The 72,089-nt window shown below is 35.3% G+C and overlaps 5 protein-coding genes across 5 annotated transcripts; 2 read left to right on the forward strand and 3 right to left on the reverse strand.

Annotated features, from left to right (window-relative positions):
- The first annotated feature begins 2,231 nt into the window (after positions 1-2,231).
- On the forward strand, positions 2,232-5,148 carry LOC122277406 (CASP-like protein 5A1). Its single transcript, XM_043087375.1, has 3 exons — positions 2,232-2,707; positions 4,153-4,285; positions 4,746-5,148. Exons 1-3 carry the CDS (start codon positions 2,502-2,504, stop codon positions 4,935-4,937), a joined length of 531 nt encoding a protein of 176 aa, XP_042943309.1. The 5' UTR covers positions 2,232-2,501; the 3' UTR covers positions 4,938-5,148.
- Positions 5,149-9,427: 4,279 nt separating this feature from the next.
- LOC122277407 lies at positions 9,428-12,110 on the reverse strand. Its single transcript, XM_043087376.1, has 4 exons — positions 11,814-12,110; positions 11,595-11,706; positions 10,249-10,320; positions 9,428-9,795 (listed from the first exon to the last, which is right to left on the reverse strand). The coding sequence occupies exons 1-4, from the start codon at positions 11,939-11,941 to the stop codon at positions 9,706-9,708; spliced, it is 402 nt and encodes a 133-aa protein (XP_042943310.1). The 5' UTR covers positions 11,942-12,110; the 3' UTR covers positions 9,428-9,705.
- A 10,952-nt stretch (positions 12,111-23,062) lies between these two features.
- LOC122277031 lies at positions 23,063-23,619 on the forward strand. The gene is made up of 2 exons (XM_043086915.1): positions 23,063-23,207; positions 23,258-23,619. Exons 1-2 carry the CDS (start codon positions 23,063-23,065, stop codon positions 23,617-23,619), a joined length of 507 nt encoding a protein of 168 aa, XP_042942849.1.
- A 15,282-nt stretch (positions 23,620-38,901) lies between these two features.
- Positions 38,902-39,444, reverse strand: LOC122277032 (uncharacterized mitochondrial protein AtMg00860-like). Its single transcript, XM_043086916.1, has one exon. It carries the CDS (start codon positions 39,442-39,444, stop codon positions 38,902-38,904), a length of 543 nt encoding a protein of 180 aa, XP_042942850.1.
- Positions 39,445-49,661: 10,217 nt separating this feature from the next.
- LOC122275411 lies at positions 49,662-50,783 on the reverse strand. The gene has a single exon (XM_043084453.1). It carries the CDS (start codon positions 50,543-50,545, stop codon positions 50,024-50,026), a length of 522 nt encoding a protein of 173 aa, XP_042940387.1. The 5' UTR covers positions 50,546-50,783; the 3' UTR covers positions 49,662-50,023.
- Between the last annotated feature and the right edge of the window lie 21,306 nt (positions 50,784-72,089).

Below are 72,089 nucleotides of genomic sequence, written 5' to 3' on the forward strand. Positions count from 1 at the left end.
CAACCAATTACAATTAGGGTTTTGAAGGAAACATTTGAGGTTTGGGGAAAACATTTGGGATTTCAATTTTCACCAAGATTTTGGAGTTGGATTCAAAATATTGGGGTTTAACTAGGGATGAAAGCCTCTTTAGTTTGGCACAAAATGGATGGGTGGATGGAATAATATTTGGCTTAGATAGCATAATTACAAAACTTGATTTTCCTTCACATTTCAATCTCATGGTTCCTCTTGGTACCAAGTGTCTAATACTATTCTCCAAGTGTGGCTAAGATCTTGCCAAATATCTAAATAAAATTTCTCTGGCCTAATTTAGATATTCCACACTTTAATCTTGAAAACATTAGACTGAGTCTAACATTGAGGTCACTATTGACTCCAAAAAAAGTGAAAAAAAACTTTGCACTATAAAATTTTAAATATTCATATGAAGCCAAGAGCTTACTTCGTTTCTCGAAATTCAACTCTAAAGTTCCTTGAACAATTCGAAATGCATTTGTAAACAGTTGTTGTCTGGAAAATGAAAATCATTTTATTGAACCATAAAATTCTAAATATTCACCTAAGACTAATAACGCAAACTGTTTCTAATTCTCATACTCTTAAGTAGCTCAAATAAATAAAATCGAGTTTCAGGCACTATAGTGAATAGTAAAACTGACTACACTGATAGATTAAAACATATGCGATTGCTCAATTCGTGAAACCTTCCGTAATTTTCACAAGGTTTCTAAAGTCTAAAGAACTTCATTCTTTGAATTCCTTGCAGACCATTACAATTTGGCATTTTAAGGTTAAGCTACGTGAGTATGAAGTTCTATCCTGTTATGGCTCTAGCATTTCCATGTGCCTTTGATATAGCAAATGCCATTTTATTTGAGCCATGACCACTATCCTGTTATAGCTCTCGGAGCACCGATGCGCGCTATTCACATCTTAATAAATGGTTCCTAAAACGAAATGTGTTATTGGCATCCATTAACGTTGAAGGCAAGTCCAACCCGTGGAGAGTGCTCTAATAATGGGGGATAATTGGCACATGGACTAATGTTGGGCCGATATTTGGTAACGTATAGAACCCATTGGGGAGACATGATCTACCCCATGAGCCCATACATGATGGAATACAAGTTGGAACTCAGCTCACGGCCTTAGAGAAATATCAATATATATGCAATCATGGGTTTCACAAATACCGGACATTCTTAAAAAATATATATATATATAGTAAATATAAAATTTACATAAAAAAAATTATTTTCTTAATAGTAAATTCTATTCTTTAAATTAAATAAATAAATAAATTATGCAGTATTTATATAATTTATAACTGTATTTAACATTACTTCAATCCTACAATTCTGATAACGCAAAATGAGAAATTGACATGTGATACTTAACAAATCCCTAAATTAAAGGGGAAGCAAGTGGCTCCTTGCTGAATATAAGAGGGATTGTGAGCCTTCAAGGATTTTGTCAGAGTTGCCCACTCTCCCTTTTTGTATTTTTTTAATTCAGTGTATTGTTAGTCTAGAAACTAAGAATATGCATCATAAAGAAAGAAAAAAAAAAAAAAAAGGAAAAATCACATTTGGTAGGTTCAAATCAACAAGGATTCTGTACTTTGCATCCCAAACTACTAAAATTCAAATGGAATACACTCAAACTACTAAAAGAAACTATCACTTTATACCCTTCAATAATATATAGTAGCATTAAACATTGTCTGACACCATCTATTTTTCTTTCTTTCATCACAGCAATCATAATTCAGCTGAGCTGCAAAGTGTCGATTTTTAATATTTATATATGTAATGTATTTTCTTAGAAAAGAAAACAATTTGCATTATTAGGAATATAGAATTCCTAATAACCAGGTTACAGAAAATACTTTTCAAATTAGAAAATGTTAAACATACTTAAGAAAAACTTTTTTTATGTCAGTTATTGATATATTAAAAATCATGAAATTTAATTTTAAAAAAAAATCTAATAAAATAAGTTTTATAAATAAAAATGTAAGTAAAATTGTAAGTATATAGAAGACTACTTGCTTAAAATTTGTATAACTCTTATATTAAAATATGTAAAACAGAAACAAGGCAAGTGGACTCCCCATGTTTTGAAATAATAGTGTATAGCTTTGCGTGGACATGTTTTGTTGGAGGTTGCATGTTTGTATTTTTGTTTTATTCCCAGGCAGAGGCAGTTGTGAAAGTGGAGCTTATTCCACAACAGACACCTCAATTTTGACACTGCATTTGTATTCGGGACGACACTGAATGACGCGCCACGCTATTCTACTGATTAAGACCTCGACCCATGATTAACGACTTTCCATGTCAATCCCTCCCTTTCCAGTCTCCATCATTCCAACCTCACTCCCACCACTCTCTTTCCATATATTTTCCTTGGGAAAGCTCAATCGCACAATATCCTTTTAGGGTTTCGAAGAATTTTTCATTTTGACATATGTGCGGGCGGTGAAGGATCTCTCTGTAATGAACATGAGCCGGCCATCGGTTCATCCTGTGGAGGCTCCGCCCCTGACCGCTCATAATGCGCCCAGGGGGAGGATGAAGGACATTCAAGGCATGCCTGGAACCCCTGGCGGGCTTGCTTTGCGTCTCTGTCAGTTCGTTTTTGCTCTCGTCTCTCTCTCCGTCATAACCACCACCTCCGATTTCTCCTCGGTCACCGCGTTTTGGTATTGCCATGCTGGTCCTTATTCCTTGTTTTGCAATTCTAGCCTCTGTTTTTTCTTTGCGCATGGCGTTTTTTGAAACGAAACACTAATGCGTATTCGTTTGGTTTACTGCGAATATTTTGCTTTCTGAGATCGCTGGATGGAATCCTATTGTTTGTGTAAATTCCGTAATATGATTAGACTGTTAAGTGCAAAGAGTTTCACTAACTTTTAAAATGGGACTAGTAGAAAATGCAGATCATACCTCTTGATACGAACACATATGGTGAATACTGATCCTAGAGGCTAGAGGTGTGATCCACTACTTGGCTTGTGCCTTATGGTATTGATGAATAAGTATACTGTTCATCCCTTGATGTAAATGCACATCAGTTACCACATAAGATTATTTTAGAAGAAAAAGAAACATGGGCTTTATGATCAGCATGTTTTTTTTTATTAATAACCGAAATAGGGCTCATATTAGATCGTAGAGAAGGTGGATTGATGCCTGGAGGGATGCTTAAGACCCCTCCTCGTTACAAGTATCCAAGCTTACACTTGGGAAAATGTTTGGGCCCCAATATTTTTGCAGGAACAGAGCACGTACTTTGTTTCTTGATCGAGATTGACTCAATCAAGATACTGGCTTTCTATTTGAGAAATTAAAATTAACCTTTGGTCTTCAGTAGCCAGGGTATTTTTATAATCCTTATTGACATCGGACATAGATAGTTTACATTTTCATATGTGGTGGTGATGTTTCGGGAATTGAGTTGAGTATAAAAACTGCTAGGAGGTTCTTAATGTTTTGGATTTTTCTTAATGCTTCTAGTACCAGAAATTACCTTATTCACTTTTGTTCAATATGATTAAAGCATTCAGAGACTGAGAAAAATGAATATTGAGTGCTTTGTTTATTGAGGTAGGTTGGCCTCAATGTCTTGAACTTTCCAAAATTCTTTTTTCCCCGTTTTTCATGTGAAAATCCAAATCAAACTCTCTCTCTTATCAAAACAATATAAGACTGCAGATTTTTCTAATTATTCCCTCTAAAGTAACTTAAAATCCAGCAACCAGAATGTTTCAACCAACAAGGTTCAGGCTTTTCAAACCCTAATTCAATAAAGAAAAACAAGGCAAGATAGCAACTTTTTCTTTCCTAAAAACCACCTCAGGCACACGTACACAGATTACCTTAATGTGTTCCTGTCAATTTGCTATAGCAAAATCCTAAGACAAACTTCTGCTGAAATTTTCTGCTGAGTCCATGATGATGCCTAATGCAGACTTATATTCCAAGTTTAAGGCCTTTCCTCAAGATTATGAAGCAATCATGATGAATTTTCTACTGTTTGGTTATTCATCGTAGTTTATACCTTGAACAAATAATTCATTCTTTTAACTCTCTTTGAAAAGTAGATGAGTTAGAATAACATGAGTTTTTAATTTGTTTTCTGCATCAGCTACCTTGTCGTTGCTGTTAGCTTGCAAAGTTTGTGGAGCTTGTCACTAGCAATTGTTGATATATATGCCATTCTGGTGAGACGAAGTTTGCGGAACTGTAGAATTGTTAGTTGCTTCACCATTGGCGATGGGGTAAGAAAACTCTTATGTTCAAGCCTTGCCGAGGCATGTTTTGGAATATATTGCTAATTAGATGCACAAATATCGACTTAAAACTCTAGGAAGCTGGCTAAGAGTTTGTTCCTTGTCATTAACCTTTCAATGAACTGATAATGAATTTGTACTGACCTTTGAGCCTAAACAAGTGTTTCTTATAGCCGGAAGTTGATACAGTGCCGTACAACTGTACTTCTTGTGGAGGTTGCTTTCATAAATTGATTTATTGTGTTTTTTACAGCCAATTGTTGTTGTAATCAATGGATACTGAAGTTTTACTTCATTTCTAGTAATGATGGTCGGGTTGTTTATTATAATGACCTGTGATTGCCATAATATCCATGGTTTGGAAACTAAAAATAGATTCATTTGTCTCATTGCTACTCTGGTCCATCTCCAGTTTACGAAATGCCTTTTTTTATTTATTATGGTGCAGATCACATCTACTCTGACATTTGCTGCTGCATGTGCATCTGCTGGCATAACAGTTCTAATTGGCAATGATCTTAATAAATGTAGCTTGAACCACTGCACAAGATTTGAGACTGCTACGGCCATGGCTTTTATCAGCTGGTTTTCAGTGTCACCCTCTTTTGTCTTGAACTTTTGGTCATTGGCTTCCCGGTAAGAGTTAATGGAAGAATCCATAATCAGCAAACTTGTCTCTGCCTCCATTGCTTCTTCTTTTTTTTAGTTGTTTTTTGAACCTGTAACACCATATATACCAAATATGGAGATCTGATTTCTCCTGCTTTGTATATAGGCAAGTTTTGCTATACATTTTTGTAAGCACTGCAAATACCTTGCATTTACCTCTTTGCAAGCTACATTTGTGTTCACACCACCAGTGTTCTTTTTTATAAAATATTTTTAATTGAACTATGCATATTTAAATTTCACTGAAAACCAACGAGCATCATCAACCCAACAGCAGTTTGCATGAGCCATTCCAAAGTAGCATTAGGAGTTTGTGCCGTCTAAAGCACATGCTCTATGCTTATGGATTGCAAACCCTTACACAGAGGTCAGTGGTTGAATGGCTCTTTTAATATAACCTTTTATATAAAGGTTGAGAATGCCAATCATTTGATCAGTTAAATATAGTTTTTTTTTTTTTAAACAACCGTTAGAAAATAGTTAGGGTTTGATGCGAGACCTGTAAAAGAAGACAAATCAGCAACATCCAAGCATTCACTTTTTGCTTCATATGATGTCTAATCATGTGTTCGGGAATCACGTTTTTCGGTCTTCTCTTTACGCTTTTGAGACGGTTGAAGTAAGCGTTTCACCCAACAAAAATAATCGGAAAAATAGAATCAGCCCATCAAAAATAAAAAAAGGAAAGGATAGTGGTATGAACGAGAATGAGAAATAACATAGATGTCCATGACAAACAATGACAAACACGAAAATGAGAAATAACATAGATGTCCATGACAAACACAAGAAGAGGCCAAGGATCACTATTATTCTTAAATTATGCATTACTATTTATATTACTATTTACAGATCGTCTAAGATATTCTTAATATCTAAACGAAGCCGGTCAAAGCTAAGGGCATGTTTGGTTTCCCTTGTTTTCTAAACTCTTTTTTAAAAAATAAAAAAGAAAAACCAATCCAAGTATCTTGTAATCTCAAAAAATCATATGTTTGAAGAAATTCATGAGCCTAATTCATCTCATAAAACCGGTTAAAAAAAAAAAAGGTTTGTTTCAATCTTATAAACATGTCCAAGACTTTATCCACGTTCAATGTGAAATTTATTCTTTAACAATGTTATGTCAACTATTCATCCAATCATTATTCTAATAAAAAATGAAAACAATTTTTATAAAATTTAAAAAAAAATTAAAAACTAATCTTAAAAAAGAAAGCTGGCACAACCACAATTCATTTATAACCAATTTGTAACTTTATAATAAAATATTTGAAGTTATTTTATTTTCAAGATGGTATGTATAATAAACTATGAACATCATTTATATAGTAAGATTTGATTTATAGGAGTCAAATTTAATATTATCTTATCAAATCAAATTATGTTATATGAACACTTTATTAAGTATATTATCCACACTAACTTATAAATAGAAATTTTCAAATATTTTTTAGATTTTAACTTATGAAATTAAAGCAAAAGTCCAAAATTATTTTAAAATTATTATTGCTTAATCATAAGGTTGTATAAAAGTTGTGAATGAGTTGTTTCTTTATCATTTCTACTCGATATTATATTCAAACCACTTTCAACCCAATAATTCATTTTTGCAAATCTTAATACAAAACATATTTAAAAATAAAATATTATTTAAGATTTTCTCTCCCTTTTCACAAATCTCATAAAAAATACATCTAAAAAAGTTCTCAAACATCATCAAAATCCTCCCAAAGTTGTGAAATAAAATATGCCCTTAGTCTCAAGATTTGGTTTTGTTGATTAATATGGTACCCTTTGTAGGCACTCACTCTCGTACCGAAGTGCATACTCTAATCTTCACCTTATAGCCAAAGGAAAATAAGAATTTAAAAATTAAATAAATAAAAGGTTCCTCACGGATTTTTTTTTTTTTTTTTTTTTGTCTCTCTCTTCATATAGGTCCCGAGATCTAAAGCTAAAAAATATAGAATATGGATGAAAGGATGCTGACAATCGGTGGAAAGATTAGTAACTTACACGATCATTTAGATAATAATCGTGTCCTATCACTCATTTTAACCAATTTAATAATTAATTAATACGTCAACATGGTGCAACTCATTTTAACTTTTTTTATGTAAATAGATTGAACTAATATGCATTATAGATTCGACTTGATTAACATAATTTCACATAAAAATTAAAATATATATTTATTAGTAGCCACAATATCTTAAAAAATATACGAGAACCTACTAACAAAAAATATCAATATTTTCAAATTTTAACATATAATAAAACCAATATTACAAATCATTCTATAAAAAATATGAACATAGATCCATAATTTCAATCCCAATAATAAAAACATAGGTGTACTAAAAAATACCAATATTACAACTTAACAATATAAAATTGTGATTTTGAAATAAAATCTAAACGAGTAAAAAGCAAATTGATTTTGGGTTAAACAGGTTGACCCGTTATTAACCAGGCCATTTATAAATTGTATCTTAATAGATCAATCCGATTTGATCTGAAATCGTTAACATTAAACTCGAACATGCTAATTTCATATTGTATTGAGTTCACGAGTGGTGTCATATATTATCATCTTTATTTTAAACCTCCAATATTCTAATGTATCATGTTGTTCTCCTACATGATTGAAGTGGTAAAATTTAAAAAAAAAAAAAAAAAAATCGAAGGAAATTTTCGTCAGAAACAACGACTGACTGAGTTTTGGATATTTTTCCTTGTATTTGGCAACAGTTTTTACTCACTTCTTATAGGCTCTCTTACTCAGTTTTTGGGCTGTTGGAAAGTTCTCCTCTTTCCCGGAACGCTTCGACGGGAGTTCCTCATCACGAGGATAATGTTTAAAAGTTTAAACCCGTCATGGAGAAGATATGGCGGCCAAGATAACAGTCTTTTCATCTTCTTTCGGTGGCCTTTGCAGAGGCCAGTTGTAAAAGTCTAGAGTAACGGCCATATCCGATTTCTTAAAGCAAACCATCTCTCTTCTCATGCCATTGACATGCCCTTTCGGACATTGACAACCTATATAAACATGTCCAGCTTCACTTGAATCTTCAACAATCTGTCCCAAATATAGAACAGGGAGATAAGATTGTGCTGTGTTTGTCGTTTTGATAATGTCCAATCAAGTTGAAGATGAGACAAGGCTACATCAGTGTGCAAAGAAGTATGAAAAGATTGTGAAACAGGTACTACATTAGAAATTACATGCAACCAGAATTACACCAGGCAAAAAGGCTTTTTCTATCTTGCAGATTAAGCGCCTTTCTTTCAGATTATAATTGTAAGTTGGTTAAGGTTTGTCTGTTTTTCGTTATCTCAGTTCGACGAGCTCATCGAGATCATGAATTCTAGGAACTGCCAGCCGAAGCAACAAAGGGTATACTCCAAGGATCTCTTAACCACCCAACCACCCAATATCTATATCAATCTTTCTTACACATTTTATTATAACAACGTTTTAAATGGAGGGCACTTATGAACATCTAAACATGGTATAGATGAGAAAGTATAATGTTCATCCCCCAACAAGATGTAGTTCATACTAATACCTGATATTTCATCCTTTCACCGTTTGTCATGTGGTACCAGCAAGAATTTGCTATTTTGTTTTTGCAGGGTTCGAGAGGGAACAGTTCTACTGTTGCAGCAAGCCAACCTGAAGAAAACGAGGTTGTTGTGCAGACAATAACAAAATTTCTTCATGAACTAAAAACTAACCCTACTGATCCCGAATGCTCAACAAGTACCTGAGATTAAGAGCTCTCAAGGAATAAAAGCTATTATACAAGCTTTTTCAAGCAATAATTATAATTATGTGAGAGAAAGAAGGACTAACATGATAGTCGAATTCTGAAAGAGCATAACTTTGAAAATGGTCAACTGTTTTTCCAAGTGACCCCAATGGTATTCTGATTCATATGTATCCTTAAAACTGGCCTTTCCTCGCCATGTTTTTCATGTAACTGCTCATCTTGAAATATAATTTTGTTTCAGACCAAACACAAACTTTATGGCTAAGTCCATCACAATGCCTACTTGAGGATGGTTATTCAGCTGCTAGATATAGATGCACATGCTACTCTATTTTCTACTCTTTAAGATTTTCTGTCACAATACCTTAAAGACAGGAAATATTTCTTTTTACCATACCCTGTAGCCTAGAAGAGATAGCAAGATCTTTTGGAGGTGATCATTAGCACTCCTCTATGGAGGAGAGCTACCAATTTACCAGACAACCATAGCACGGATTAAAGCAATAACGAATTCATAAGCCCCGTCAGCTGTACAAATTCATTCTTTTGCTACCTAAGAAATCCTTGCCCAAACTTAAAGAAGATCTGTCAAACAAGTGATTTCCTCGTAAAATAAATGAAAAGCAATGTACATTGGTGAGAATAGAGAAAGTTTTAGACCAATCCATCTTCCCCCAGCAGTAAGGAAAGGAAAAACTATGAGCAGAGTTGTCATTCTATGAATATATATTGGTTGGAAAAACAGGTATTACTAAGCATTCAATATGATAGCTGAGAATAAACCATGAATCTCATCGAAAAAAGCATATTTCTCATGGCTGAATAACTAACAATAAGCTGCAAACTCTCACTCTGAAAATTTTCCTGATGAAGCACTTCTTCCCTCACATACATGCTAATGAACCATAAAGGTAAAGCTTGATATGAAGAGATCTCTTCAACCTAACATGAAATTTGTGGTGATCAATGAATCTTATGTAAGTTGCACTTCAAAGTTGCATCCTCAAGCTCATGTTTCAAGGCTTCCACTCTTTCAACCAACGCCATATTTTCCTGTTAAGTATGAAACTTGTAGGTAAAAATAAATAAAATAAAAAATAAAAAAAATAAAGGAAGAAGAAGAAGAAGAAGAAGAAGAAGAAGAAAACTAAAGCAGAATTGAATTTTAATTTATCCTACTATCATGGACTCTGTGGTCTTCCGTGATTAATGACGAAAAAAACGTATTAAAAAGAAGATTTGATGTTCACATTTCCTACTGTCCTTTTCAAAGTCTGCTTATGACACAGTTGACAGGGGTAAATAACAAAAGTTCAGTTTAGCTAAAGCACTGTATTTGATATATATGTGCAACAGTACAAGCAATGCTCAGCATATTTTATTACTGAACTGTGATCCAGTAATGCAAGAAGGGAATGCCACCTCAAAAATTTCAAATAAGACACTAAGAGAAAGGAAGAAAGGATTCTAAGAAAAATCATGGACATATATGAAGCAAAGAGTCACCTTTTGTAGCATTGCCACTTTCTGGCTAATGCTAGCAGCATCTCCAGCCTTATTCTCGAAAGACTCCTTTAACTGTCAATGAGATACATACTTGTTCAATCCAAAGGTAGAGTGCTCAAATTAAACCTCTGATAGACTTCTAAGAAGGGAACGACAGGAATCAAATAGGTAAAGGAAGAAGTTTCATATATCTAAACATGTATATGGCACTTAAACCAGCAATTTTCAATTAGATTGTTAAATCGATGTCAGTTATTCCAGTTATCATACAGGGATACATATAAATAATAGTTAATAAGTATCCAGTCTACAACATCTATTTGCATTATTTATATAGCAATGTCTTACTTCTTAATGGGCCATTTTCTGAGATACCAGAAAGAGTAAATGATATACTTAAACAGATCATCGGGTATAAATTCATTGCCTGCAGGTCTCTAGTTGATGCCCTTCCAAAATTTGGCACAAACATGAGGCCAAAATGGAAGTGAAAATATCATTTCTTATCCTTTTTTTTTTTTTTTATGGCATTGACAAAATGAAACTTTCTGTTTTGCAAAATGTTTCGTTCAATGCAAGATTGAAGCTCAATTTCATACTCCATATTTGCTCAGGCATTTGCAGAACTCTTACTCATGCAAGGCCACCGAGTCACGGTTAAAGTTCATATTAGCTTAGACTTGCAAGAGCAAAAATATCAGCCCAACAGTACAGCTTTTCCATACTTGCTTTAGGAACCTTTAGTATATGAGCGTTACAAGGTTAACATGTTCGGAATAGAAATGGTTTTCACCCAAAAAAACTAAAAAATTCAAGGCAGAACGTAGTAGTTACTACAACAATTCAAGAAATAAAAGAAAAGGAATTAAGGCATTCAATGCCAGCAGTGATGGAAAGGTTTTGAAGGAGATGATACAAGTAATTGCTTTAGGAAACTTTAGTATATGAGCGTTACAAGGTTAACATGTTCGGAATAGAAATGGTTTTCCCCCAAAAAACTAAAAAAAGTCAAGGCCGAACGTAGTAGTTAATACCAGAATTCACATGACATAAAATAAATGGAATTAAGACATTCAATGTCAGCAGTGCTGGAAAGGTTTTGAAGGAGATGATACAAGTAAATGATAGCAGCACCATCATCATATCTACATTTTCTTCCCGAAATCCCCTTAATTGAGTTAATTTCCATAGATGCAAATACAATATCGACCGCAAGTACATCCCAACAAGTCAAAAGGTTCAAAGCACAATACTAATGGAAAATGCCAACGAAATGAGAAAAAAGAAAAAGAAAAGAAAAGAACCCACAAGATCAGGGATTACTTGAAAAAGAAGCTGATGTGTACCTCTCGAAGTTCATTGACACACTCGGTAACCCTCTCTACTTGTTCATCATATTTAAGCCTCCACTCCGCAGATTCATCCATCGCTTCCCTGTTAGCAAGATCGAACTGTCTCCTACAAGATTTAAGCAACACAGACAGAAACCACGTTTAATTAAAACTCGAAAGACCTAAAAATGTTGAAAGAATAGAAAGAAACAGAGAGAGAGAAGGGAAGCAAACCTCAATAGGTCAGACTCATCAGTGGAAATGGAATAATCGATGGTCCAAATCCTCAAGTAGACCGCTATTCCCAAAAACATTGCCACAGCCAAACCAACCAATGCTCTCATCCTCCCTCCTCCCCCCATACCTCTCTCTCTCTCTCTCTCTCTCTCAAGGCTATGCCTTAAATTAGTTGGGCAAGATGCATCGGACAGGCGCCAACCGCATCTTGCTTCGGGTTTGGATCATGCAGTTACTGGAGGCGGTACTTACAAAATCGTTCTCTAACAAAAAATTAAAAAAATTCATAATTTAATTTAGCCAATAACTTCAAGATCGGAAGATATTTGTCGTCTTGATAAGTAAACGAATTTTCACTTTTAATATTCTTTTTTTTTTTTTTTCCCTCAAGTAATTTGAGTCTGTCCTAATTAAAATTGCAAATCTATTTAAAAAAAAAAACATATAAACTGATTTAACTTAAAATGACACGTTAAAATATATCATTTAGGCATAATATGTTACCTAAAGGCAATTTTTTCTCTTTTCATTTAAAAGATAAAAAATATACGAGAGTCAGAGTTGGTTGAAACGGAATTTCGAATTCTAATTGCTACTATTTTAAATTGGAACTTCAAAATTTCCAACACCATGCGTACGAGTGAAGTCAAAGTATGTTATGGATCTCCTACCTACCCAACTCAGTCAACACAATCAAGAACAAGATGATAAAAAAAAACAAAAAGAACAATTCAAGAATTAACAAAGATTGCAAGAATCAAAACTAAGAAACTACTTCTCATTTCTTGGAAGAGATTTTTGAGTAATCTCTAAACTCCAAAGAATCAACTAACATCCAGAATAAATATCTTCTTTTTCAGTTTCGTTCTTATACCTACAGCTACTTACTGTAAAATACATCATTTATTATATTTCCTACAACAATAAGCTAACATTTCTCTCCATCTATTGCGATACATTCACGATCAGAAACGCACCGCTTCACTTAACTTGCACGCACCGTTACACTCAACCATAGACTTCTTTTGTTCTCATCAAAACGCACCACATTACTAAATTGCAACGCACCGTTTCCTTTCATCAGTTAATATCGTTCTATTCCCCATTTCCAGCCAATTCCCTTACCACCAACACAGAGCCCTTACATTCTCCTCCCATTTAAGGCTCTTGTCCAGAGTACCACAAGGCCTTGACAATTCCCTCCCCCTGAAGAACCTTGCCCACAAGGTGTGGTTAGAGATTCCTCAGTTTCCACAATAATTCCCACAAGCTGTCCTCAACTAGTGCTCCCACCCATTTGACAAGCACTTCAGTCATGGCATGATTCTCATTCTTCCTTAGTGTTCTCTCTAGAATCAACTCTGGTTTAGGCTGGATCTATCCATGCGAATTATTTGGAGGCAATGTTGGCAGTGGGGTTATGTTCTGACCAAGTTTCTTCTTTAAGTTAGACACATAAAAAATTGGATGTATGGTAGAAGAAGATGGTAACTGCTACTTATAAGCCACTGACCCTATTCTTTCCACCACTTGAAAATGCCCATAAAATCTTGAAGCTAGCTTCATATAATGCCTCATTGATACAGTTTTCAGCCTGTAGGGTTGGAATCTCAAAAAGACCAAATCTCCAATTTGAAAACTTCTTTAAGTTCTCTTCTATTAGCGTTAAACTCCATCCTATGCTGAGCTTTGTGCATATTCTCCCTCAGTAATGACAGTGGATGTTCTCTTGTCCTCAGTTATTGATCAACAACATTATTGGTGGAAGTGCCTAAGACATAGGGCAACAACCTGGGTGTGGGATATCCATAAAAGGCCTCAAAGGGAGTAAGGCCGATAAGGGAGTGTGGTGTGGTGTTATAACACCACTCAGCCATGGGTAGCCACAAGTTTCACTCTTTTAGCTTTTGACCAGCATAGCACCTCAAAAAGTTTCCAAACACTTGTTCAAAGCTTCTATCTGGCCATCAAATTAAGGATTGTAAGCTGAACTAAAGTCCAATGAAGTGCCTTGGAAGTTAAATAATGGTTTTCAAAAAGAGCTAGTGAAAATTGGGTCTATTCTTAGACAATGGATTTGGGCAATCCATGAAGTTTAAAAACTCCAGCAAAGAACACATGTGCAACATTGCTAGTTGTGTAGGGATGTGAGAATGAAAAAAATGTGCAAACTTTAAGCATGTTGATCACTTTTTACCTTGAAAGTATGCCCCAATAAGTATGGTCTTCATCTACTCACTATAGAGCCTAAAGCCAGTAGCTCTTTTTCATAAGTAGATAGCAATAAGGCATTTCGCTTCAAGGCCTTGCTATAGAAAGCAATAGGCTGCCCTTCTTGCATAAGCACAACCCCCAACCTAATTCCTAAAGCATCACACTCAATGGTAAATATTTTGAAAAAGTCTGGTAATCTTAAAACAAAAGGATTACTCACGGCTTTCTTCAGTAACTCAAATGTTGTAGCAGCTTCTTCATTCCAATGGAAGGAATTTTTCTTCAATAGAACAGTTAATGGGGCTGCTATAGAACCATAACTCCTTATGAAATTTGTATAGTAACCCGAGAGCCTTAAAAATCCCCTAAAAGACTTCACGATTTTGGGTATAGGTCACTCCACCATAGCTATTGTTTTATAGGGGTCTACCTGCAGCCCTTTGCCTGATATAATATAGCCTAAGTATTCAATTTCTGTAGCACCAAACTTACATTTCAACATTTTAGCATACAAAGTATGTTGCTTCAATACCTTCAACACAGATTTCAAGTGGAATACATAGTTAGCAACATTTTTACTATACACAAGTATATCATTAAAGAAAACTAACACAAATTTCCTAAAGAACGGTTTGAAAATGTGATTCATTAACCCTTGAAAAATGGCTAGTGCATTTGTAAGGCCAAAAGCCATAACCAAGAACTCATACTGGCCCTCATGAGTTCTAAAGGCTGTCTTTTATATATCTTCTTCTCTAACTCGAATTTGGTGATAACCTGCCCTTAAATCCAGTTAGAAAACACTTTGGCTCCAAAGAGTTAATCAAGCAACTCATCAATGACAGGTACATGAAATTTGTCTTTGATAGTCTTTTGATTAAGGGCACGGTAGTCAATGCATATCCTTCAAGTGCCATCAGCGTTTTTTACCAACAAAACAGGTGAAGAGAAAGGACTTTGGTTGTCTCACCACCCCAAGATGCCAACAAGTCCAGAACTATCTTCTCTATTTTTGATTTCTTGTAATGAGGGTACCTGTATGGCCTTAATGATACATGATTTGTCCCTTCTTTTAGACTAATAGGATGATCAAATGCCCTTTTTGGTGGTAACCCAATAGGTTCTGAAAAAAATTCTTTATATTTGCCCAATAAGTTAGTAATAACCCCTTGAGGAGTTTCCACCTCTTGTTTATGATCTATAGCCATCAACTGCAAGAACCAATCTTGCCTTCTAACAAAATCAAATTTCAAACCTTTATTCCCAACAAGAATATCAATAGTACCAAATTTAATTCCTTCCAACACAATAGTATCCTTCCCCAATCTAAAACTCATAAACATTCTTGTGAAATCCCACTGAATGGAACCCAAACTCTTGAGCCACTACACCCCAAGAACAATATCACAACCCCTTAAAATCAATAAATGAAAATGGATTGAAACTTGGACCCTTGTATTCTGATCACTTCTTCACCTTTGCCCTGACTCATAACCGTGGCCCCATTTGCTACCCTCACCTGTAAGCTTGAATACTTCTCAATCTTCAATCTGGCGGCCTGAATTATTAGTGGATCTAGGAACTTATGAGTACTTCCTGAATCTACTAAGATCTCCACAACACAAGCTCTAATTTTTCCATGCCATCTCATGACAATGTTGTTAGAACACCTTGAGATAGCATTGATAGAAACTTCTAAACCTTCCTCTTCTACTCCTTGTGTTTCCTTCACACTCGAAATTGGTTCACTGTCATCCAACACTGGTTGGTCCAAAGATGGCTACTCTACTTGTAACAAGTACACCTTGGGATTCTTACATACATGGGCTGGATGCCACTTCTCATCATAATGATAACAAAGACCTTTCTCCACTTTTCATCAATTTTAGATGAAAAAGTCCTCTTAATTGGAGGAGTACCCCTCAGCAATCTACTACTCTCTCCAACAACTTCAGATTGGGCCTTATCCGCACATACCACACTGCCTCTCCAAGACTTTCTTGAATCCCACAAATGCTCTTCTTGTATTTTTGCAAGGCCAAAAACTGCATTCAAATTGATAAGATTGAGCATTCGAACAAAAAATTGAATCTCATCCTTCAATCCACTCATAAAACAGCTTAACTTGTGCCTCTCAGACAATCCCTTCAGTCTATTTGACAAAGTTTCAAATTGTATCTTGTAAACAGCCACAATAGAGTTTTGTTTTAAATGAGTTAAAGCTTCCATACGGTCATCATATGTAGTGGGGCCAAACCTTCTTGAAAAGCTTTCACAAAAGAATCATAGCTGGTAAAAATTTTACAATCTATAGCATCTTGATACCACACGAGGGCCACACCCTCCATGTGATAAGAGGAAAAAAAAAAACGTCTATTAAATGAGGTTTGATGGAATTCAAAGTACTGAGTGGCTTTAAAAACCCACCCAGCAGGATTAGTTCCATCAAAGTTAGGGGGGGGGGGGGGGGGGGAAGTCTAGTCTAACTCCCGTAGGCACAGAACCCCTTTCATCAAAAGTCATTCCATGCCCATAAGACCCTTCTTTATGATTCATGCCACTACCTTCGTAAGAACTTGGAGGAATAGATTTACGTTGCTTACATTCTACTAAAGATTTTAACAAATTAGTGAGTTGATCTAACCTACCCATAATTCCACTGATCGAATGATTGTGCTCCTCCAATTGTGTTAAGATTCCCTCATGTTGCCTCAAAGAACCTTCTTGTTGTGCCTTCAAGGCTACTGCTACTTGAGTATTCTCTACCATGAGAGAATCGGCCTCTCTGATACCAATTCTTATGGATCTGCTACCTTCTCAACTTAGCCAACATAATCAAGAACAATATGATAAAGGAAACAAAAGAATAATTCAAGAATTAACCAATATTGCAAGAATCAAAACCAAGAAACAACTTCTCATTTCTTGGAAGAGATTTTTTAGTAATCTCCAAACTCTAAAGAATCAACTAATATCCAAAATGAATATCTTCTTTCTCAGTTTCGTTCTTATACCTACAGCTACTTACAGTAAAACGCATTGCTTATTACATTTCTTACAACAATACGCTGACGTTTCTCTCCATCTACTCCGACACCTTCACGATCTAAAATGCACCACTTCACTTAACTTGCACTCACCGTTTCACTTAGCTATAGAGTTCCTTCGTTCTCATCAAGATGCATTGCATTATTAAATTGCAACGCAACGTTTCCCTTTGTCAATTAATATCGTTATATTTCACATTGCTAGCCGATTCCCTTCCTACCAACACAAAATCCTTACAAAGTAGATGTTAGAATGGAGTTGAAGTTTGCGAGTTTTTACACAGTCCTATACCTGAAAGATAGAGCTAATAACCTTTTACACAAGTTGCGAATTTGATCGTTAGTTTTCATGTGCTCCTTATTGAACCTAGTGAGATACGCTTTAAGACTCTCATCCTCCCATTGTTTGACAGTCAGGAAGCTCCCCGCAGGCCACCTCCTCCATCTACTAGCCATAAATTGTGTTAAAAATTGGCTGGCAAGCTCCTCAAAGCTATTTATGGATCCTAGCCACAAGGCTCCAAACCATCCTCTTGCTACCCCTTTTAAAGTCAATGAAAAAATCGGCATGCTCTAGGGAAACTACAGAGATTCATGTGAGCTTTGAATGTCTCTAAGTGCTTGATAGGATCCTTAGACCTATCGTTTAGTTCAATTTGTGGAACTTTGAATTTGGGCGGGAGTGGCACCATCATTATCTTAGCGTTGTAAGACAGGTTGATGTTCTAAAGTAAGTAGTCGACATAGGAGGATGTGCCTATTTTCTTGGCCATCTTCTCATATTTTTCCATGAGATTACACAAGTCTTGATGTGTTTTCCTCTTTTCCTCATTCCGCAACTATTTTGCGATTCTGCCTTGTTTCTCTTGGAATGGCTTGATGCAGAATTCTCTGCACTTCTTTGTCTAAGGGCATCATTTTTATTTTTTTTTAAGATTCTCCATCTCCATAATCATCAACCTCAACCCTTCCTCAATCTCTGCAAATCTACTCTTCATTCTATTGTTTACTTGATAACTTTTTGTTGCAGTTTCTTCAGAGCGCATCGTCATGGGCATACGAAAGGCATGTTGAGATATCAAAGATCCCACAAATGACGCCAACTGTTACGGATGTATTTTGTATTCATGTTAATGACTTTAAATAACCTACAATAAGAAAATAAGAGAGGCTCAATGTGAGGGACACCTCCAATGCCTAAGGCAGGATAGATTTGGGAGTATTCTAATTTTTAGATGGTTCAAGTTACTTCAAGTGTGTTCTTTGACCTCTATTTATATGGATTGAGGGCCTAACCGATACAGCTTAGCTTTAGGCTTGACATCCTATAATCCTTGATGGACGAATGATTGTTAGGGCTTCAAGTTCATTGTCAGTCAGAGAAGGAATTGATATGCTAGATAGATATCATGAGCGAGTATCAAGCCCAAGATAGCTTGTCCATTGCGCCATTAATTCTGCTTAGCTTTGAATTCCACTTTACTGCATTTTGGCTATTCAATTCCACTTTACTCCATTTTGGCTATTCAAACTCTGGCTTTTACTGAGCTAGCCCTCGATTTAGGGCTTATGGGTTTTTGAGAACATGGGCTCTAGCCCATTTCCTGCCAAGGGATATTTGTTCCTACACTTATAGTCAAGACTCAAGCTTATGTATCAACTTATAATATCATTCTTCACCATAGCACGTATAAGATTTTATCATTTTTATAACTAAGAAGAACAAGGATTTTATGGCACAAACTACCAAAGATTGTGATTTACCCCTTCCATCAAATTCGTGTTGTTAGACATTTGTAGTAGTGGCCCTTCTCCATAAATGCTTGAACCCACCTCAATCTTAAGATGAGTCGAATGACAAATTGTATAGGGCCATTCAGACTTAGTCATAGATGAGCAATCTTAACTTCGCCTTGTATGAAATGTGTTATAGATAATACTATTTAGTTTCATGATTTTGTTTTCTTATTTTGACCGCTCATTTAGTTTATTTTATTTTATTGTATTGTTATTGGGTGATGCACTTCAGGCTCAAGAACACTGGAGCAGCCTATCAAAGGTTGGTGAACCGGATGTTCAAAAATAGATTGGGTGCAATGTGGAAGTCTACATTGACGACTTGCTTGTCAAAAGTAAGGAACCAAAGCAACACATCGATGACTTGAGAGAAGCCTTTAGTAGTCTGCCTCTTGTGAAAGAAAGCTGGTAGTGAAACATTTGGCACCAATCACAAATGTTTTAACTCTTCTACTTTGTAGCAAATTCTTACTTATTTCTATGGCTTTCTCCTCTTTTGAAAGTTTTATTTAGATTTTTGGTCTTTTGGCCACTTAATTTTTAACATTTGTTTAGATATAAAAAATACATTTGTTTAGATATAAAACATTTCATTCTTTCAAGATTATAAGAATTTTCTTGCAGTTTAAACCAAATTCATCTAGGCAGGTATTCAAATTTTGTACCTACCCATTCAAATTTTGTACCTACCCATATTTGAATGAAGATACAGTTATATAATACAAATACTAGATTAATACTCAATACTCATAATCGGGTTTCACATTGTAAAATTAATTTGGCTTATAAATGAAATGACATTGTTTTATGTTTGTAACCCTCCTCTTTAAAATAGTTTGTGGACAAATTCAAGTATCTAGTTACAACTTAGGTAATTGGATGTTTGGGTTTTTATAACTAGGTAAGGTTGGGTATTTAGTTGGGTTATAACCAAGTGAACCTGAACGGATGAACAGATACCCAAACTACATTTAAAACATGGATAAAAATTCGAATTTAGTTGGTTACATGAATCCGCATCCAAATTTATACCTTAAATTACTAGAGGTGACAACTCACACCAATAATGAATCCGTATCATTGTGCCTCTAGCCATCGAGAGACACTCAGAGTTAAAATTGTTAGAGTGATCCTTCTCTTATAGTCAAGTCAGATTCTCTATCAATTAGATGGAGAAAGTGACGCATTTAATTATCATTGTGTTATTATTGTGGATAATAGAAAATTGAAGATCTAATTATTAATGTTTATGTTAAAATATTTAACATGTGGTATCAAAGCTTCAAGTTATATATTTTTTATGATCTCAATGAAAATACTGTACAGGCCCGTAAATTTCTTCTTGGTCTAGAACACAAAAACATAGACTATTTCATATTGATATCATGCATAAGAAACATAAACTGCTTCGTATTGATATTATGCATGAATCGATACATGAGTTTCACACATATACATCAAATTGTAGTTTGGTTCAACATGTGTAAAATTTTCACATTGATATTTATGAATTGTATTTGAAATTGCATGTGTATTTATACATAAGAAATTACTTCAAATTCTCACAAACTATAAATTGTGCTTGTATGGCGTTGTCTCAAGAGAAAGAGATAGAGAGAACAATGATGAGAAGCCACTAAGTAGGGCTGAGAAGGGGTGGCGCAAGGTAGTCAGAGTGTCCTCGTTGGTACCCCGGGATGGAAGAACACCATCGATGCCATCATAAAGTCCTCTCTTCGTTGGTACTCCGGGATGGAAGAACACCATCGATGCCATCATAAAGTCCTCTCTTCTTCTTCTTCTTCTTCTTCTTTTGGTGGCCCAATCTATCTCAAAAGTGGGTGTTGGAAGACAAAACCCAGGGGGGTTGTTTGGCTCCGCGAGGAGGCACCCCAAGAATTACTAATGGATTGAGACTTCTCATGTAGTAGATAAATACATTCAACCATGAAAATCATCTATAAAAAATAATGAAATATTTCTATCTATAAAATGTTATAGATAAAAAGGTTTACATGTATCTATATGCATTATCTCAAGAAACTCTCTATTTCTTGTGGCATCTTTTATTGATATATTTGATTTACTTTCCTTTTATACAAATTAGCACACATCTTGAGATTAGAAAACCTAAAAGGATAGTACTTTTCCCTCTCGGAAGCACCTGCATTTGTGGAGGTCTTTTTCCCTGTCTTAGTACAGGATAGTACGAGGCTGTATCTATCAAGATTACATTATGGGAGAAACTTTAGAAGAATTATGTCAGAGGTTGTCATTCTCGGAGCAAGAAAAGGAGGAGATTATACTGGATGAAGGGATGCTTGAAGAATCTAACCAAAGGGGTGAACATTGTTTATTAGTTTCATTATTAGCAGAAAAACCATACAACCATGAGGCATTCAAGCAAACTTTGAAGAAGATTTAGCGTCCTGTAAAAAAAGTTATGGGTGAAGGATTTGGGGTCTAGAATTCTTCTGGTGGAGTTTGAAGATCAGCAGGAAAAGACTAGGGTGCAATGTGAGGGTCCTTGGTCTTTTGATAGAAATCTCATTCTGATGCAGAATTATACAGGAGAAGTACAAGCAAAAAGAGTTTAGATAACAAAAGCTGCCTTTTGGATTAGATTATATGATCTCCCTTTGGGTGCTATGAATGAAAAGGTGGTTAGTAAGATTGGTAACAACATTGGAGAAGTGGAGGAGATTGACGTGGAAAAGGATGAAGTTGCATGGGGTGAATTTATCAGAATCAGAATACGCTTGGATGTTACAAAACTTTGTTGAGAGGTAAATGTATAAACTTGGGCAATCATGGTAGCTATTGGGTTCGTTTTACATATGAGAGATTGCCTACTTTTTGTTATGCATGTGGCCGCTTGGGCCATAGTCATAAGGATTGCAGCATATGAAAGAATGATCAAGGAGCATGCAAGGGAGACAGTCTTCCTTTTGGTCAATGGATGCATGTGTTTACTTTCTCTGAAAATGCCTACAACAACCATGAGCACCGTGAGCAGCAGCCAGTGCAGCAGCATGTGATTCTGGTCAATGGAAATGCTTACAACCACCACGAGTACCATGAGCAGTAGCCTGAGCAGGGAAGAGGTCCTACTGTAACGGTTCCAGGGCTGCAATCAAGGGAGTTGCACCAATTCAAGAAGATGGTGGAGCAGTTTCAGAACCGACTGTTACATGTAGTAATGGAGAAGGATTAACTCGAGGAGGGGAATTTACAGTGAAGGAGCCAAATAAGGAAACTGACAAGGTGGTAAATGCTGAAGTAATGGCGCCTTGTGGGAGTAATGTCAAACAGGATGAACATCTTTCCAGAGATATGGAACTCACTAAAGGGGCCATATCAAGTGAGGATGGGGCTAACTTAGTCAGGCCTTTTAGAGAGGGTTCAATAAATTTAAAGGTGGATTCTAAAGCCCAACTGAAAGGGAAAGGATTAGCTCATGAACGTGAATTTTTAGTTAAGGAAGAAGTTACTAAGGCAAAGGTGACAGGAGGAAAGTGGTTGAGGCAAAGAAGAATGACTGAGAAAGGAGCCCATAATCAGTAGTTAGAAATTCCATGAAGAGGAAGGGAAGTAGAATGGAGGACAATGGCTCGGACCCTTACCTGCAACAAAACTGAGAAAGGTTATGGAGGCTGGGAAGATTTTAACTCGAAGAACGGTGGAGGCTGTGATTTAGCCCCACCAAGAGCCATGAAAATTTTAAGTTGGAATGCACGTGGGATTGGGAACCCACGTGGCATTAGAGCCCTTCGTGATTTAGTCAAGAAGGAAGGTCCCGATATAATGTTTTTACAAGAAACAAAAGTAAGCAGCAGAATAATTGATAGAATGAAGTGTCAGGTGGGGTTACAAAATTGTCTAATAGTAGATTGTGAGGGAAAAGGTGGAGGTCTTAATTTGTTATGGAGACAGGAAATTGAGCTAACCATTAAAATTTTCTCTAAGCATCATATTGATGCTAAAGTGAAGGATAGTGATAATGAGGGTTGATAGAAATTAACAGGTCTATATGGACATCTAGAAACCAGTAGGAGGGAAGAAACTTGGGACTTAATGAGGTCTTTAAGTAGGGATGATCATGGGAGATGGTTGGTGATGGGTGATTTTAATGAAATCACTAGTAGAATTGAAAAAAAAAAAGGTGGGAAGGATAGATCTGAATTGCAAATGGAGAGTTTTAGAAGAATGATAGATGACTATACCTTATTAGATCTGGGTTATGAAGGAATCAGTTTTACATGGTGGAACAGCAAAGAAAGGGTTAATGCTATTCATGAAAGACTAAATAGAGCCCTAGCAAATAATGCATGGTGTGAGCTTTTCCTTATGCAAAGGTGTTTTATACCTTTGTTGCTTATTCAGATCATAACCCTATTGTGCTACAAACTAAGGGTTGTCTGCAAAAGTTTAAGGGCCAAAAGCCTTTCAGGTTTGAAGCAGTCTGGACAGAAAGTGAAGAATGTGGAAAGGTGATTGAGAAGGCTTGGCAAGTTTATTGTGATGATGGACCTATTGGAGAGGTGGTGAATAAGATTTCGAGGTGTAGTGACAGTTTGCTAAGATGGAACAAAGCTAGTTTTGGAACATTCCAAAAGAGATTAAGGATGGCTAGAGTGCAACTAGAGAAGATCCAAGCTAAGAACTTAAGAACTCCAAATAGAGTAGCAGTACAACAAGCAAGAGAGGAAGTACAAATATGGTTGGAGAGGGAGGAAATACTTTAGAGGCAGAGATCAAAATCATTATGGTTAAAAGGGGGAGATCAAAATACTAAGTATTTCCAAAGCAAAGCAAGTCAAAGGAAAAAGAAGAATACCAGCACAAGGCTCAAGGATGAAAATAGAGAATGGCAAGAAAATGAGCAAAGGGATGAATTGATAATAAAGTATTTTGAAGAGATATTTAAATCAAGTGGCTTGGTAACTAGCAACAATTTCTTATCTTCTCTACAAGGCAGGGTAACAACAGCAATGAATGAAGCTCTCACAAAGGCCTATTCTGAAGATGAAGTACAGACTGCATTGCAACAAATGGATCCTACCAAAGCTCCTGGACCCGATGGTATGGCTCCTATTTTCTATCAAAAATATTGGCATATTGTGGGAAAGTCTGTGACCAAAGCTGTGTTGCATGCTCTTAATGAAGGTCACTTCCTTACTGAGTTAAATCATACCTTTATTGTCTTTATCCCTAAAACTAAAAAGCCTGAGTTAGTATCCCAGTATCACCCAATAAGCCTATGTAATGTCATTTATAAATTGATCTCCAAGGTCATGTCTAATAGGCTGAAACTAGTCCTTCCTCATGTTATATCCAACTCTCAAAGTGCATTTGTACCGGGTCGAGTCATTTCTGATAATATTCTTGTAGCCTATGAAATGATTGATTATTTAAGAAGAAAAATAGCTGGTAAAGAGGGATACATGTCCATCAAGTTAGATATAAGCAAAGCTTATGATAGGCTTGAATGGCATTATTTGGAGGCTGTTATGAAACATATGGGATTTGCTCATAGATGGATCCACTTAGTCATGCTTTGTGTCAAAACAGTCTCTTTTTCCATTCTCATTAATGGAGAACCAGTTGGCCCTATTTATCCTTCTCGTGGGATCAAACAAGGAGATCCACTATCTCCCTATTTGTTCTTATTGGGAACTGTGAGGGACTTATTTCTCTTTTGACTGAAGCAAGCTCCAGAAATTAGATTTCAGGCATTCGTGTATGCAGAGGGGCTCCTGTGGTGAATCAGTTGCTATTTGCAGATGATAGCATTCGTTTTTGCAAGGCCACTCTTCAAGAGAACATGGAGTTACAAAGAATCCTTGAAGATTATGAGAATGCATTAGGTCAAAGAATTAATAGAGGAAAGACTGCAATGGTTTTCAGTAACAATGTCCAATTAGAAGTTAAGCAACAAAGTCCTATCTTTGTGGGGAGTTCAAGCATACTAGAATTATGACAAATATCTAGGCCTACCGTCAATGGTAGGAAAAGATAAAAGAAGGGATTTTTTTGACATTAAGCACAAAGTATGGTCTAAGTTGCAGCAATGGAAGGAAAAGCTCTTATATCAAGGGGGAAAAGAAGTCTTAATTAAGGCAGTGGCTTTAGCTATTCCAACATATACTATGTCCTACTTTAAGCTGCCCAGCTCTTTGTGTCATGAAATAGATGGCCAAGTTTTGGTGGGGACAGAAAAAGGAAAAGAGAAAGATATATTGGGTGAGTTGGAAGAGGTTGTGTGAGACTAAAGGTGATGGGGGTATGGGATTTAGAGATTTAAGGATTTTCAATGAGGCCCTACTTGCAAAACAAGGATGGAGAATAATGCAGAATGAGGAAAGCCTACTTCACAAAGTTTTTAAGGCTAGATACTTCCCAAACTCGAATTTTCAGAATGCAAATCTTGGTCACAATCCATCCTTTGTGTGGAGGGGTATATGGTCAGTGAAAGAAAGCTTCTACAAGGTTGCAGGTGGAGGGTTGGGAATGGAAGAATGATAATGCTTTGGGATGACTATTGGGTGCCTAGTTTCAAAAGCTTACAACAGACAATGAGTAGAGGATAAGTTAATTGATCAACATTCAAGGTGGTGGGATATAAGCAAAGTCAGAAGTTTGTTGGCCCCCGAACTTGCTAAAGCAATTTTGAAAATTATTCTAAGTTTAGAAAACCATGAGGATAAGTTAATATGTGACATGGAGAGGAATGGTTGCTTTAGTGTTAAGAGTGCCTACAAAATTTTCAAAAGCTTGGCCACAACAACAGCAAAGGGAGAAAGCTCTAGGAGTAGAGAAGATAAAAAGCTATGGAAGGCCATTTGGAGTATGAAAGTGCCCCAGAAGGTTAAGATTTTTGCATGGAGAGCTTGCATTGAAGCCCTTCCAACCAGATGCAACTTGAAAATGAGAAAGGTAGTTGAAGATGTCACATGTCAATTGTGTTCTGCAAGTTGTGAAAACACTGCACATGCTCTTAAACAATGTCAGATGCTTACTGAAACCTATGATGGGAACCAAGGTGGAGCTATCCTTAAAGATCCCTTGTAAATTCCAGATGGGCCAATTATAAGATCAAGAGCCAAGAAGATTAAGGAAGCAATGCAAGGATTGGTGCAATCCACTTGGGATGAAGCTAGGAAGAGCCCAACACTCAAGATGGGCTTGAAGGAAAAAGAACCAGTTTTGATCCACTTGATACAAGCTATGGAAGACATGACTTAAAGATTGGGCCTATTGTTGTTAAGGCTTTCAATTTGTTTAACGGTATTTTATTATTAGTTTAGAAGAAGTGGGATTGAGAATGCTTGGCCCACGTATGTCTTATTTTTAATGGACTAGGGTTATTTTTGGGAAGGCCTTGTATTTTGGCCAAGGGTTTATTTGGAAAGTTATAATTTTATATCTCACTAGGGTTTCAGAAGTTACTGAAGCGCGGCGTATGTCACTGTTCACGCTACAGTGCCCGACGCATTGTTTACTTAGGGTTTTTGGGGATTGTCTATTTAAACCACTTGTAACCTCATTTGAGAGGCAGACTATATGGAATTGTCATTGAGAGTTGAGTTATCTCCTCTTGTTCTTCTTGAACTTCTAAACTTATCAAAGGTAGATCAAAACCTTTGTGGCGTTCTTCCTTTGTAATCTAGGTTCTTGAGATGGATTCTTCAATGGGTCTAGATTTTGATATGATCTAGGTTCTTGAATGAGTTCTCATCGGGTCTAGATTCTCCATCCATATACCTGAGTTTGGCTTTCTTGGAGTTGTTTTTCCAATATTGTTGTTGGTTCTCAAAGCAAGTCTATTGGGGTTCACATCATTTGGTATAAGAGCAAGGTTTCCAATCAGGTATAATTCTATCTTTTATCTATTGCATCTTTAATTCTAGGGTTTCATTATTCTAGGATTGCAAAAAAAAATGTGCAGAAATTCGTTTTTCCTAGGGCTGCCAGATTACTCTATCATTTTGGTTTCATGTTTATCAACATTGGGTGACTAAATTGCTTGTTTGAGGACTGCCAAAATTTGCAGCATCTATAGGGTTGGAAATTTCTTGGGTTTCTTGCATCTTTAAGTTTGTCAATTCCTTGGAGTGTCGTTTCATTGATTCTCTTCTATTTCCTTGTCAATTTTTATGTGTTTGAATTAAATTATTTGATTGTTACAATTGAATATTGCTGTTTGTGATTGAATCAGTGAGAAAAGAAAAGAAAAAGAAAAAGAAAAAGAAAAGAGAAGAAAAGAAAGGAAAAGAAAAGAAATGAAAGGAAATGAAAGGAAAAGAAAAGAAAAGAAAATTCGAAAAAAAAAAAAAAAGAAGTTTAGGAATCCGAGTTTTTTATTATTGAGTCTTATCATCAAAGGGGCTGCATATATCATTATAGTTGGTATATTGTCTTGTAATTAATCTTTTGCTCGTATCATTTCCTTGAGTCTTGTGTCATTTTATTCTTTCAGTATTTTCTCTTGTTAAGAGTTTCTTGGATCTAATTACTAGTTGGAATAAGACAAGATTGTATTGTCTTGATTTAGTTCAATTAGTTCTGAAAGAACTTGAGTGGAAAAACTCTTGAGGTAAAAGGCAAGAGAGTGTGAGATCATTATCAGAAAAAAATCCAATTAAGAGTGAAACACGAGTGAAGTGCTATTATTCGAGTGTAAACACGTAATGGAACGTGTGAGGTCTTTTCTACTAATAGTTTTTTTTGTGCAGCGCGTACGATGTCTCATAAAAGTGACTCATCACCAAAGGGGATGGCAGATAACTCCTTTATGTTGCAGGCAATGCAACAATAGTTTGAACGATTGAACATGATGTTAGGGGAAGTGAGAGATAGGATGGATCAACAAGATGAAGTAATTAAAAATTTACATGGTGGGAGTGATAGGAGGAGACGTGAACCTAGAAGAGAACATGAGTATGAAGATAAAGGAGATGGTGAGGATGAGGAATACCTAATTTCTGAAGTTGGGATGGGTAGGCATAGAGGAGTCAGGCGTGAAAGAGGATTTAGGGAAAACCCATGGGGTCGTGATGGAGTATATAGGGACCTTGAAAGCATCAAAATGAAAATACCATCTTTCCAAGGTAGAACTGACCCTGAAGCTTATTTAGAGTGGGAGAAGAAAATAGGGTTGATTTTTGATTGTCATAACTATTCAGAGGAGAAGAAAGTGAAGTTGGCAGCAATTGAGTTCACTGATTATGCTATTATTTGGTGGGATCAATTAGTGACCAATAGGAGGAGGAATTATGAGAGGTATGTCGAGACATGGGGAGAGTTGAAAGCTCTCATGAGGCGGAGATTTGTACCTAGCCACTACTATAGGGACCTCTACCAGAAATTACAAAGTCTTACACAGGGGTCTAGGAGTGTAGAGAACTACCATAAGGAGATGGAGGTGGCTATGATACGGGCGAATGTAGAGGAGGATAGGGAGGCCACTATGGCTAGATTTTTGTGTGGTTTGAATAGGGAGATAGCCAATGTGGTTGAGTTGTAACATTATGTAGAAATAGAAGACATGGTGCACATGGCTATGAAGGTGGAGAGGCAATTAAAGAGGAAATGGACATCAAGGTATACTTCAGTTTCTAGCATTCCTTGGAAACCAAAGTGGGAGAAAGATGATCAAGCTGTAACAAAGGCAAAGACAGAACCACCTAAAGGAAACGATGAAGGAACCAGCAACAAACCCAAGTTGGCATCCCAACCTTCTAGAAATAGAGATATTAAATGCTTTAAGTATTTGGGATCAGGGCGCATCGCTTCTCAATGTCCAAACAAACGTGTGATGATTATGCATGACAATGGGGAGGTGATGACTGCAAGTAAGGATGATCGTGATGAGATACCCGAGTTGGAGGATGCTAGTGATGATGATGGAGTAGAATACCCCATAACAGGTGAGTCTCTTGTTGCCAGGCGTGCTCTCAACACACAAATTAAGATGGATGAAGCAGAGCAACAAAGGGAGAACATTTTCCATACTAGATGCAACATCAATGGCAAGGTAAGTAGTATGATCATTGATGGGGGGAGTTGTACTAATGTTGCCAGCATTACATTAGTTGAGAAATTGAATTTACCTACCTTGAAACACTCTCGATCATACAAGTTGCAGTGGTTGAATGATTGTGAGGAGGTTAGATGAATAGACAAGTGTTAATTACTTTTTCCATTAGGAAGTATCAAGATGAAGTACTTTGTGATGTTGTGCCTATGTATACTGGCCATATATTGTTGGGGAGACCATAGCAGTATGATAGGAGAGTGATACATGATGGATTCAAAAACATGTACAGTTTTGTAAAGGAGGGCAAAATAACCAAGCTTGCTCCTTTAACTCCAAGACAGGTCTATGAGGACCAACTGAAACTGAAAAGTGAGGTTGCTCAAAAAAGAAAGAATGAAAATGAGAGTGATAAAAAAAGAAAGAGTGAAAATGAAATTGAGCAAAAAAGAAAAAGTGAAAAAGAAAAAGAGTCTGCTGAGAGAAATGGAAAGACAAAAGTGAGTTTCTATGTAAGAGAGTGTGAGGTTAAGAAAGCTTTCTTAGCATATCGCCCTATGATTTTTCTTATCTATAAAGAGTCTTATATTAATCTTGATGAAACTAACCAACCTCTTCCTAGTTTGGCTGTTTCTTTGTTACAGGAGTTTGAGGATGTATTCCCAGAGGAAATGCCTAATGAGTTGCCACCCATTAGAGGCATTGAGCACCAGATTGATTTTGTGCCCGGCGCTGCTATTCCAAACCGACCAGCTTATAGAAGTAATCCAGATGAGACAAAAGAGCTTCAAAGGCAAATTGAGGATTTGATGAGCAAGGGGTACGTGAGGGAGAGCATGAGCCCATGTGCACTACCAGTGCTTCTAGTGCCTAAGAAGGATGGGACGTGGCAGATGTGCATTGATTGCAGGGAGGTTAATAATATCACGGTAAAATATCGACATCCCATTCCTAGATTAGATGATATGCTCAATGAATTGCATGGCTCATGTATTTTCAGTAAAATTGATCTTAAAAGTGGGTACCATCAAATTAGAATGAAAGAGGGTGATGAATGGAAAATTACTTTTAAGACTAAGTATGAGCTTTATGATGGTTGGTTATGTCATTTGGACTTACAAATGCGCCCAGTACTTTCATGAGATTAATGAACCATGTCCTACGTGCGTTTATAGGCAAGTTTGTGGTTGTGTACTTTGATGATATCCTAGTGTACAACAAGGACTTAAATGAGCATATTGAGCATTTGAGATATGTGTTTAATGTGTTGAGATGTGAAAAGTTGTGTGCTAATTTCAAGAAATGTACCTTTTGCATGGAGGAAGTTGTTTTTCTTGGTTATGTTGTTAGTACAAAGGGTATTGAAATGGATGAAGAGAAAGTCAAGGCCATTAAAGAGTGGCCAACACCAAAGAGCGTCACTGAGGTAAGAAGCTTTCATGGTTTAGCTAGTTTTTATCGGCGTTTTGTTAAAGATTTTAGCATCATTGCTACAACACTCACTGAAGTCATTAAAAAGAATGTTGGGTTTCATTGGGGGGCTAATCAAGAGAATGGATTTGCCAGTATTAAAGAAAAGTTGTGCTCTACACCCGTGTTAGCATTACCAGATTTTAACAAAACTTTTGAGATTGAATGTGATGCCTCAGGAATAGGGATTAGAGCCGTTTTGATGCAGGATAGGCGGCCAATCACCTTCTTCAGTGAGAAGCTAAGTGGGGCATCCCTGAAGTACCCTACTTATGACAAAGAACTTTATGCTCTTGTTCGTGCATTAGAGACTTGGCAGCACTACTTGTGGCCTAGGGAATTTGTGATCCACACCGATCATGAATCGTTGAAACATCTCAAGGGTCAAGGTAAGTTGAATAAGAGGCATGCTAGATGGATGGAATACATTGAGACCTTTCCATATGTCATCTGTTACAAGCAAGGTAAGGAGAATATTGTTGCTGATACTTTATCCCGGAGGTAAGTACTTCTTACTTCTATGAGTGCTAAAATGCTTGGGTTTGAATATGTGAAAGATATGTATGCCGATGATGTTGACTTTTCTGATGTGTATATGGCATGTGATAAGGCGGCATTTGGTAAGTTTTACAAGCATGATGGTTACTTGTTTAAAGAAAATAAACTGTGTGTACCTAGTTGTTCTATGCGTGAGTTATTAGTGCGTGAGGCACATGGCGGGGGATTAATGAGACACTTTGGTGTTAAGAAAACCTTAGACATATTGCATGAATATTTCTTTTGGCCTAAGATGAAAAGAGACATCAATCGCATTTGTAGCAGGTGCATCACATGTAGAAAGGCCAAATCTAAGGTTTTGCCACATGGGTTATATACACCCTTACCCGTTCCTAGTGAGCCATGGGTAAACATATCTATAGACTTTGTTTTGGGGCTGCCTAGGACAAAAAGGTGTAGAGATTCTATTCTTGTGGTTGTGGATAGATTTAGCAAGATGGCACATTTCATTCCATGCCATAAAACAGATGATGCCACAAGCATAGCTGACTTGTTTTTCAGGGAGATAGTGCGACTCCATGGTGTGCCCAGGAGCATTGTTTCTGATAGGGATGTTAAATTTTTTAGCTACTTTTGAAAGGTGCTGTGGGGAAAATTAGGTACTAAACTCTTATTTTCCACTACTTGTCACCCACAGACTGATGATCAGACTGAAGTAGTTAATAGGACTTTAACTCAACTTTTATGCACTGTTGTTCATAAGAATTTAAAGACTTGGGAGGATTGTTTGTCATTTATAGAGTTTGCATATAATAGGACCATGCATACTACTACTTCATACTCTCCTTTTAAAATTGTTTATAGTTTTAATCCACTTACTCCTTTAGATTTGATGTCTTTACCTATTGATGGTAGGAGTAGCTTAGATGGACAAAAGAAGGCGGAGTTGGTGAAGTCACTCCATGAGAGGGTACGGCTTCAAATTGCCCAAAAGAATGAAAGGGTTGCTTCCCAAGCCAATAAAGGGCGACGACATGTCATCTTTGAACCAGGAGATTGGGTTTGGGTTCACATACGCAAAGAAAGATTTCCAGCCCATAGACAAACTAAGTTGCATCCTCGAGGAGATGAACCTTTCCAAATTCTTGAGAAAATTAATGACAATGCATATAAAGTGGACCTTCCAAGTGAATATAATGTTTCTGCTATCTTCAATGTTTCTGATCTTTCTCCTTTTGATATAGATGAAAATTCGAGGTCGAATCCTTTTGAGGAGAGGGGGAATGATGGGAACCAAGGTGGAGCTATCCTTAAAGATCCCTTGCAAATTCCAGATGGGCTAATTACAAGATCAAGAGCCAAGAAGATTAAGGAAGCAGTGCAAGGATTGGTGCAATCCACTTGGGATGAAGCTAGGAAGAGCCCAACACTCAAGATGGGCTTGAAGGAAAAAGAACCAGTTTTGATCCACTTGATACAAACTATGGAAGACATGACTTAAAGATTGGGCCTATTGTTGTTAAGGCTTTCAATTTGTTTAACGGTATTTTATTATTAGTTTAGAGGAAGTGGGCTTGAGGATGCTTGGCCCACTTATGTCTTATTTCTAAGGGACTAGGGTTATTTTTGGGAAAGCCTTGTATTTTGACCAAGGGTTTATTTGAAAAGTTATAATTTTATGTCTCACTAGGATTTCAGAAGTTACTGTAGCGCGGCATATGGCATTGTTCACATTACAGTACCCGACGCATTGTTTACTTGGGGTTTTTGGGGATTGTTTATTTAAACCACTTGTAACCTCATTTGAGAGGCAGACTATATGGAATTGTCATTGAGAGTTGAGTTATCTCCTCTTGTTTTTCTTGAACTTCTGAACTTATCAAAAGTAAATCAAAACTTTTGTGGCGTTCTTCCTTTGTAATCTAGGTTCTTGAGACGGGTTCTTCAATGGGTCTAGATTTTGATATAATCTAGGTTCTTGAACGAGTTCTCATCGGGTCTAGATTCTCCATCCATATACCTGAGTTTTGCTTTCTTGGGGTTATTTTTTCAGTATTGTTGTTGGGTCTCAAAGCAAGTCTATTGGGGTTCACATCAACCTGGGATCAACAGTTTCCTCAAGTTATGAATGCAGTACCACATGAGGATTTTAGAGAGATGGTAGCTCGAGTACAAGGCAACCACAATCAAGAAGAGCTGGAGCGTTATTTATGATAGCTTGGGCATGCTAGTATAGAAGAAATCAGTGGGTGTTTGAGAAAAAACAATTGAAATCGGCAGAGGTAGTCAACCATGCTCTTTGCTTGCTTAAGGCTTTTAAGGCAACTAAAGGCACTAGTTATAATGGCCTTAAGAGAGTGACTAAGTAGCAATTGCCTCCACAAGGAACCACAAAGCTTAATGTGGATGAAGCAATGTTTCATGTTGATGGCAGTGCAGGGGTTGGTCTTATTCTCAGAGATTGGGAAGGAAAGGTGATCAAGGCTGTAAGCAAAAAGGAGACAGTAGTGATGGAGCCTCTAGAGATTGAACTTATAGTTATACTCAGAGGCTTACAATTTTGTATCCCTCTTGGTTTGCAAGCTCTAATCATTTAGACAAATTAGTTGATTTTAACTCAAGAGCTATCAAAACCTAAGCTAGCCAATGCTATGTTTGGAAACGTTGTGATAGATATAAAGCAGCTGCAGACTAGAATACCAGGTTGCTCGATTGTGCATGTCAATAGGGAGGCAAATGAATCAGCACATAGACTAGCAAGGTTTGCAAGATCAATAATTAATACAAGTGTTTGGTGGGAGTCTGTTCCCCCTATTATTGAACAAGTCCAATGGACTGATTTAGCATTGTAATTCTGTTTTGATTATAAATGAAAGTGACTTTCCTATAAATAAATAAAAATAAAATAAAAAACCTAAATGCAGAAAATATTTTATTTACTAATCTTGGGAGTCTGTTCCCCCTATTATTGAACAAGTCCAATGGACTAATTTAGCATTGTAATTTTGTTTTGATTATAAATGAAAGTGACTTTCCTATAAAAAAAATAATAAATAAAAAAAAAAAAAAAAAAAGAAAACCTAAATGCAGAAAATATTTTATTTACTAATCTCTATAACTTTTCTTGAAAATATTTTCCAAACTTTTATACCACAAATTATGTTTCAAATTCTATGCCATAAATCATAAAAGTCTTTCATAAATCATTTTTTCTTTTGGTTCCACTACATACCTCATGAATGAGAAAAAATTTTAATAAAAACATTATTACTAAGGCATGACAAATACACCTTTATTGGAGAGAAAAATGGAACCAACATAAATGGCATATTGAAACAAATTGAAATTTAAACATTTGTACTCGAGTTTAATTTAAAAAGAATGCATAAACATTTATAAGATTTGATTTAAAACTTATACAAACAAAAGTTTGCCCTTCCCTTTGAATCATGTCTTATGCTTAGGGCACCTAAATCCTGTCATTGTTTCTTTCAAACTTCAATTGACACAATTCTTATATTTTCATTATAATCATTTCATTCCTTTCTCAAAAGGTACATAGCAAAATGAATTTGTATCTAGTTAATAACCATGCTACTAACTTGTTCATATCTCATTAATTTAATGAAAATAATACCTCTAAAATAAACCATTATGTACAAAACTAAAAAATTCATATAGTTTAATATGTAGTAATTAATTCAATCTTCTTAAATATTATACTTTTCTGACCCTTATCGCTATTCTCAATAATAATTGATGTTAAACTTAAAATAGATAAACTAGGGTCTAAAATTCTTAGTGTAAATTTGACATGCTCATATTTCTCTATATTAAAGTCCATTCTATACATAAAACTTGTAATAATATTCATATATTTACTATAAGCATTTTGATCACATTAATACTTTGAGTTCGACACTCATAAACAATAATAGAATTTAAATCATTATGGATGAACTAATAGTGTCATCGAGATCCCTCCTTTGGAAGTGAATCCCAACACACAGAATGTTGCCTCCAATTTTAATTTTGGAATTTAAATCATGCATTATCAAGAATTTAAACTAATATGAATGAATTAATAGTTTCATCGAGATCCATCCTTTGGGAATGAATCCCAACACAAAATGTTCCCTCCAATTTTAAATTTTGTGGATGAACTAGTTATATCATCAGAATTCTCCTTTGGGAGTAAATTTTAACACACAAAGTGTTCCCTCCAATTTTAAATTCTGTGGATGAAATAGTTGTATCATCAGAATTATCTTTTGAGAGTAAATTCTGACATACAAAGTGTTTCCTCCAATATTAAATTTTGTGGATAAACTAGCTATATCATCATAATTCTCATTTATGAGTAAACTCTGACATATAAAGTGCTCCCTCCAATATTAAATTATGTGGATAAACTAGCTATATCATCATAATTCTCCTTTGAGAGTAAACTCTAATATACAAGGTGTTTCCTCTAACCTTTCTTTGATGGATGAACTAGTAATGTCATCAAAACTCTCATTTAGGAGTAGATCTTAACATACAAAATGTTCACTCCAACCTTAATTTGATAAATAAACTTGTAGTGTCATCAAGACCCTCCTTTGGGAGTAGATCTTAACACATAAAATTGTTTACTCCATCATATCCACTTTACTACGGAATTTAAAGAGTTTTTATCAAAATTTAAGAAAATCTTGTACCTTTGGGCAATCAATCTTTCTTTAATTTTGATATAAATCATTTGCCCCATATTAGATAAAAAATATATATATTGCATGATAATAAGAGCCAAAATAAACAATTCATTCATGTATTTAATAATAATAACATGTACATTAGATTTAATGCAAGTAAATAATAACATGCATATAAATTTAATAAAATTTTCATACATGAACATAACAATAATAACATGTATAAAACATTTAATAAAGTTGAATACATGTATTTAACAATAATAACATGAATAAAATTTAATTTTTTTTTCAATGAATAAATAATATTAAAATAATAATATAATATTATTTTATATTCTAACCGGTCCGGGTATAGACCGGACCAGTTTAGTGACCCGGGCTAAAAACCCAGTTCAAGAACAAGCAAAGTTCTGTTCAATCAACAGTAATGGGTCGAGCCTGTAGAGTAGGCCCGATTCTTTTTTTTTTAATTATTATTTTCGGGCTGGGCCACAGAAGTGGCCCGTTACTTTTCTCTTGGGCTAGGCCAAAACCCACGGCTCGGGCCACAACCATTAAAGATATAATTTTCAAAAGCAAAGAAAAAGATTAAATCTTGCCCATAGCCCAACCCTTAGCCTTTAAAAAAAAAAAACCCTAGATGTTTTTTTTCTGAAGTTCATCTCCTTTCCTCAGAGGCAACACCACACTAGTCACCATTACAACACATGGTGCCTTCAGTTTGGCCACAACAATGGATGACGCCAACGAGGAGAAGATGGAATGGCTTCCCCAGCCTCCTTGTTAGGGATCATCCCTAAATACTAAACCCTCTCCTTGGGGTTCACAGATTGCACCCAAGAAGCCAAAGTGCATAAGCACCGAAAATAAGAACAAGAGTAACATAGCCATCATCTAGGGATTTTGTCCCAAAAAAATGTAAAAGAAATGACTTAAGGGTCCTATTTATAGAGATTACAAAGTGGAAACTCCCAAAAGGTCCAGTGGAAAATAACTAAAATTAAAAAATAATTAAAAATAAATGAAAGAAATAAAATAGACTTGCATAAACCATGATGATCGTGGCATGCAATGGCCCATGGATGGCCTAGTGTGAATCATGGCCCACGGCTAGGCTGGTCTAGCTCATGGCTGCTAGTAGTCACGGCATGGTGCTGTGCATAGCTTGCTGACTCATGGTAGTGTGCCATGCATTTAACTGCTGGTTGGCACAGCATGGTGCCATGCGTTGATGCTGAATGGCCTAGGCAGGTGGCCTGGGCTTTGATTATGCATGGCCCAGGTGGGTGGCCTGGCCGTTGGTGCTACAAGGCGTGTGCTGGATGGCATGCCACTAGCCTCGCTGCTGAGTGTCAAGGGCGTTTCATGGCTTGTCAAGGGCAATGTCAATGCATGGTCCGGGGCCACTATCCTTGGGGTTCTGACATTCCTCATCTCTTCAAGCACATCCTTACCCTCAAAGATCAACTGTGGATACCTCGCCACCATGTTATCATAATCCACCCAAGTGGCTTCCTCTCTCAGCACCCCTTGCCATTGGATCAACATTTAACATACTTTTCTTCTATTCCTTCCTCGTATCACCACCCTATATTCAAGCACCACCCTAGGTTGCAAAAGCATCCTACCCTCCTCATCAAAGCCAGGAAGCTCCTCTACTATAAGGCTCGGATCTCCAATCCTCTTCTTCAACACGGATACATGGAAGACCGAATGTAATCTTGATGATGGAGGAAGCTCCAATCTATAGGCCACGCTCCCCAATCTCTCCAATACCCTAAAAGGTCCATAGTACCTCTTGGAAAGCTTCAAACTAAGCTTTTTCTCAACATCTTTTGCCCGTATGGTTGTAACTTCAAATAAACATAATCCCCTACCTCAAAAACAACCACATGCCTTCCTTCATTATAGTACTTTTTCATTATTTCTTGACCTGTCTTAAGCTCCTTCTTTACCTTCACTTGGACCTCATCCCTAGTAATCAATTCCCTCTCCACCTCATCATTCTTGGCCGTACCCTTTTCATAATTCGCTAAGGTAGGTGGAGGTCTTCCATATACCACTTCGAACGGACTTCTTTGAATGGAAGCATGAAATGAAGTATTATACCAATACTCGGTCCATGCAAGATAGTCCTCTCATTTCATTTGTTCTTCATGGCAATAACATCTCAAATATTATTCAAGTGTCATATTAACCACCTTAGTTTTCCCATCGGTTTGAGGATGGTAAGAGGAACTTGCCCTTAACTTGCTTCCTTGTAACTCAAAAAGTTCCTTACAAAATGTGCTCACCAACACCCTATACCTATACGTCACTATGCTCTTGGAAAATCCATGAAGTTTCACCACATTGTCAATAAAGACTTTGGCCACAATCTTGGCTGTGTAAGGATGTTTAAGAGGAATGAAGTGTGCATATTTATTAAGTCGATCAACAACCACCAAGATCACCTCATGACCCCTACTAGTCGGCAATCCCTCCACAAAGTCCATTATCAAGTCCTCCCAAATCTTGTTTGGAATTGGTAATGGTTGCAACAACCTAGATGGTGGTCTCGTGTCATATTTGGATTTTTGGCACACATCACATTCGACTACCAACTTCTTCACGGCCTTTTTAAGTCTTCTCAATAGAAGAAATGTTTCACTCGTATATAGGTTCTCAACCAACCCGAGTGCCCACCTTCTTTGCTATTATGAAAATGATCAAGGATCTTTCTTCTCAAATTCGGCACATTTGGTACATAAACATAATCCTTATAATAGATAAGGCCATCTCTCACCTTGAAGCCCACTACTACTCCTCCTTTAGCTTCTAATAATTCAATGATCTCCAAGGCTCGAGCATCAATAAGTGTAGCTTCCTGGATTTTATCTCATACTCTCAATTCGGCTCCACTCAAGGCCATCATAGTGGAATCATCTTCTTTACGTACAATCCACAAAAGTGAACTCCCCTCGCCTACTCAATGCATTTGCCACCTTATTCTCATTACCCGATTGGTCGATGATATCATATTCCAAACCAAGAAGCTTCGCAAGGAATTTTTGTTGTTCGGGAGTCACGATCTTTTGTTCCAAAAGGTGCCTCAAGGCTTGTTGGTCAGTCACAATAGTAAACTTGCGGCCCAAAAGATAAGGCCACCACACCTTCACCACATGCATAACCACCAATATCTCTCTAGCATAGGTGCTCCACGACTTCTTCATTGGCCTAAGAGCTTTGGAAATAAAAGCCAAGGGACTCCTCTCTTAAACCAAAACAGCCCTTATACCTTCACAACTTGCATCCGTGTACGCTTCAAAGGGCTTCTCAAAATTTGGCTAAGCAAGAACAAGTGTATTTGTCATGGCTCTCTTCAAGTCTTCAAATGCCTCTCTTGCTTCTTGAGTCCATTCAAAGTTGTCTTTCTTGAGTAGGGAATTAAGTGCTTTAGCCATAAGCTCATAATTCTTCACAAATCTTCTATAATACCTCGTCAAACACAAGAATCCCCTCAAAGCCGACTCATCTTTGGGCAATGGCCAATTAACCATTGCTTCAATCTTCCGTTGGTCTACTTTAACCCCTTCACCCGAAATGAAATGCCCCAAGTACTCAAGCTCTTTTTCAATATAGGTGCATTTAGAAACCTTTATGAAAAAATGGTAATCTTCTAATATTCTCATCACAACACTTAAATGCTCCTTGTGTGCTTCCACGGATTTAGAATAAACCAAAATGTCATCAAAAAATATAAGCACAAACCTTCTCAAAAGTAGCTTGAATATGATATTCATAGCGACTTGAAACATAGAAGGAGCATTACATAGCCCAAACAGCATCACTAGATACTCATAATACCTGGAATGAGTCCTAAACGCCATCTTATGCACATCATCATCTTTCATTCTTATTTGGTGGTACCCAAACCTTAAATCAAGTTTAGAAAATACGCTTGCCCCATGCAGCTCATCAAGTATTTCATCAACCCTAGGGATAGGGAACCATCTTTGACTGTTGGCTCATTCAAGAGTCGATAGTCTGTGCAAAATTTCCAAGTCTCATCCTTCTTTCTCACCAATAATACCGGTGAAGAAAAAGGACTAGTACTAGGCCTTATCAAACCACCTTTCAACATGTCATCAACTTGTCTCTCTATGTTTTCTTTTTGGAAATAGGCATACCGGTATAGAGGCACATTCATAGGCTTGCTTTCATCAATCAACACAATTCAATGATCGAAATGCCTAGTAGGTGGCAATGTAGTAGGCACCTCTAGAACCCCCCAATGGTCCATCAAGACCTCTTGAATGTCCACGGGCATCAATGATAAGTCATCTTGTGCGCTTCTCTCTTCTATCTTCTCAACCTCAAAAACTGACTCCAATTTGGCTAGAACAATAACGAGACAATGAGCTCCACCCTTGCACAGTTTCTCAAACATGATAGCTTCACAAGACTTTCACCTCCTTGGTTGTCAAAGTTGTCCATACTCTTTTCTTAGACCCGGGTCTAAACTCCATGGTCATTTTGTGATAGTCATGAACTACTTTTCCAACCCCTCTAAGCCATAGGTTGTCCAACACTACATCAAGTCCCACTAGTGAAAGGACATGCAAATCGGCAACCAGCCTTACTCCTTGGATGTTCATCTTAACTTCCCTCACATGCCCTTCATATTTTAACTTGTCCCTATTGGCAACTTTGACTTCAAATGGCTCTATCACACTTGGCTTCAATCCAACCTTAGTGACAATGTTGGAATTGATGAAATTATGGGTTGAGCCACTATCCACTAATAACGTAACCTCAAACTTTCCAATCTATGCTATAACTCCTATGGAAGTGGGTTTTTGAACTCCTGACAAGGCATTGAGAGATAACTCGATTTCTTCATCTTCCTCACTAGGTTTAGCCTTCTCTTGTTCGAATTCATGAGTTGAGGACTCATCATGATCATCCTCCTCAATCATCACATAAGCCTTACCCGATCTACACCTTGAGAGCTTTTTAATTTCATACAACTTGGGCTTAGAAGCCCCTCCCTTAGCCTCTTTACCTGTCCAATGATTTTTGGTTTGCAAGGTTTTGGTGAACTTGCTCCCTATATCCCCACATTGACATTTCTCAAAAGAGGTACTATCTTCCAAGATCTCCGCCATTCTCATTACTTCTTGGATTCTTATGGGTTGCTTCAATTTGATTTCTTTGGCTAACCAAGGATTCAATCCATCTATAAACGTGTCCACAAGGGCCTCCTCAAACCAACCTCTCACAAGTGTTTGAAGTTGTCGGAATTCTTCAATGTATGTTTGCACCTTCCCTTCTTGCCTCAACTTGGAAAGTTGGTCATGATGGTTAATGTTAGGGCATGGCCAGAATTGCATAAGGAATTATTTCTCAAGAGCTGTCCACCCCATCCTTTTCCTTCTCGTATTGATCCATTATCCATCTCCACCACTTACTCACCTTGCTATGTAGATAGAAGAAAGCCGTTAACACTCTCTCGTGTCTAGGAACTTCATATGCACGGAAGTAGTGATCCACCTTGTCAAGCCACTCGTATGGATCCCCCCATTGAACTTAGAGAAGTCCACCTTTGGTCTCTTTGGTCCCCGGTCATAAGTCTGGTTTCCTCTTCTATCCTCATAATGGTCATCTTCATATCTTCGGCCATGATGGCCTCTTCTTCTCTCATAATGATCTCCACTACTTTAAGGCCTCTCATGTCATGCTCACACTCGGCCTCTTAGTCTACTTTTCCTTGTGGTCATTCAAACCTTACACCTTGATACTCCTCTCTCAAAGTAGGAGTTCTAGTCCGTGCATCCTCATTGCGGATCCATCTCTCCACAACCACTCGATCATTTTCAACTCTTCCACCTCTTCTAAAGTTATGCCTTGGTGGTTCATTCATGGAACCCATCACACTTGCCTCCACTCCATCTTCAAAGGCTTCTTGTCTTGGATCATTCGAACTACAGGGTGGCCCTTGACCACGACCTTCAACAAGTCTTCGCTCAAGCCTCTCAAGGCTTGCATTGGTCTTATGCTTCATGGCCTCCATGGCCCTTCTATTCTGCTCACTATCACGAGTGATGACATTCAAAGTCATCCTCAATTCGGTCAATGTAGTGGTGACCTCATTGAAGATGTTATGAATCCCTATGTTACTCCCTTCAAGTACCTCAAGACATTCCCAGTTGGAACCCTTGTGCCCCTCGGCCTCTAGGTTGCTTCTGGACATGACGAATGCAAACTCTTGACTTGAACAACTTGAAAACTGCACTTGTAAATTGAAATTTTTTGTTTGGAGTAGCTTGGGCAGCAACTTAAACTCTCTTGGATCATTCGAACTACGGGGTGGCCCTTGACCACGACCTTTAACAAGTCTTTGCTCAAGCTTATCAAGGCTTGCATTGGTCTCACGCTTCATGGACTCCATAGCCCTTTTATTCTCCTCACTATCACGAGTGATGTCATTCAGAGCCATCCTCAATTTGCCCAATGTAGTGGTGACCTCATTGAAGACGTTATGAATCCCAGTGTTACTCCCTTCAAGTACCTCAAGACGTTCCTAGTTGAAACCCTTGTGCCCCTCGACCTCTAGGTTGCTTATGGACATGGCGATTGCAAACTCTTGACTTGAACATCTTACAAACTAAAAGTTTCTATTTAGAGTAGCTTGGGCAGCAACTTGAACTCTCTTGGGTGATGAAACAAGCCTCAAAAGTCCAACCTTGAGCTGTCCACCTTCGTGGGTGGACAATCCCTCTTGTACAAGCTCAAAGGTCCAACCACGAGTCCTCCACCTTCAAGGGTGGTTGATCCCTATAACTTATCTGCTACTTCCTCTACCTCAACCCCCAAACTTTGTTTTCAAGTTCACAATATAAAATAACAACGGAATCCACAAAGAATTACCCCCACCAATGCACAAAGTTTCAAGTTAACGCGTTATTTACCTCGTGGAGAAGTAAGAACTTTTTAAATCAACAAGCAAGGAAGCTCTCAATGAAAGTACCAATTAATGTTAAGGACCTCGGTCTAGTCCCTAAACACTAAGCCCTCTCGCCTTGGTTCTCCTTATGATGACCGAAGATGCTAGCCCTCTTGCTTAGTCATGATCAAATCCTGGCAATGATGGGTCCCTATTCACGTATTGCAAGATAGTGATCCTCTCCTTGGAATTCACGAATTGCACCCAAGTAGCCCAAGTGCATAAGCACCGAAAATAAGAACAAGAACAAGAAAGCCGTCCTTTAGGGATTTTGTCCTAAAAAAATTAAAAAAAAAAATGACTAAGGGTCTTATTTACAGAGATTACAAAGTGGAAACCCCCAAAAGATCTTTTGAAAAATAACTAAAATAAAAAAAATAAATTAAAGCAATAAAATAGACTTGCATAGACTATGATGGTCGCGGCATGCAATGGCCCATGGATGGTCTAATTTGAATCATGGCCCATGGATGGTCTAATGTGAATCATGGCCCACGGCTGGGCTAGTCTGGCTCATGGCTGTTGGTGGGCACGGTATGGTGTAGTGCACTAATGCTACATGACCCAAGCAGGTGGCCTAGGCATTGACTCCGCATGGCTCAAGTGGATAGCCCGGACATCAGTACTGCAAGGCACAAGATGGAGTCGTGCATTGGATGGCATGCCTATGAGGCAGGCCACTATCCTCGCTACTGAGTGTCAAAGGCGTGTCATGGCTTGTCAAGGGCAATGTCGATGCATGGCCCGGAGCCATTTTCCTTAGGTTCTTACACTCCTCCCACTACTAATGTCTACCTCAATCCACGGTTACCATTATTTTTCTTTTATCGATTTACAAAACCTCTACACTGCGGTTACTGTGGCTTTTAGAGCCCCCTACATCACCATTATAAAGTTGTCGGCAAGGAGGCTGATAACATAAGAATTTGAAAATCATGGGGAGGAATTGCAGTTAAATAAAAATGTAAAAATCATTGAATTGGATTGAAATAGTATCATAAGAGTTGGGTTATAATGGTTTAGAACTTATATCATGTTTTTATTAATGTAGTCTTAATGATTTATGTTGAGTTATGAATTGATTTCAGGCATATACATGTATGGGTAATCAAATTAAAGTAATACTTTATAACCAAAATGAAAGAAAGTTGAATCCTATAATAGTTTTTTGATATATTATCATTATTGATTACTAAGAGAGATTCAAATGATGTAAAATGTATTGTTTCTATTTTGAATTTGAGAAAATTGAAATGTCAAATTTCTTATGGTTGGCAAAATCAGTGGGAGTATGGAAACTAGAGATATAATTGTCGTGAAGTGCATTCTTGTAGTTTCCTTTTATGATTATTTTAATGATAACGTGGAACAACAAACAAATTATCATTAACCTCATCAAAGAAACACTACTGAATAATTGGTCATAGAGACATCAGAACAAGTAATAATCTCATGTAGTCTTCTTACTTTGCTATTTGATTAAGCTAAGTTGTGTATTTTCAAGATTTGAATATAATATAGAAATAAATAAAAGTTTACATATATTTTCATAATTTATAGAAATAGATGATTCTATAACAGATCAATCCATAAAAGAGTGATTGAAATCTATGGATCAATGTAAAGTCTATAATTTCATCTAAATTATCTAAAATGTATGAAAAGTTGAATAGAAATGGGTCTTAGAGACAAAATCCTTTAACGGCAATGTTGAACGATATAAAATTAAACTTGTAATTAATTATTTTAATAAGAAATAACCATTGATCAGAGAAATTTTCTATTGAACTTGAAAGAACTCATTGAGGATCACTAAGATATTAGTAACATATTATGGTCTAAAATTACATCAAATAGATGTGAAAAGTAAAGTGAAAGCATGAAGTTTACAAGAAACGAATAAAATGATTACTTATAAAAGGTAACGGATTTATTGAAAATTGGTATATGAAATTTGATAATATCAATACTATTTTGGATTAAGAAAAATATTTATTGTTAATGTATATACCCGTAAGTTAGTGGGAGTATATTTGCATTTTTTGGTTATGCATGTCTATGACTTTTGGCAAGTATGAATTATGGTTTGTAGTATGGCATTAAAGTTATGTATGTAAATAACTTTAAAAATGAAATTTATGAATAAGCCATCATTCGTAATTGGGATTGAATTTAATACCAAGATGATGACTGTTAGGATTGTCTCAGTATAGTTGCATAAGGTTTTGGAAGATTTTACATGAAGAATTGTTGTTCAATAGATACTTTAAAAATAAATTTGAAATGCTCAGTATTTTACAGTGTCTCAAAATTTACTAGGCTGTTAAAGAAATTTTATATATGATTGTTATGAGGAATTTGATAATTGCACAAACTTGTATAAGGTTGAATATCAGTCTTTTAGTCGGCATCCTTGGTTGTTGCCAAAGTAACCCAATGATGTTTGATCCAAAAACGGAGAAAAGAGTGCAAGGTTATTTGCAAGAAATTAAAGAATATATTGTTGCCTTAAGAAGAATTGATACTCTTAAGGTAACTAGATATTCAGACCCTATTTTATGGAATCACTCTAATGATGAAAAATATAATTATGGTTATGTATTTTGTCATATAGTAAAGTTATTTTATGAAAAAGTATGAGGCAAATCTCTTACTGTTTTATGTGCAATAGGGACTAAGTTTGTTGTTTGCTTTGAGGCCACAATGAATAGTATCTAGCTGAGGAAATTTATTTTAGGATTTGGAATTGTCGACTTATAGCCAAGTCACTAAGAATGTGTGGCAATAATTCCTCAAAGTAGCTTTTTGTCCGAATTATGAGTATTTAATGAAATTTTAAATACCTAAGTGTTATGGAGAAAGTACATAAACAAATATGTCCATATCAATAGTGTGTTAATGATAATAATTTAAAGAACATGTTGAAAAGATGGGTTCTATACTTATACCCATAATGTGAACATGTTACAGAAATTATTGATATGCCAAGTATTTTGTTACTAGACATTGAAAAATATCTATTATGGTTGTTTCTATTTTCTTATCTTTCTACTTTATAAGTACATTAAATGATGTGGATGAATGACAATAAGATAATATCTACAATAAACATGAATTGGAATCCAAGGCATCAATGTATTAGTCTTAATTGTTCCAATTAAAGATCGTGTTAAATTAGTCACTGGTCATATGTTAGTTATATAATAAAGGACCATTATGACTCGCATTGGTAGCTAATTTGACATTGATATTACGGAATTCATATAATGTATTTTGAACTAAGAAAGTTTTCTAGAAATGAACTTGCACAATATGATCAATTTTCTATAATAAACCCGTAAATGGAAAATGTTATTTTATAGATGTATTGGCCAAGTAGAAGAATGTAGGAGTTTTATTTAAACTCTATATCCCACACACATATCTAATGAATTTAGATTAGCTCAATCTTATTACTTAATTTATTGAGTTACAGTGGGACTAGAATACCTCTATATTCAATCATAATGAGATACAAAGTCTTTAGATTTTATGATACCTGAAAATCTATAAATAGTACTGAAGGGTTAAAGGGTTCTCACTTACAACATCATTCTGTCTCTAGCCATCGAGAGACATTTGAATGTAAAGTTGTTAGGCTGATCTTTTTCTTGTAGTCAATTGAAATTCTCTATCAAACAGATAGAGAAATATACATATTTAATTATCATTATTTTTATTATTGTGAATCATAAAAAATCAAAGATCTAATTATTAATATTTATATTAAAATATTTAACATCTTCAATCATTAGAAGTTGAATTCTACAAGAAAATAACATGATGCATGGCTTCTTGAAGTAAATTTTCCATTTCAACAAAATTTTCCATTTCAATCTCTGATCACCTTGGATTTGAAAATGAAGGTAGATGTCCTGTTAATGATAAGCCAAAGCCGGTGGAATATGATTGCTACGATTGATAGTTTTGACATTTTTACATCCAAACCCATTTCTTTGGTTGTTTTTTTTTTTTTTTTCCCCAAGAAACTATCCATCCCAACTAACACTTTGAAAACTTCTTTGACGCGTGTATGGAGTAATTATCGAGACACTTCATTCTAATTTGTGTTCTAATTTGTGCTCATCAAATTAGAGGAATGAAGTTGGGTGCTCATCAATCTCATAAATCACATTAAAATTATATCAATTTATAAAATTATTTTATAACTAAAATATTTCTCTTGAATAAATAACAAACTATCTCGAATTTACTAATCAAAGAGAAGTTTCCTGAATATCCCACGAGATTTCTACTTTTCTCTTGCAAATTCGATAAATATTTTTCAAATTATTTTTAAATTTTCATGACAATGGCACTCCTAAAAGTCAAAACCAAGATTAAGACAAGTAATAAATAAAAATAAAATAGATTGAACCCACACGCAAACTTAAATATGGTCCTAATCATGTCTTATTATGTCCATCACTCAAAGATAAAGAAGAAACCAGGGGCCACAGGACATGACTCTCCCCTAACCACTTCACTGCCAAGCTTGGGACACCTGTAAGATAATGAGTTGCTAACATGTGGACATGGCCCTCCAATGGATGAGGTACCTTTGTGCCTGTCACTGCTAACCTTAAAAGAGATATCCTTATTTCAGAAATGCTATTGCTCTCCAGAGTTGGGCCCAATTGGGTTCCGATAATTATAAAAAATAAATAAATAAATAAATAAGAGATATCCTTTTTAGTAATGTTGAGATATTTAAAAATATAAAAAATAAATAGAAATAAACTTACATTTTTGCTCTTGTCGGGAGCCTTCTCGTGTAGCACGGCTCATCCTTATTTTTCTATCTTGATCTTGATGTTTTTTAGATTAGACTAAATAGGCATTTTAACGGGTGGAAAAATAATAGAATTAGTCAATACCTTGCACTAATATTTGATATCTACTTCCTTTATATGATAATGCTTATAGGTCATTATTCAATGGATTCCTTTTACTTTTCTCAAGCTACTTAGGACATTAAAATATTAGATCTAAGTTGGCAAAAGTGTAGGCACTTCAATAGAGAATGGCTTTTGCAAGGAACAATATCATTGATTATCACTTTCTCGATGCAGCTTCATAACTGCAATGATTATGCTTCGTTGATCCGTGGCCAAAAGATCCGCGTGGACAAAGTTCAATTCGAACGAGATATTCTAATAATATTTTATTTAATTTTTAACTTTTATCTAAAATTATCTCATTTCATTTTACTATCTAAACAACCCCTCATGAGAGGGCCCGGTCCAAACATGCAGGAGCCTCCCAACGGCTCGGGAAGAACCATTGACCCATGTAAATCAAGTATAACTATCCGAACTAAGATGAGACATTATAGGGAAAGTGCAGGAAGTCAGGCCAAAGGAAGGAGAATGAAGTACGCCAAGAGAAAGGGACTAGACTCAAAACAGTACCAGGAGAGCACGCTGCATTACATGAGTTCACTACACAATCACACCGCATTAATGACTAATCCCAAAGAGTCATGCTGCATTAAAGACAGTATGGCTAAGGGAGTTCCAAGAGGACTTCCTTTTTCCCCAAGGCCGTAAGGTATGGCTATCTAACCCTTTGGGCTGGATGTATAAGGCCTCTCGACCTTCAAGTAAAAGGATGGGCTTTCTCTCCAATCAAATCTTCCCGCTAAAACTCTGCATTCACTTTCTTCTTTTACTCCTTAGTAAGCTTTATTGACTTAGCATCGGAGGCTACCCAGGCCATCTCAGGCCATCTCAGGGCCACTCTTCCCGATCATTTCTTCGTTGTTGCAGGCCCTGTAAGCAGAAAACTTGAACCGTTGAGAGCTCGGCCCAAAGATGTATGAGACACGTCGTTAACACATGTTATACTTCAGGATGAAGAAAATGGTGCTTTTTAGAGTTAGATTGATTAATATATTTTAATCTTAACATTGTTCTGAACAGAAAATACTTGCTTAAGTATAAATAATATTGAGCATTGTCACTATATATTCAACATGTTGATTAATTGTCAGCCTACTAATTAGGGATGAAATTGTGCCATAGTTCGAATCTCAATTGCTACATTTCTACATGCCACTTGAGGATAGGAACTCTAGCCGTTGGCCGGTCAGAAAGCAAAGCTTTGCATCCTTTGATAAACTAAAAACATTTTAAATGTGTTCTTTGCAAATTGAAAAGTGTGAACGCGGCTTGGAGATAGGAACTCTACCTGCTGTGCCATTTAGCAGGCTTTGCATCTTTTTGTAAATGAAGATATTTTAAATGTGTTTTATGCGCGCAAATTCAAAAATTGTGCGCGCTGAAAAGAAAATTTACGTGAATCGAGGTTGTTGTATCTTATGAGTAGACTATCAAGAAACCTGATACATGTTGTAATTAAGAGGATGTGGAATTCTACTCTAAAGAAAACATCCATCATAATACACATCAACACCGAAATATTTCTTTCGAAATTATTCTTGTTATTTTATTTATTCTCTATCTTACAAAGTATATGCACATGTTATTTATATCTCTACTCTATTTGCAGTCAACCCCCTTTGGATCATTACATGCCTCAATAAAAAAGGGTTTCTTTTATTTCAAAGCTCAAATATATATATAACTAGCTCTTCCACAAGCAACTACATATTAGAAAGGGTGGTTGATGGCAAAAATTAAAATGGACAAGGAAAAAACCAAGATATATAGACTTTTCTAATGAGAAAACATCTATAAAGTTTTTCACTCAAAAGATCCTCTTATTGATGAAGACATAATGTTGATCCATCTATTCAAATATCAGTACTAGTACAAAATTAATGCTAGTAATATAATTTTAGGGAAAACAAAAAATTACTACTGACAGAACTATGTTTACAAATTAAAGAGCCAACTCGTTGAGGTTGAAAGGGCCTGAATTCCAGGGGACAAGAAGTTAATTCCAAAGGTTGTTCGAGCTAATCCATACTTTTCTTACCTACCAGTACTAAACCCACAACTTCACGTAACCTTTTGCTAATTCCCTCTTCAATTTACTAATTCCAAATGCCACCAAAACTAAATACAATCGTATAAGAAACAAAGGCAAATCAAAGAGAAGGAAGGAAGCTTGATCATCGAGATTTAGCTACTGATCATTCAAAGTCCGGGACCCAGAATTACATATTGCATGAGCTGTGACCCTCCCTCTCATAAAACCAAAACATCCAAAGGCCAAAACTTCAAATTAAGAACTGGGAAAAAGGAAAGAAAGAGAAAAACCCAGAAAAGATAGATCGAAAATCTCCAGAGTCAGAGGAAAATAAACATATATAACAAGATTCATAAACCAGTCCCTCCAGCAAAAGATCAGCATATATATTTATTATATTTATAGTGATCAGAGACCTATTGGCCGATCAAGCTGCTTACTGATCTAATAACGAAGAAGAAGTTCTTCTTCCGTTGCCAGCTCTGAACTAACTAATCCTCAAAACCAACCTTCTTCAAGATTGCATTCCTCACCCTCCGCAAGTCACTCCCTTTCAAGGTCCTCCCTATCCCTTCATGAACAGAGAAAGAAGCGCCTCGAGTCCTCGCTAAATATTCGTGAGGAGGAATCATGTTACCAGCTTCATGATGTTCATCTTCAACATCAACATGATCTTCATCACTGTCTTTCTTTCGATGCTCTTTAAAGTCACCTTTAAGAATCTTCGACCAGTCTGGTATGCTTACCGGCAATGATGTCGATGCTGCTGGAGTGATCTTGTCTCCCATGTTGTCGTTCTTCCTGATCGTTTTCTTTGGCTGCCGAGAGATTGGCATTGCTCTTTTGGTTTCCATTAATGGTACTGTATTAACATGATTGGAATTATTCCCGATATCAGTTTCTTCAAACTCGACATCAGAAGCCAATAATATGGTTGGGTTGTCACTGGTTATGATCTCCGAGGTTGGATAGATGTAATTGGGTTTTGCATGGTAGATTTTCCTTGATGCCATAGATCATGGAAACAACAATTTGAAACCTGCTGGCTAAATGTTATGGCTTTTGCCCTTGCTTTTTGTTTCTATTCTGCGCAAGCTGCTACTGCTCCCTTAATTCATTGCCCGGCAATTTATAATATTGGTGTAATGGATAAGCTCTCCCTCTCTCTCTTCTCTCCTCTCAAAGTACAAAAGGCTTACTGGAAACAGCACAAAGCGGATGTCCTCGATCTTGTTGAAAGCATGGGGCAAACATTTTGGTCCTCGCTTTATCGTGTTAGCTAGCGAACAAAGAATAAATTACGTGACTCACGTGAAAGGTTTAGAAAGTAAATAGAAAAAGTTTTAATATTTTTTTTAAAAAAGAAAAATATATATATATATATATATATTGACATTCGTTTATTTGTTTAAATTTCTTCCCCTAATAAAGAACTATTTAATAATTTTTATTTTTTTTAACTGAACTTGGGTCAAACCCACGTGATCAATTGCTTAGTTAGTTTGTTTTTACAATTCCCATGCAATGTTGGAGAATATTATAAGGGCTTACAAGGGTCATTTGTGGAATTTCATGAAGGAATTAGTTAGGAAAAATAAAAATAGCAAAAAATAAAAATGACTAAGAAATCCCACTTTTTTTATTTTATGCACAATTAGAAGAGTGAGATGAAATAAAATGAGAAGATTTTAAATAAAAATTAAAACTTAACGAAATTGTTATTAAAATATTATTTTTAATATTATTATTATTTTAATATTTAAAAAAATAAATTATTTATTATATTTTAAAATAATAAAATGAGACTTTTACCGCTCAAAAGCAAAATGAATTAAGTCATGGGAAGTAGGAAGAAAGGGGAGAAATCATGGTAAACATGAAACCATGTTCCATGATGGTGGTGGGCCTTCTATGAAAGTTAAAATCGATTGAAAATTAGAGAATATTGAAGCACTAATTATTTTATAATTTATAAATTAAATTTTATTTGACACTATATATATTAAAAAAAATTTATATACTATATTATCATTTTATTTGAATCATATTAAATAAGATATGACATATTTATTATTATTAAATAATTATTTATTACATATTTCTTTATCATTTAATTATGATAAATATGTCACATTATTTATATAAAATATAAGTGAGATAGTGAGATAGCGTATAGCATTACTCATACTAAAATGATTATAAATATTAAATTATGAGAGTGGAAACAACAAGTTGCTAGAAAAATTAATGCTGCACATGGATCCAATTAATGCTCAAACTAGATTTGGATTATTCTGCTTTCTTAAGAGATGGTAACGAAATAAATCCAGTTTGGAGCATTGTGGACGCGTGGCAAAATCAGATAGGATCTCTAAACCAGTGCTGTCTGGGTGGCCAAGTTCTGGGTCGGCATTGACGCCATCACCCTCTAACGAGACTAATGTAACGTATAATTATTGAGTGAGTAATTATTGAAGTCGTAAGTTCTGTATATAAATTGATGAAGTTTAAAGTGTAATGTTAATTTGTAAAATTATTTTTACTATAAAAATAAATTTAATATATTATATAAAATCAAATTAATTTATAAATCTATTTTTATAATATTTATTTTATAATTAGAATGTAGAGAACTTACGCACTATAGTTTGTACAAATCAATTTTCTTAATTTTTTTTCCATACTTATGAATCATACTGCACGCACAGGAGGAAAATAAATAACGACAAAAAAGCAAAATTATAATAAAAAGGAAAACACTACTTTCATAGAAAATACTCACCAAAAGTTTGTGACAAATTATTTTTTTATTTTTACTTAATAGTTAAGAAAGTATTTTTTAATGAATTTGTATTTTTTTTTATTTTTTAAAACTTTTTTAGGGGTTTAAAAAATGTTTAATTTTTTTTTTTTTTTTACACAATCAGTAGAAGTTTTCGGTATATTTTTATGTGGCTCTACAGTATTCTAAAAAAAATGACAACTAGCAAGAAAAAATAATGATAAGAAAATTGATATTTACAGTCATTGTTTGGTAAGCGTAGCGCACTTTTTTTGAAAAAAATGAGCAAATATGTGACAATATAAAAAAATTAATTTTTTAATAACGAACTCCACTCTTTTTCAAAACAAAAACTCTACTCGTACAAGGTAGGGAAAACCCCTGCATACCCGTCACTCCACATGTACAAATGAAACGGTGTGTTTCATATACACCAAACGACTGTGTCTTTGCTTTCTCTCTCCCTTCCCTTCGTCTACCCACAGAGTAATACGAAGTCCTTCAAAGCTTCCCTCCCAAACAGAGTCCTTCTTCTTCGCAGCTTCTTCTTCTCATCTTCTTCTTTGCATCATCCAAATAGAGTCCTTCGTCTTCACAGCATCATCCTTGCATTGTCTTCGTAGTGTCATCTTCTTATCATCTTTGCAATTTCGTCTTCTCATCTTCTTCTACCATGTGAGCAAGCTTTGGTTTTCCACTTCGTATTCTCCTTAGTGTTTTCCACTTCATGTTCTCCCTCATATTTCATATTTGCGATTTCATCTCCCTTCGTGGTCTCCTTCTCAGCCTTCCTCAAAACTCTTCATCTTCTCCACGAAACTATAGATACCTCCTACCCCCTTCGTCTTCTCCACGAACCCAATGAAGCTACATAGCCACAAGCACTCCCCCCCCCCCCCCCCCCTCTCTTTCGTCTGCTCCACAAACTTACAAAGCCATAGCCACTCCCTCATTCCTCATTTTATGGTGAAGTCAAATGTTAATCTTCTGCTTTCTAATATTGTCTTCTCATTGTCTAAAAAGTACACATTGACCACTAAGATAGATCTCTTAACATCCTATAAGTAGTAGATTGGTGTGTAAACATATATCAAGAAAGAAATGGAAGTCTAGTTCACATAAATTTGAGGTCAAGCTCTTGTCTGTAAAATTTATCTTCAAAAATTATTAATAGCTTCTTTGACTACATTTTCTTTTCTAAAAATCTTTCTTGGTATAGAGGGATGTTTAAACCACAAGCTGTAAACTTATGTACTATGAATTCTGTCACTTGTTTAGTACTCACAATTTGCTCCCCTATGAAGAGTGAAGGAACATTTACAGATTTAGTGGAAAAAAAATAAAAATAAATAAAAACGAAAAACTAAGCTCAAAGAATGGTATTTTACTAGTAAAATCACCATACTAATTGAATTAATAATAATCTGGGAGGTTCTCACTGATTTAGAGACGCCCCGATCAAATCCCAGAAAACCCAAGAAACAAGTTGAATTCAACTAATATAACCCATTTCCTTGAGCTATGGTACACTCTCTCTCAGAAAATAAAAATAAAAATAAAAATAAAAACTTTCTTTGGCTTGGTTTCTTGAGAGATGCTAGATGTTTTTCTTCTTGGGTGTAGATTCGGCTGGGTTTCCATCTGACTTTGTTTTTTTTTTTAATATATCAGCACGTCAGCCGATTCCCCCAAAGGTCCCCAACCCCAGGTACCTATAGCAGTTTTGTTTTCAAAAATAGTGTATAATACTTATACAACTCATAAATGTATCTAATATTACTCAAATGATATCATTCACTGCATCTATTACATGCAAACAGTTACATGATTCCATATTTTTTGGCCATTTAAGGGACATCATTAATGGATCACAAATAATATTTAACGCCCCAATGGAAGATCCAAATCGCATGGCCTATATTATAAAAGGACTAGTCAATAATACAATTGGAGCCCTATTAGAACATTATAAAGAGCAAGAACTTCTCATTTCCAAGCAATATAGGATTCCATACACCACCTATCCATATCCTTATATGGGATATCACAATTTACCTTCCTTAAATTCTCGACATCCTCGTCAAGCTAGTCCATCTTAGATAGCATGACTCAAGTCCTACATTTCTGGTTGGAATAGGCTCCGATACCATTTCTATCACCCAAATGGAAGGCCAAAACTACATGACCTATACTCTCAAAAGGACTAGTCAATGATACAATTGGAGCCTCATTGGAACATTATAAAGAACAAGAACTTCTCCTTTCCAGGTAATGAGAGATCCCATATACCACCTACCCTTATCCGTTTATAGGGTATCACATAATACAATCTTCTAGGATGACTACAAAAACAATTATAATAAAATGAATAGTTTTCACTAATAATAATCTTCATTCTTGATCATAAGGAAATTTAGTCTTCAAGGTTTTTAATTTTGGTTTGTGAAATGAGATAAGAATCTTGTAGAGTAAGATGAGATGAGAATTTTGTGAATAGTAGTAAGATAGTATATGAATAGTAGTGAGATAGTTTAAATTGAGTATTTTTTGGGTACCGTCTAAAGTAAGGCTGAGAACAGCCTCCAACAAAATATGTCCACCTAGCTCATCCATTACTAAAGGAATGGGACGCCACTGCACCGAAGCATAAACTCTTCTCTCTCTCTCTCCCTCTCTCATCAAATCAATCAGCAGAAACCTTCATCTCTCTCTGGTTTCAAATCCTCATTGCTCGTCTCTCCCTCTCATCAAAGCACCCATCGACGCTAAGTAGAAATACTCCACAGCCCAGAACCAAAGCAGAAACCCTCATCTCTCTCTCTCCCTCTCTCTCTCCCTCTCTCTCTCTCTCTCATCAAATCTGCAGAAACCTTCATCTCTCTCTTATTTCAAATCCACATCCCTCTTTCTCGTCTCTCCCTCTCATCAAATACCCATCGACGCCAAGCAGAAAGATGAGAAAAGAGTCCATATAATAGATTTTGACATCAACCAAAGGAGTCAATACATAACTCTCATACAAACAATTGCCAATCATTAACTTGAAATCCACCCCATTTGAGATTAACTGGAGTTAATGACCCAGGAAAAATTTCAAAAGAATTCTCTAGGAAGAATTTCAAAGAATTTAACAGAGTTCTTTCTGGTTAAACAGGATAGATTGAGTGAATCTTTTTTTTTTTTTCTTATAAATTTTAGTGAGAGATCAAGCTTTTCATTCTTGAAATTGTTAGATGTTAGGAAGTAACTTTTCATCTTGAAATACGTGAAGGGATTTTGAATTGCCAGGCAAATTCATGGATGTGAATGTATATATATGAATGCAATTTTTCATTATTTTGTGTAAACAATTTTTCTTAAATTTGGATGTATACATTTAGATTGTTGTAGTGGGAATGGTTGAGATTATCATGAGTTTAACTAGGTTGGAGAAGCTAGCAAAAGCACTTGGAGTACAACATTCTGTTTATTGTGAATCTGAATGGCGTCGGGCTATGGGTGTGGTTGCTAGCGTGAGGCTGGTGTGGGCAATGATGGTCATTGCTTCTAGCATCGTGGCGTTGGGGTTGAGATGTGGGGCTGCGTCGGGCTGCTGGTTGAGTCTCGTTGGGGTTGAGATGTGCATGGGCAGCAACGGGCTACGGGAGAATGGGTGTGCAGCGATGGTCAAAGCAACAGGAGAAAAGTTGAAGGGAAAGATGGTTTTTTCTCATGTTTTGATATATTCATCTACATTGTCTTATAATGTAACTTACTGACTTGTTCATAAGTCATTAGATGCTGATCTACAAGCCAGAATTGTAATGACCACTCCAAAGTAGTCCTTTACATTTATATACAAATCCTTTAAATATAAATATTAATATATATATGTGTGTGTGTGAGAAGGTCTATTAATGATGTTCTTAATTGAGATATTTTAATCATCCTATGATTATTTTGTGGTTCAAAAACATCAAGCAAGCCATCTCTATCTTGTTGTTTATATAAACAAACATGCTAATAATGCATATGCCTCTTGTGTTAATCATGGCAAGTGTAACAGCCCGCTAGAAATTCAATTGTGAAATTTCTATTAACTTTAAGAATCTAGTGAAAACCCCATAAGTTTTCACGAATCCATTAATCATATAGGTTTTTGTTTAACTACATAGTTAGTGTTATTATTTACTATGGTATCAGAAGTGTGTTTTTGATTATTGAAGATAGTTAGAAGTGTCAAAATGTATTATGGTTTGTGCCATTAGACTCGGAGGGTTATTTAAAGTCTTATGGCGCAATAACATTTTTTTCATATTTTCAGTCAAAACGTCTGTTTAAAACTGTAGATATTATTGGATAAAAAGAAATATCTTGAGGTAATTTTCATGAATATTATTGGGTAAAAATATTTTGAGTTGATTTTTATAGATATTATTAGATAAAAATATCTTAAGTTGATTTTTTGTAGATACTATTGGATAGAATATTATGAGATAATCTTTTATAGATATTTTGGGTAGGAGAAAACTACACTCAACTCTCAACTCCAGCCTCATCTCTTCCATATCTCATCCATAAGTATCTCCAGCCACCTCTCCCCACGAAATTATCTTCATTTACACTTTCCATTCAAAAAATATCAAACACTCTCTCTCGGACAGCTTTTAGGAGGTCTTTTGTACACCCATTTCGAAGCTTTTGTAAGTGTTTTATCATAAAGTCTCCTTCATATAAGTTGTTCCTTTTTTAGTCTAGTTTACATGGATATCTTATTTGCCCCATTTTAAGATCATTTGGTCAGTCAAATATTATGTAAACTATAGAAAGGTCATTCTGGGAGATAAACTGGAGAATATGTTATAGTTTGGAGTTTTTGACCAAGCTAATGGATAGATATTGGTCCGAAATTTTTATGGAGTATTGTTAACATGTATATATGACTATTGGTTGAGGATTTTTGCATGATTAAAGGTTTTGATGAAATATTTTCTTAGATTTAGAAACTTAGAAACTGGAAGAGGAAAAACAGTTTCTGTTTTGAGAAAGTTTAACTCTTTGGTGGTCTAAACCTATTCTAATGACTTTAATAATTTTATTGGAGGATCCTAAGTATCTTATATACATGTTATATTATTATTTTGAATATATTTGATGTTAGTTTCAAAGATATGAAATTTTATGCAAAGAGATATTCAAATAAGCCAAAGTGTGGATATTCTTGGCTAAATTTATGTTTTGGTTAATTTCTAACCATGTGATCTTGAATTAGAAACTTATATATGTTTTAGGACATCTTTTTAAACCATGTAATGGTTTGGTTTGAAGATCATATATTTATAAGTCATAGATCAAGAGATTTATCAAAACTAGTTGAGGAAAAAGTTTCTGTTTTTGGACTAAGTGTAAAACCAAAAACTCTAAATGTTATTTTGTGATTTTGGTGACTTTAGTTTGATGATTTAAAGCATGGTTGATGTTAGGATGATATTATGAATATGTTAGAAGTAAGATTTGATTTTTGAAATTCTTGGAGATGTTTTGATTTAAGGTCAAAACTTGTGATTCAAGTGCTTGGATCTTTTTACAAAAAAGTTTGGTGTTGATTATTAGCTTTTTCTAAATAGATGTTTTAAGTATGGTTTTGAACTTAGGATTGGAAGATGTTTGTTGCAAAATTTTGGTTTAAGCATGAGTTTTGAAGTTGGAAGGAATTGCAACAAAAATAAAAGGAAATGGCCTATGGATGTTTCGACCATAGTGTGTTCTTCATAGTTGTGTTTTGTTTTAAATTTTTCTGAATTGATATTTAAATTTAGGACAAAATTTACATAAGAAATGTAAATTTTGGAAACTTTCGGAGTTAGTATGCAAAATCCTTAAGTTATGGGTAAAACGGTCATTTTCCCACATGTAGAGAGTAAAATAAAAATTTTACTCTTTAAGTTAGTATTTTTCATATTTCAAATTTTTAGTGATTTAGTTCTAACTTTTAGAATCACTAATTACAGTTTCTCGTGATCGCACTTGAAGTTTTATAAGAAACGCGGAGATCGAGGTAAGTTAGCTTTTAACTTACTAGCAGTCTACTGTGTATGTGTGCTAAGTAAAGGAACTACAGTGTATGTATGTATGTTATCATATATGTCATGCCATGCCAAGTTATCACGTAATTATCTATTATACAGAATTTATTCTGTCATCAATTTTTATCTGTTACATAATATATTCTGTCATGTATTACTATACATTACAAGTATGTCATGTTAAATATATTGTCTATTATATGTTATGCCATGTTACGAAATGTTTCTATCTCAAGTTGGTAATGTATTTCAAGTTATGTTCAAATCACGTTATGTTACGTCAGGGTTCCAGTCCTTTCGTTTTCCAGTCACGTTTCATCTTGAATACATTCAGTTTGTGCAGAATACATGGGGCCACAACAACTGTGGAGTATGTATTTACACGTAGAATACATGGGGCCAGAACAACTGTGGAGTATGTATTTTTCATGTTAAGTCAAGTTTGTGTAGAATACATGGGGCCACAACAACTGTGGAGTATGTATTTACACGTAGAATACATGGGGCCACAACAACTGTGGAGTATGTATTTTTCATGTTAAGTCAAGTTTGTGTAGAATACATGGGGCCACAACAACTGTGGAGTATGTATTTACACGTAGAACATGGGGCCACAACAACTGTGGAGTATGTATTTTCATGTTAAGTCAAGTTTGTGTAGAATACATGGGGCCACAACAACTATGGAGTATGTATTTACACGTAGAATACATGGGGCCACAACAACTGTGGAGTATGTATTTTTCATGTTAAGTCAAGTTTCAGATCAAGTTCATGTCAAGTCAAGTTCAGTTCATGTTTCAATATAAGTTATGTCAATTATGCTATGTTGTACGCCAAGTTATGCTTTAATTACTTATGAATTTGATTATGCATTTATGCTTTTACTGTCATGCATGCATCATTAGCTTGTGTGTAAGTTTTTTGTTAACTTACTGAGATTTGTAATCAAATCTCACTTTGGTAGTCCCAACTACCATTCCCCCCGAATGGTAGATCTTGTTACATGACCTGAAGGAGAATCAGGAGCTGATCAACTAGACACAGTTGACTAAGCGATGATGCGACGTCAATGTTAATATAGTAGTTAATATAAATTACTACTTGTACAATGGAGTTGCATCTTTAGTATTTTTTGGATCATAACCATTTTGGACTAGTGTTGTGATCTACTCAATAGGTCTTTATGTATGAAGTATGTTTTAAGCATTTGGGATATTTTCAATTTGGTGCATAGTATTGCTAAAGAAAAAAATTATCCGCTGCGAATATTGCATAATGTTAGATGCATGTTAGGAACATTGCATCTTATATGTCATGAACGGGGGCAGGTAACCTTGTGTTGCATGTCTCGACGCTTCAAATGTTCGTCCGATCCCAAACGGAATTTGGAGGTGTCACAGCAAGTGCTATGTAGGGTCCTCCGTGATGATCATTTATCTAATAGGACATTCTTGTTAGAGTCTTAAAAGCTTTATCAGAAATTATAGTTGCAGTTGCGAGTACACAAGAGCTGTGTAATCAGTTTGAAAAAAGTTAATAAATACAAATCCTGCATGAAAAGAAATTGACTTTTTAATAGTGGATACTACTCTTTTTCAAAGATATAGCACGACACTTACGCACTTCACGATTATATGTAGCATTACTCAAGCCTTATAGTACACACATTTACTAGCATGGATTTAATTATTTTTTTCCTCCTCCAAATAACATAAAACGTGCATTCTCTCTCCTGCCTAAAATTCATTTCAAATTTCCTCCTAACCTTGCTAGTCATCGCTTCTATGGCCAATCCCCTGCCAGCCATCACCTATGCTAAAAGTTCATTATGACATCACGAGTTAGTCTTAGATGCGGTTTAGATGGTGACTTGAGATTAGATGAGTTGAAATGAAAGTTGAATACAATGTTGTTAGAATATTATTTTTTTAAATTATTAATGTTTTGTGATTTGAAAAGGTTGAACTGATTATTATATTTTGTATAAAAATTTAATAAAGTTTTAATGATTAAATAAGAAGAGCTGAGATCATTCTTGTATCCAAACCGAGCAAAGAATTAATTGCAGCTCCCTACCCCTTGCTAGGTCCCTTTTAAATGGCTCCCTATTGGATATATATAGAGTGGGGTGCTAATCTTTAGAGACCGTTTGGATATTTAAAGTATTTTAATATATTTGTAAATAGTTATGAATTATTTTAGATTAATATGTTTGATTGAATTTTGATAAATAAGATAAAAAAAAAAAAAGTGAATAAATTATTATAAAATGAAAAAATTGTTTGAATATAATTTTTTAATATTAGTTTTGTTCTGAAATTTGAAAAAGTAGTATTATATTTTATATTTTATTTGAGAGTTTGAGAAAGTTGTAGTGATTAACTAATAATTAGATGAAAAATGGAAGATTTGAAATTGAAAGTATCTTATATTTAAGTAATATTTGTGAATAGTCAATAGCTAGTCAAGTTGTTCTCAATGACAACTTTTCCACACCTTTATCTCCATTTTCTTTAATTGAGACTCAATATCAATAGCTTTTATAGCTTTTGGTTGTGCTTCATTCACACACCAATCCTAATGAATCCACACCTGACGTTAATGCCGTAGCCTTCACCTTTTCTCAACTCTTCATCATATTTTTTTCTCATAATCCGTTCAATCATACTCATTCTATTTTCTCTTCTACTAAACTTGAGTTTTCTGATCTTGATTTTTTTTTCCTGGATCCTTGATATGAGAGCAACAGATCATATGATTCATTCCGTTGATTTTCTTTCTTCTATCACTGTTATTGTTAGTACCACTATTAAACTTCATGATGTCATTCTATTTCTATAACAAATGTTGGTATGTTCGGATTTCTAAACATCATATTCTTCATGAAGTTCTTTCTGTCCCTTCTTTTACCTTCAAGCTGATTTCTATCAGCAAGCTAACCAAATCACTCGCTTTTTTTTGTTTTTCGCTAACATGTGTTTTATCCAAGATCCAATTCATTGGAAGCTAATTGGAGTGGGTAAGCAAAGAGAGGTATGCACATAATGTAGAAATCAAGCTCTTCTCTTTCCCCTTCACTAAAACGTTTTTGTGTTTCTTCTACTAAATGTTCTAGTTCTAATAATACTTTGCATTCCCATGTTGTTCTACATTTTCCAAGTTCTCATTGTTTGGGCTTTGGCCCAATAGCTTAGGTCATCCTTCTATTTTAAGGATGTATTTTCTAAAAAAATGTCCCTAATTTGGTTGTATATGACTACCCATGTACAATTTGTTCCTTGACCAAACAAAGAAAAATATCATTTCCTAGTGCTATTCATGTTTATGAATTTCCCTTTGATCTTAGTCATTGTGATGTTTGGGGATCATTCTTCATTCCCATTGTTGAAAGTTACAAATTTGTCTTAACTATTATTGATTATTATTCATGTGTTACTTGGATTTACCTCTTAAGTGTAAATAAGAAGTTTTAACTCTCATACAAAACTTTTCATAATGATTAAGACATAATTGAACAGCTTAAATATTGTTGAGATCCTTCAAACTCAAAGATCCTGGGCAGCTTAAATACCTCTGTAACACTCTGCTCCCCAATAAAGCCCTTTTTAAAATTTTCAAGGAATCGGTGTGTTACTAAACTTTAATTTAAAAATTTTTCTTCTTAATGAAGTGCCAGATACAAAAGATCCCACAAATAAATAAATTCAATCTTTATTAAATATTCAAAATCCAAAAGAGAATCCGCAGAAATACTAATTTAAAATCAATAAAGTCTCATGTGCCTATAAAAATAATTTATTAAATGAAATCATAAAACTATCATAACATAAACTATCTAAGTCTATGTCTTGCCTCCCGGGGCCATGTCTTCTCCTACACCTCAATCCTTATAAAAATCCTCAGCTAGGAAGGTTAATATATATATATATATATATAACACATAAAAAAATGAATCAAATACTCGATAAGCAATACATCATAGAGTAAACATAATAAATATAGGGTTTTCTTAAAAATCTGCATTCTCATAAATACATATGTAAATAACATGAACTTATCTTTCACATATCATAGGCCAATACCCATTTTTGACCCTCGTGACTTAGGGTTAGCAAATCTAAATATATTCCGATTCCGCCCGTGACTGCATGTTGTGGAATCCATATGTAAGGAAGATATACTAGGTGCACTACCAACATCATATACAACATGGCAATGCAATGTGCCTATAACATATTATACCGTCTCATATTATAACATAGGTCATTACGTATCTTATTATTCATACTTCATCATAATCTGACTGCATGTTGTGGAATCCATATGTAAGGAAGATATACTAGGTGCACTACCAACATCATATACAACATGGCAAGGCAATATGCCTATAACATATGATACCGTCTCATATCATAACATAGACCATTACGTATCTTATTATTCATACTTCATTATAATCATACTTGCATACTTATCATATCATAGATTCCAAATGAAATCACATTCTTCATAAGATGTTGTGATACATGTTTTCTTACATAAAATCATGATTTTTCATAAATCTTTTAATATATAACTCTCACATAAAATTATGACTTTTCATAAATATTTTGATGCATAATTCCTCAAAATTTTTTTAAACTTTTGAAAGAGGGGGATTTCGAACTCCTAACCTCCATTTTGGAGATTGGAGGTTATGTCAATCAGGCCACAAGCCTTTGATTCATAATTTTGGACATAAAATCATGAATTTTCATAAAACATTTTAATGCATAATTCTTCACATAAAACGATGGATTTTCATAAAATATCTTGATGCATATGTCATTGAAGCTAACATGAAACCTATACATAAAATCATAGATTTTTCATTATTTGGGTATATAAAAAGGGACTTCCATTTGAGGGTGTGCATGCATAATACTTAAAAAAAAAAAAAAATCGCCGTACAAACACGTAAAGGTATAATCATGCTACTTACCTCGTATCGCTAAATCTAAAAGTCTTGTTTCGTAAATCGTTACCTATACGAAATAGGATAAAGCTAGTCTGCCGCCTGAAGGTGACCGCATTTGATGACCGCTCAACGTGAAAAATATATTTTAGTTCTGACGTGGCAAGTGAGAAAAAGACTTTCCCGCTGCTTTGGTTTCTCCCAGTACGTACAGTGTCTCCTCCCATTACACACGTCTCCCTCCTTCCCAAGAGGAAATCAATATCCCATCCATCTACTGGCCCCCAACTTCACAGCACCGACCACCACCAAACTCGGCCCATCTCTGGCGATAGAAAGTCCCACACAGTAGTTCAAAAACCTGGAGGAATCCGAAAGAGGGGACCGAAAAACCCATCCACTCTGTTTCTGATTCAACCCCCCGACAATGCCATTCACTCCACGGCAGGTTCAGGTAAAATGATAGTTCACTGCACATTGAGTGTTGCAAAATTTTCGTTGTAAATGTGTATCAATATCTCATCCATCCACTGATTCCCATCCGTGATTTGCTCTCTGTAAATATTCTGCTATAGCAACTCTGTTTCTTGGGTATAGATTCCGTAAAGGGCCGTTGTTGTATATGTCCTTAAATAGCCACATTTTTGTATTAACGTACGTAAAGGTGCCACCTTTTAGTTTCCAAGTTATCCTTATGAATTAACGTACGTAAAGGTGCCACCTTTTAGTTGAAGTTGTGTAAAAAAATCCGATGCTATATTTCATCTACGTTAAAAAGGTTTGTTTAGGATGTTTTAACTGTAAAAAATTTTAAAACCATGCATCTTGTTTGTCATAAAGACAAAGAAGCTGTACTACGTTATTGGGATGGCAGAAAAAGAAAATCTCAGACTTATTTATAGTAAAAAAAATCTCATTTATTTTTTTGTTTTATTTGTTAGTATGGTGATGTGATTAGTTACCGAGTTCATGGTTTTGAAACAGAATATCAGGTTGATAAAGTAGTAAAAAGTATCTCCTATTCAGTTTCCTTATAGTTCTTTTACGTGCTAATGCAATTTGATTGAAACCAATGAGCATCTAGTTGAAACCAATAGAGGATATTCTACAATTTATACTAGGTCGTCTCCACCTGCTTCTTAGATGGGTAGCTTGTATTAATTAAATAGACATGATATTTAATAGGTCAATTATTATAGTTAATGGTCAAGCACCTACACTTTATGTTTATATGACATAAAATGCAAAATAAATCTTCGGATACTAATATAAATTGTATACTAATATAATGGTATTTATAATTTCTCATGTCAATAATATGAGGGCATATAAAATGATATGCTAATTCAATTATCGATACTAATTGTAGGTTCTCTAAGGCTAAGTTGATATGGCTTTTTTTGTACAGTTGACGGATGATGAGTATGATGAAATAGTGGTTGATGATGGGCCTGATAATAATGATGGTGTCGAAGAACCTAAGGCTGATGATGATGTCGAGGAACCTAATGTTGGAATGACTTTTTCTAGTGAGGAAGAAATCCGGTCTTACTATATGAAATATGCTAAACATAAAGGGTTCAGGGTTCGCAGAAGGAATTCTAGACAAAGCGACGATGGGAGGGTTCGATGGTTTACATTGGTATGTGCGCGGCAAGGCACAACAAAGAGTCAGGCTTCCAATATCCTAAAGCCAAGACAAACAGAGAGGGTACGGTGTAAAGCAAGAGTTAATGCAGTTTTGAATGAGGATGGCGGATATACCTTGTCTAGTGTAATCTTGGATCACACACATTATTGTAGTCCAGGGAAAGCAAGACACTTTAGATGTTTCAAGAAGCTAGATGCTCGTGTGGCTAAGAGGCTTGAAATAAATGATGAAGCCGGAATACGTACATCAAAAAATTTTCAGAGTGTAATTGTTGAAGCGGGGGGGTATGAGAATGTGCCATTTGGGCAAAAGGAATGTCAAAACTACATTGAGAAAGCACGACAACTTCGCCTCGGAGTTGGAGGCGTTGAAGCTCTAACTAACTACTTCCAAGATATGCAGAAAAAAAAATGCAGAATTTTTTTATGCGATCGATGTGGGCCCTGACATGAGGTTGAAGAATGTGTTTTGGGCAGACGCCCGAAGTAGAGCTGCGTATCAATCATTCGGGGATGTTATCACTTTTGATACAACATACCTGACCAACGCTTATAAAATGTCATTTGCGCCATTTGTGGGTGTGAACCATCATGGTCAGTCAATCCTATTCGGGTGTGGATTGATATCCAATGAGGATGCAAATACTTTTGAGTGGTTGTTTGAGTCATGGTTGAAGTGTATGAATGACCGACCACCAAATGCAATCATTACAGACCAAGATAAGGCAATGAAACTTGCAATTGCGAGGGTGTTTCCATCTTCTAGGCATCGCTTTTGTTTGTGGGATATTATGAAGAAGCTTCCGGAGAAGTTTGGGTCACATTCTCGATATGATGAGATCAAAGATAATCTACACAAATGTGTGTATGACTCATTAAGTGAGAATGAGTTTGAAGAACGATGGGCATATTTGATTGAAACCAATGATCTTCGCGATAATGTTTGGTTGGGATCGCTTTATGCTGATAGGCAGTTTTGGGTGCCAGCCTACGTTAAAAATACATTTTGGGCCGGAATGTCAACCACACAACGAAGTGAGAGCATGAATGCATTTTTTGATGACTACGTTCACTCTAGGACCACATTGAAAGAATTTGTTGATCAGTACGATTCAGCCATTCGGAGGAAGGCAGAGAAGGAAGCAATTGCTTACTTCAATTCATTTAATACTGATATTCCTTACATATCTCACTATCCTATCGAGAAGCAATTTCAAGAAATATATACAATTTCCAAGTTTAAGGAAGTCCAAGAAGAATTTTGAGGCTTTTTATATTTGACTATCTCGTATTTAGGTGGTGATGGTGCTGGACATACATTCGTAGTCGGGGATGAGATTAAAGTGAGTGATGGATGCATTAAACGTGTAAACTATTTTGTGTGTGTATATGGAGAAAATCCCCTAGATATTACATGCACCTGCAAATTGTTTGAGTTTAGAGGAATATTATGTCGACATGCTCTTCGTATTCTGGCACAGTTAGACAAGGGTGAAGTTCTACCGAAGTACATTTTGGATCGGTGGAGGAATGATATAAAGAGACACTATGTCAATGTAAAAAGTAGTTATGAGGCGACGGGCAACCCTGAGAGACAAAGGTTTGATCGGATCCAAAATTCTTTCTATAAACTTTGTTCAAATGCCGCAAAGACAGAGAGAAATTGTGTGAAATTAATAGGTCAACTAGAACAGTTGAAGTCCGAGTACCCGGATGACGATCCAAATGTAGGTGCTTCCACAGCTGGTGAGGTTACTCCCATAGATGGCACAACATGCAAAGTTCTTAGTCCATTAGTTGTTCGGAGTAAAGGGAGACCCACAACTAAGAGAAGAACACACCCCGTTGAGAAGGCTCTCAAGAAACCGAGTACTAGAAGGAGACTGTCTACAACTGAGGTTGATTATTGTATTAATATTTTTTACACGTATATTAATTTTTGTGATACTAGTAGTTAGTTCATAATTTCACAACTAGTCTAGTTGAATCATGTATTGTAAGAAGTATTTTATTTTTCCTAGATTGCCTACGTTATTGGAAGTTCCAACTTGATAGTTTAGAAAGGAAACAAAATTTTTTAATCTTAGGCCTAAGATATTATTCTCTATATTTGTTGATATGCATAGAGGAGTAGTCACTTATCAAGAGAAGATAGACGAAATTTCAGTATGAGCGACACACAGCATGAGGTTCCACAAACTCAGGTACTTACATGTTACTTTAGTGATATTTGTGTTTTTGCTAAGTATTATTTTCTAGATACTTATATTTATATATAGAACCCAATAATTGATGTTTGAGCGATTATTTTTTTAGGTATCCTGGCTACATGATCAAGAAAGCCAAGTTTGGACACATGCGCCTGATTTTTTTTGTACTCCCTCAACTGCTCGTCCACATCCAGTACAATTGCAACCAGTGGATCAGTTGAATGCCTCGGATCAGGATGATCTATATCAGCCTAGATGGTGGCAGCCATGATGGTGTTGTATTTATAGTGTGTTGTCTAGCATAAGTGGAAACGAAGTTTTTTGTATTTTGAATCATGGGATGATCATTTTTTTTTGTAAATGAACAACTTTTTGTATATAGGAGGGGCTGTTGCATGTAAATTTAGCCTAGCTTTTGTAATGTGATCATCCTGACTTGTATATGAAATATGTATAACTTGTCGAATATACGATGGCCTCAACTGTCATTGGCTTAAAGAAATCTTTGTGTATATGATAACTCCGTTTTTCATTTCTAGCATCATACCTGCCAGTTGTTTATTTGAATAAGTGGGAAGATTTTGTATTGTAGCTGTATATTATTTCCAGCAACACATTCATTTGTTTAGTTGGTGTGAAATTAGTAGGCTGAGTTATATTCGTATATTGATGGGCATGGTGTTGTATTTATATTGAAATGTATTTATCTTGTATTGTGATATTGTATTTATATTGTTATCCATGTATATTGTGTTGTGATATTGTATTTATATTGTTATCCATGTATATTGTATAGTGATATTGTATTTATATTGCAAGGAAAGAACCAGTTGGATGATATGGTAGAACATCCATATTATAATATTGTTATAATATTTGAATAAATGAAACTTCCAGGTTTTTAATGAAATATTCTGATTTCATTAAATTTATTTCCACTAGGCTTTTTGGTTTGTTGGTTTAGGAGTAGCTGTTTATAACAAGATATAATATCAACTGCCACTTGAATGCATAGATTCAGTCTTCAAGAAAGGGCTAATAACAAACACTTGCAAATACAAACTTCTTTTTCATTAATATCAACAAATACACATCGTTTTCACAAAAGCCTAAGAGCTTCCACAATGATACTGTGTTCCAGCTACAACTTACAACTTTCTAGCAACATCAACACAAGACCTTCCACAAAATACAAAGACCTTCCACATACAAATAGACTTTCCAAACCAAAATACTTCTACAACTATATTAACATTTTCCTTTGAACCAACCACAACTAGATATAAGCAACCCAACAAAAAAAAACCACGAAAATGAAATTGTTAACACGTAGGTAGCCTTCTCCAGTTGCCTCTTGCGCTTCTCGGCCTCTATTTCTAGTCGATGATTCAAACTTTGGATATCCATTGATGCTTGGATCTTCTCAACTTCAACTTTTAATTTATCAATTGAGTGTTGCAGTCGTTTGATAGTTTTTTGGCAATATGATGGTATTTCGGGGTCATACCAGCAGAAGTATCCACAAGACTTCCCAGACTGCAAAAATAAATTTCCATTTAAATTTAGCCAAACAACACTATCAACAGCCATGAAATATGATATGAGGGCAACAAGAGTAAAGTAAATCTCACCGTATAGTTTTGGCATCCAAAAAACCGTCGCCCCTCATTTTCCTCCCCTATGTGCAGTTCTTTGACAAGCTTTAATTCCACAGCAACAAATTGGGTACTGAACTGCTGACTTTCCTGAGCTTGAGCAATTTTCACTACGTGACTCAAGCATTGCTGTTCATATACAAAGAGAATACGAAAAGTAGTTGTCTAGCACTTTAAAAAAAAATAATAACAGCGTTTTGGATTCTTTAATATACTCCTCCTTCTGGTAAGAAAAAGCTTATAAACAAAATGTCTAGTAGAACAGATCGTACGTTCAAATGTGTATTATATTACCTTTTTGCTTACTATTTTTTTATTTTCTCATATGATGATGTTAAACTCGACAACTCCACATTGGTTGCCTATCTACTTCACAGGTTAGAGATGAGATGAAAATATTCGTATTTGGATTCTTATATAGCTAAATATAATTAGTAATGGCCAAAATATGGCATATTCAGGTATTTAGGATTCTTGTTATCAATTTGAGCTTACGGGAACCTAAAGTGTGCAAATTATTCAACCATTATAAGCAGAATTTTGCTTTCTAAACAGTTGTGAACCAGAGTAAAGTAAATTATTGATTCTCATTAGCATTTCCTTAAACTATGTTTCATAAAAACCACTTCACACTAATTAATATAAGTCTTACAAACTAAACAGAATTTTTTTTCCCAAACGTTTTTACAAGAAACACCAAATGAAGGGCCTATAGTTTTTCTAAATCAAGTCCCCTGTTGCCTTTTTCATTCAAGCTAACATACATTTTCTAAACCAAGTACATAGAAATCTCAGACAAAATACTACAACTGGGAAAAACTAACAGTCATTCAATTCAAGTTGATTCTAGACTAAAAATAATTTAACAAACCGAACCCAAGAAGCAAGTCATCCTGTTTTCAGCAAGCACCATTATTGTAATCTTCCTTCCTTTACAAAGAACATGAAAAATGTAAAATTATTCATGCTAGATTAAACAATGGTTTAGTTTTTCTAAACCAAGTCCCCTGTCGCGTATTTCATTCAAGCTAACATACATTTTCAAAACCAAGTACATAGAAATCCCATACAAAATACGTCAAATACGAAAAACTAGCAGTGATTCAAGTTGATTCTAGACTAAAAAAATTAAACAACCCGAACCTACTAACAAGCAAGTCGAAAGCTTTGTATTTTGGGGAAAAACATTCTGCATTATACGCCTACCTATGGAGAGAATATTAGGAAAAATGGGGAGCAGCTCATAGAGTTTACCAGAAATTAAAAAAATAATGAAGAGGGAACCGGCGATAGAAGCTCCGAACAATGGCAGGGACAAAGCTCTGAACCGGCGATGGTATGGTGCAAAGGGGTTTACGGACGACAACTTGATCCCTTTTCTGGGTGACGGTGACGGTGCAGGGACGGCTGGGAGGAGACGGCAACCGTAGGGCTCCTGGGTTTGCATTTTCTGGGTATGCGAATGGCTTCACTCTGGGTTTGTGTTTTCTGAATGTTCGTTCATTTGGTTTTTTTTTTTTTAATATATTTAATGCCACGTGACGTGACACGTCAGGCGGTCAAAAGCTACGGTCACAGTGGAGCGGCACAATAGCGCAACCCCTAAGGAAAATCAGTTTAATAATTAATCAGTTTTTTTGGAGCTTAATAGATACTAAGTCCGTAAGTAAGCCCTTTGTAATGAAATATACCAGCTGACCATTTACAATCTGCTACGTTTACAAAATTAAGGGCAATACCGTAATAATGCTTAAAATTCTACCCTTAGTATTAGAAAAGATACGAGCATAAAAATCTGTACTAGTACTAGTCTACGCACACTTAACAAAAGTTTCTAACAGCATGAAAGCAACTTTAAGGGCGAATTCGTAATAAGGCTAAATTGATCTTATCATGTTTTATTGTCTAAAAGTGACGGCCAACGGATAATCTATTTTATCTGTAATTTTCAATTGGCTACAGTGTTACTTAACTATTCTTAGTTGCAAGTAATTTTTTAATCATTTCTCTCTCAGCTACTGTGTAAAGTTTATATCATTTTTCTTTCATCAGCGAATAAAAAATTAAAAAATAAAATATTTAAATAATATAAAGAAAAAAATAAATTACTTGATGTATAATATATTATAAAAATCAACGTATAAAGTAGAAAAATTAAATTATAATAATATATTTTAAAGGATGGAATAAAAGTACTCAATAAGTATATATGTTTGAAAATAAGATGAGATCTAAAATTTTTATCTCATTATTATAATTTTTTTTAAATTTTTACATAAAATATAATAAATAATTTAATTTTTTTTAAATTTTAATTTAATTTTTTTAAATTTTAAAATAATAATAATATTAAAATATAATATTTTATTTAATTTTTAAATTTTTTTTAAATTAAAAATTCTTATCTCACCGTCTAAAACTACCATAAAAGTTAAGAAAGCAATTAACATTTGAAAACAAACTAACAAACTTTCAGCGGAGAGAGAGAGAGCCCTGATGTAATTACATAAGACAAACCTTCAGGTAAAACATGGAAAGTAAAAAGAATTGAAAGGTACAGAGTTTACGGTTGCGTGTCCAGGCGAGAGGAATTAAAACAATTAAAAACTCGTGCTATTCGGTGACACAGAGAGAAACGGGTGAGAGAAGTCTAGAGAGGGAAGATCTTACCGAGAGGAGAGAGGGGCTTTCGTACGTCATTGACTGGAGGTGTTGCGTGTGTTCTTGGGTAAGCAGAAATTACACTACTTTTTTTTTTTTTTTTGAAAGGAAATTACACTAATTTGAAGAGGAACGAGATGCACGTTAGGAATATGGTATCTAAAAATCTAGAATATGATGGAATCCCAGATTCCTTGATTTGATAATATTTGTGAATTACAGCTTGATTCAAAAGGTTATGTTGGTAGGAGAATATAGATTTTATTATTTATTTTATATTTTTATATGTGAATTAGACTCTTATTTAATAAGTAATCTAACATATCAAATAATTAATTAAATGAGATATAGTTTAAAGTTGGGTTCGAAGTTAAGACATTTGTTATAATATCATGTGAAATTATAATTTATCTCAAAAGTTTAAATTGATGAAAAAAGATAAATTTTATTATTTATTTTATATCTTAAAAATATTTATAGAAATCCTACCAAGAATGAATTTTTCTTCCAAAATTTTTGTATAGTTCTTCATGAAATATATTTTCATCAGTTTTTTTTTTTAATTTCAACAAGTAAA

This window comes from Carya illinoinensis, chromosome 9, assembly GCF_018687715.1.
Source record: "Carya illinoinensis cultivar Pawnee chromosome 9, C.illinoinensisPawnee_v1, whole genome shotgun sequence".
In the NCBI taxonomy this organism is placed as follows: Eukaryota; Viridiplantae; Streptophyta; class Magnoliopsida; order Fagales; family Juglandaceae; genus Carya; species Carya illinoinensis.

Excerpts from the sequence above, each read along its gene's own strand:
- LOC122277407 (XM_043087376.1), bottom strand. The coding sequence starts at position 11,941 with ATGGGGGGAGGAGGGAGGATGAGAGCATTGGTTGGTTTGGCTGTGGCA. Across the intron at positions 11,707-11,813 it reads GATGAGTCTGACCTATTGAG|GAGACAGTTCGATCTTGCTA; the intron begins GTTTGCTTCCCT and ends TAAATCTTGTAG. Across the intron at positions 9,796-10,248 it reads AAGTGGCAATGCTACAAAAG|GAAAATATGGCGTTGGTTGA; the intron begins GTGACTCTTTGC and ends CATACTTAACAG.
- LOC122275411 (XM_043084453.1), bottom strand. The coding sequence starts at position 50,545 with ATGGCATCAAGGAAAATCTACCATGCAAAACCCAATTACATCTATCCA.
- LOC122277406 (XM_043087375.1), top strand. The coding sequence starts at position 2,502 with ATGAACATGAGCCGGCCATCGGTTCATCCTGTGGAGGCTCCGCCCCTG. Across the intron at positions 2,708-4,152 it reads TCCTCGGTCACCGCGTTTTG|CTACCTTGTCGTTGCTGTTA; the intron begins GTATTGCCATGC and ends TTTCTGCATCAG. Across the intron at positions 4,286-4,745 it reads GCTTCACCATTGGCGATGGG|ATCACATCTACTCTGACATT; the intron begins GTAAGAAAACTC and ends ATTATGGTGCAG.
- LOC122277031 (XM_043086915.1), top strand. The coding sequence starts at position 23,063 with ATGGAGAGTTTTAGAAGAATGATAGATGACTATACCTTATTAGATCTG. Across the intron at positions 23,208-23,257 it reads CCTAGCAAATAATGCATGGT|ATCATAACCCTATTGTGCTA; the intron begins GTGAGCTTTTCC and ends TTGCTTATTCAG.
- LOC122277032 (XM_043086916.1), bottom strand. The coding sequence starts at position 39,444 with ATGGCGTTTAGGACTCATTCCAGGTATTATGAGTATCTAGTGATGCTG.